The sequence below is a fragment of the Corythoichthys intestinalis genome, chromosome 1 (assembly GCF_030265065.1).
Source record: "Corythoichthys intestinalis isolate RoL2023-P3 chromosome 1, ASM3026506v1, whole genome shotgun sequence".
Taxonomy (NCBI): domain Eukaryota; kingdom Metazoa; phylum Chordata; class Actinopteri; order Syngnathiformes; family Syngnathidae; genus Corythoichthys; species Corythoichthys intestinalis.
The window spans coordinates 70,899,358-70,962,500 of NC_080395.1; the positions used below are offsets into that span (position 1 = coordinate 70,899,358).

Genomic DNA, 63,143 nt, shown 5'->3' on the forward strand with positions numbered 1-63,143 from the left:
GACCACTCCTTGATCTCTGCGATTTCTGCATGCGACCCTTGTTATATTACCATGTTTCACCCATAAAATCCCCCCAAAATCTGGCTGTGGCCATTCACAGCGATAATTTCTCATTAAAATCATGGCGTCTTTAATTATGCTCTCTCGTACTCTCACCTCCAGTTTGTTAGGGCTCCTTGATAGCAGGCTGGAGACCAGACGGGCAAAGACGCCGACAGCTGCAAGCCATCAAAATCAGTCGCCTTTATAAGTCAGCTTGTCGTTGCCGCTCGTTGCCAGACCAAACTTTCAGTTATCCAGTCAGTGAAGTCCAGCATTCAGGTATTTACCACATCAATTCTTACCCGACTAATTAGAACTCTTGTTCCGTCCCAGGATTCCCCGTGCCTTCTCCCAGAATTGTACCATCGCCTGATTGACCTCCTGTCAACACCTGCCAGCTATACGCCAAGTGCACGTACAGTGCTGCGACATGTGCTCAAATAAACGTTTGAAAATCACCACAGCCACCCTTGTCTGCTTTGGGGTACACTTCCCAGTGCACCCTAACACAGTTAAGAGTTTTGCTGTTTAATTTTTTTTATTTGGTTTTTTTAAATGCCCTCCTGTTCAATTTTTTTCTTCCCCCAGAAAATTGAGATTTTAAGCTTTCCAATGACGTATCACACACGCATATAGGACAATTTTGAAAATTGGCCAAATTGGCGGTCTCAGAGCAGAACTTCAAGTCACCCGAGTGTTTTCCTCCATATATACATATATACTGGACTGTCTCAGAAAATTAGAATACACAATATTCTAATTTTCTGAGACAGTCCTGTACATTAATCCACCATTTAAAGCAGGGGTGTCCAAACTTTTTGCAAAGGGGACCAGATTTGGCGTGGTAAAAATGTGGGGGGCCGACCTTGGCTGACGTCCTTTACATAGAACAATATACAGGACTGTCTCAGAAAATTAGAATATTGTGTATTCTAATTTCCTGAGACAGTCCAGTATATATATATATATATATATATATATATATATATATATATTAAGAGTGTGACAATATCTCGATACAGCGATATATCGCGATATTTTGCAACCCGATCGGTTATCGATATGCTCCCGCCAAGTATGGATACTTTTATTTGACATATTGGCCATACAATGGAGTATGGATGCTGTAAACTGCTCAAAGTTTGTTGAGCAATTCCTTGGCGGTCCACTAGGGGCGCTCGGGAGTGGCAGTGAAGGTAAAGTGTGCACAAGTCGTCTAGAGAAGAAGAGATGAAGCTCCAAGTGGGTTGAAAAAATAGAAAAGCTCCGTGAGAACGGTGGAAGAAAAAATGAGAAAAATATTGCTACAAATCACACATGGGGACACACTTTAGATTTTACACCAACAAGAAAGGAACTAAGGTGAACAAGGACTTTGCTGTATGCAACAATTGTCTAACAAAAATAAGGTTCACTGGGAGCTGGTGACGAAGGGCACACCTGATTTCTTCCCTGCTTCGCATTCATCACTTGAGGTAAAGTTTTGCAATGTGATTGACTTTTTAATTTACATGTATTATTTTGATGACATTTGGTGTTGAATGATATAAAATAAACCAGGACCCTAAACTGGATGAAAATGAATATCGAACAAGCCCACATGAATTTACCGATTTATTTGATATTATTTGAGAACCACTTTCCATCTAGTTTACTACACAAACTGTTATTACTGCCATTTTGATACAATAAGCTATAAAAATGGTTTGAATAGGTTCCAAGATATATAAAGTGATGTGCATGATAATGAATGTAGCCTACATATTAAAAATAGGTAATTATTGCATTTTTAATTTCTATACATTCAATTAATATTTTTTTTAATTCAATACTTCCAAAACAAAAAAATCAGGATTTTAACTCAAAAGCTATGAAGTAGCTAATATCTTTTGTTTTATTTTGTTGTTTTTAAGGTGAGGAAGACAGTGACTGAGCAAGTCTGACATCTTAAATGCTGAAGCAGATAGTGGAAGTGCTCAAACCAAGTAACAAAGGTCATATACGAAGTAAAGACCCACCAATTTTATCATTGCCCCACTCTAAGCTCAACTGCTGACACCTACAGCACTTTTTTTTTTTTTTTTTTAAGATTGAAAACTTAAAAGAAATTAAGGGTATCATTCATCATGATCTCTCCAAGCGATATCAGTGGTTGTGGTTTGTTTCCTCTATATGTGCAGGTGCACAATTTGCAGTAGATTTATATTTTACAGCAATGTTGCACAGAAAAGGTGTCACTGTTTAATAAATGACTTAAACAATATTTTTTCTATTTTGAAATATTTTTTTCCCGTTTCAACAGTTGTATCGTAGAATGTCATGTATCCAATTTCTGACCAATATATCGATAATCGCTGTATCAGGATATCGTGAGATAATCGTTATCGTGAGTCTTGTATCGTGAATCGTATCGTATCGTGAGATACCCTGAGGTTCCCACTCCTAATATATATATATATATATATATATATATATATATATATATATATATATATATATATATGTATGTGTATGTGTATGTGTATATGTATGTACAGTGGGGAGAACAAGTATTTGATACACTGCCAATGGGTTTTCCCATTGGTAGCGTATCAAATACTTGTTTTCCCCACTGTATATGTATGTATGTATATGTATATATATATGTATACATATTTATATATATTTATTGTTTTAATATTGATGATTTTGGCAAAAAAGTCAAGAAAAAACAAAAATCCCTACCTAAAAAAATTTGCATATCATGAAAAGGTACTCTAAAGAAGCTACTAACCTAATCGTCTGAATTAACTCGAAACCCCTGCGAAAGATTCCTGAGGCTTTTAAAAACTTCCAGCCTGGTTCATTACTCAAAACCGCAATCATGGGCAAGAGTGCCAACCTGACTGCTGTCCAAAAGTCCATCAATGACACCCAAAAGCAAGAGGCTAAGACATGGAAAGAAATTTCTAAGCGAAAAGGCAGTTCCCAGAGTGGTGTATCAAGGCAGCTCAGTGGGAAGTTTGTGGGAAGGAAAAAGTGTGGCAGGAAACGTTGTACAATCAGAAGAGGTGACCGCACCCTGAGTAAGATTGTGGACTAGGGCCTATTCCAGACCTTGGGAGACCTGCAGAAACAGTGGACTGAGTCTGGAGTACAAACATCCAGAGCCACTGTGCAGAGGCATGTGTAAAACAGCAGCAGAAGCGCCTGACCGAGGCTACAGAGAAGCAGGACTGGACTGTTGTTCAGTGGTCCAAAGTACTTTTTTCAGATGAAAGCAAATTTTGCATGTCATTTGGAAATCAAGGTGCCAGAGTTTGGAGGAAGAGGGAGAAGGAAATGCCAAAATGCCTGAAGTCCAGTGTCAAGTACCCACAGTCAGTGATGGTCTGGGGTGCCATGTCAGCTGCTGGTGTTGGTCTACTGTGTTTTATCAAGGGCAGGGTCAATGCAGCTAGCTATCAGGGGATTTTGGAGCACTTCATGCTTCCATCTACTGAAAGGTTTTATGGAGCTGAAGATTTCATTTTTCAGCATGACCTGGCACCTGTTCACAGTGCCAAAACCACAGGTAAATGGTTGATTACCATGGCATTACTGTGCTCAATTGGCCTGCCAACTCTCCTGACCTGAACCCCATAGAGAATCTGTGGGATATTGTGAAGACGAAATTGAGAGACACCAGACCCAACACTGTGGATGAGCTTAACGCTATTGAACCATCCTGGGCCTCCATAACACGTCAGCAGTGCCACAGGCTGATTGCCTCCATGCCACGTCGCATTGAAGCAGACATTTCTGCAAAAGGATTCCCGACCAAGTATTGAGTGCATAGCTGATATAATTATTTGAAGGTTGAATTTTTTTGTATTAAAAAACACTTTTTTGTATTGGTCTGATTAAATATGCACATTTTTTGAGATAGGGATTTTTGCCAAAATCATCAGTATTAAAACAATAAAAGGCTTGAAACTACTTCAGTTGTGTGCAATGAATCTAAAATATATGAAAGTTTAATGTTTATCAGTACTTTACAGAAAATAATTAACTTTATCACAATATGCTAATTTTTTGAGAAGGACTAGAATAAACAGTATAGGCCAAAAGTTTGGACACACCTCAAGGGTGAATACTTTGAAGAATGTAGATTATAAAACCTGTTTTCAGTTATTTCACTTTTTTTGCCAACTACATCATTCCACGTGTTCGTTCATAGTTTTAATATCTTCAATAAGAATTTACAAAAGTAGTGAAAATATATAAAACACACTAATGGACAAATGGTTTGTCCAAAGATTTGTCTTTTGTTTCACAGTCAATAACAAATCGGCAAGATGGTGCCAGACCACCAGCTGAGCAAAACAGTAAAAAATTACGAGAGTAACTCTAATCTGGATGATCTTGGTTACGGAAGAAAGCTCCCAGACCTCTTGCCTTTTAACAAGAAAAATAGTCATTTAGTTCACGGATGTCAGTAATATACGAGCAATGAATGAACAGATGTGGGTAGTAACGCGTTTCATTTACTACGTTACATTTACTTGAGTAACTTTTTAAAAAATTTTTTAAATGAGTAAGTTTTTACCACACAATACTTTTTACTTTTACTTGAGTAGATTTGTGAAGACTAAACACTGCTACACTAGAGTCGTTACATTTTTCCTCTTTCTTCTACATAGTGACTTTATTTTTGCCAGAGATGCTGACAGTGGCTGTCTGTTTCACCAATGAGACGTCACAACAATTACCACAATTATATCAATCAGAGGTGACATTTTTTTCTCCACTAGATGGCGCAAATGCTCTTTGAACGGGTGACATTTTAAAGTGTTGTTCTGGTCTGAATTTGATTATTTTTGTTTCATCTTTGTTACCCAATGAGGTCATTTAATAGGTTACAGTGCAGTATAATAATAAGAGTTCATATAGATGAAAATGTGCTGAGAAAAAGATATGCAATTATTTTAAGAAATTAACATTCTAAACGGTTACTCATTACTTGAGTTCTTTTCAAAGAATTTTTTTTTACTTGTACTCGAGTAAATTTTACTTTTTACTTTTTTACTTTTACTTGAGTAATTTTATTTAGAAGTAATGCTACTCTTGCATGAGTATTTTTGGGGTACTCTACACTGAAGGAATGAATATGTATGATCATATGAAATGAACAAATGTGCGGCAATAAATATCTTATGTACATATACAAACATATATACTGTAGATACAGGTTTTGGAGAGGAACCATGCATCCATTCAAGCAACGTTGACTACGCTGCTTATTTCAGCAAGAAAACGCTAAACCACATTCTACACAGGTTACAACAGCAGGCTTTGTAATAAAAAGGTACTAGACTGGCTTGCCTGCATACGTTGGTGCTTAAAGAGCATACGACAGGAGAAAAAAAGTCTTAAATAGCATTATTATGTGAATTAGAATCATATTTTGAGACGATTCGACTATGTACAACAATTTAGCAAAGCTCAGATGACGAGAAATTAGTTTTTTAATCTGCCGGTTAGCCACGCCTACCATTATAGGGCTCTAGCGTCCCCAACAGGTGGATGACGTCAGCGGGTGACTGCGCTCATCGGTTTTACTATTCCGCCCATTGGGGTAATTATTCAGAACAAGATAAACGCGACAAAGAGAGCCACAAAATGTAATTGTTTCTGTCTCTCTACTCCAATATTTTTACAGGATATTCTTTTTATCCAAGTATTTTCCCCAATTGCTAAATAAGTGGCATGGTCATGACAAATAATAACTTGTGCTAATTGGAATATGAAAAAATAAAAATGCACTTATTCAGGACGACATGGCAAAATTACTCCATATTGGTCAAAACGATATTTTATGACACCTAAATCGGACGTATGTCATTTCCCTTCCCCGGCTTCGGAGAATGTAAATAAACCAAGAGGTCTGACAGCTAGCCGACATGCTAACCCAAACCGAGTGATGTTTCAAAGTCTTCGAAGCGGAAAATCACACATAACTAGCCCGGATGTTTTGATTGTCTTCGCCGGAGAGCAATTTACAGCTCGTTCCCCGGAGGAGGGCGGCTGCAGTTGTTGTGCAGCTAACGTGCAGCTAATGTGCATGAGGAGAGCTTTTTACATGCCCATCAATGATCAAACGTAAGTAGTCCTTTATTTAAAGAAAGTTTGTAGTATTTACTTTGTAATCGCTGTATTCGACATAATTCTGACATAATACAAAACAAGATGTTTACTCACTTCCTCGTAAGTCCAATGGTCCCACAGTAGTAGGGCTTGTTTTGGCCAATATCCACGGTGAATGGGAACCTTTTGAAACTCCAAAAAGGCACACACGCCTCTCCCTCGTACAGCAAGATTTTCTGCAGCCGTTTGGCTGCTATGATGCGAAAAACAAACGTATTAATCCGCAAAATCAGCTGAATCCTTAGTCCTCATACACAACAGTACTGCTGTATAGTGAAGCGGACTCCTTCTTCCGTACACATCACAGCGCCCTCCTCCTCAATACAAGACCGAAGCCGGAAGTCACTCATTTTCATGGCGCGGGATTCAAAAAACTAAATAAATATAGCGATCGCTTCCACACACATCCAAGCGGTCCATATCATTCAGGAGCATAAAATACCGCGTGTATTATGAAATAAACATGCTTCTTGTCACATGCACTTTAAGGGTATTTATTATATGGGTTTTGCACTTCAACTTAGCTGTATGGGTGCTCCAAAGTTTCGTTGTGTTTTTTGTAACAATGACAATAAATATTCTGAATCTGCATTCCAGACCTGTCTCCCAATGAAAATGTGTGGCACATTATTAACATGTGACAACAGAGACCCGGACTTGATTTTGCAGCTGAAGCTTTACATCAAGCAAGAATGCTCCGGTTCCTAAACTTTTATTCAATGTTGGTAAAAGAAAAGGTAATAGACTATAATGGTAAAGTTGAACCTGTCTAAGCTATTTTGGAACATGTTGCAGCCATAAAATTTAAGTTAATGATTATTTGCTAAAAATGGTGAATGGGCTTTCACTTGTATAGCACTTTTCCACTTTCAAGGTACAGTACTCAAAACACTTTGACAATATCACCGCCATCTAATTTGACACGGCATCAGGTGCAACTCGGGGTTCAATATCTTGCTCAAGGATACTTTGACGTGTTCACCAGTGCAGGGAATCAAACCCACAACCTTTGGGTTGAGAGATGACAACTACATCTGAGCCATGCCACCCCATAAACAATAACGTTTTATCAGTATAAACACACAGTAAATGATAGTCTTTGTCGTGTATTCAATAAAATATAGGTTGAACATGTTTTGCAAATCAGTGTATTAATCATTTGATTTATGTTTAACCTAACATCCCAAATTCATTGAAACTGGGGCTATAAAAAACATGACAAAGTAGAAAACATAAAGGCTAATTCAGCTTATCTCAACAGAATTTTGGACCCTTGCTTTAACAAAGCCTCCAAGTTTTCCCAACGGTAAATTTTTAACCTCATCATGAAAGGGTCAATACCTTTTTAGGATGTAAAAAATTGTAATGTGTGAACCTCAGCTTTGCCTGTTTCAGTGTGATTTCTGAACACAATTTCAAACCTCAAGGATAAGAAAGGACGGCACCTTGTGGCTACTGAGGTGTAGCATGTTCTTCCAGAGAACGGCAAAAAGTTGCTGCAAAACACCCATTACTGTTAAAAGAACAACAAGTGGTGAGACAGATGCATTGAGAAAGATACTGGATGCCTCACTTTCATCAACTCACCTGCCTTTGAATGTAGTAGGAATCAAATACTGGCTGAAACTTCTGTGGGTGAAAGAGATGCAATTTCTTTTTGTTTGTAGTCATAGTCATTCCACAGTTAATTTATCAGTTTTGTTGGATGCCATAGTAATTCCACAGTTAATTTATCAGAAAAAATGACATTCTTACATTTTTAAGGAAGTTGTAAATACGTCTAAAGTTAAAAAAAAAAAAAAAAAAAAAAAAAAAAAAAGTTCAGTGTTTCCATCATTTAGAGCTAAATTTCCAAAACAAAATGGTACCACACCTGTAAAAAGTCTGATCAATCCGCTTCTGAGTTAAACAAATTTTATTGGTGCATAAAATACTCCATTGGTGACGATGGACAAAGGGACGCATTTGGTTATTTGATTTTCACTCTCATTCAAGTACAACTGTCAGTAAGCTCTGGACTGAGCACGTTTGGGAAAAAAAATTCAGGGGACTTTACCAGCTATATCTTGACTGACCATCGGCAAACTTGAAAATTAGGTCAATAAATGAAACTACAACAAAATGGGTCACAATCAGGCTACCTAAAGTGGTCAGCAGGTAGCAGACCAGCTTATTTATTTTTCTGAAAACAAAATGTTCACGCGGCGTGGATATTGTACGAGTCATTAGACTGGACCCCGTACAATGTTAATTTTGGCAGTTTATTTTATTCAAATATATATATATATATATATATATATATATATATATATATATATATATATATATATATATATATATATATATATATATATATATATATATATTTTTTTTTTATTTATTTATTTTTTTTTTTTTAAAGTATGGTATATATAGTATAGTATATTATAGTATTTCATTTTCGCAGGAGAAACTGCGTCACACAGGTGAAATCGTTAGAGACCCAAATTAGTAATTCTGATTTTCATGAATACTAATGAGTGATATAAAATTAAATCAAAGCTCTCTGTTATCAATACAAGTACATAAGCAATATCACATTGCAAGAATTTTCCTCTGATTTTAGCATGATCATAACTCACATTTATTGACGTGAAAAATATCTACCATTCAACATTCAGAACATTCAGGTATAAATAACACAATGCCATTAATAATTAACAATATAGTGAAATATATATGTGTGTTTTTACATTAAATGAGCTGGTATTATAATGAATTAATGACAGTTTTATTTATGTTATTCACATTTCAATTAATTAATGACACATTTAAGCATCTATTTATAGATTTGTTTGTATTCAGTCCCATTCGATCCTCATACCTTACGCACAGATATATACACGCCACTTCCCAAAAAGAATTTCACTCACCGCTCCTCAAACAAGCAGGGGCACACGAGAAAATCAGAAACGCTGCCTGTGTCTTTTTTCAAGTCCATGCACGTATTTTGCACTGGTCCGACGACCCCGTGTATGTATCATGATATCCTCCTCATACGTTTTCGATTCATTCTACGTAGCCCTGGAGCTTTTACGTAAAACAAACGAACCAACGTCACGAGGAAAACGGTTCCTTTCACGCGCATTGTACTTGCTTTACATTTTATGTGTTCGAATTGTAACATACCAGCAACGTGCTGCGTAGTCCACCTCAAAAATAAAAGTCAACAAATCATATTGTTTGTATGCATGTATTGTATATATATTGATACATACTGATTTAAAAAGATAATTTTAGATAAAAATAAATAATTTTGAGATGGTATAGGTGGCAAAGTCCACAGTGAGCCACACCATCATTTTTTATTAGGTTTGTGTGCAGAATTTGGTTGGCTTTTATTTTGGAACCCAACCACATATTTGGTTGGAGACTCTTTTAGTGGACCGATCATCCAATGTTCAAAACAAGCTTTTGTCTTAAAATATTTGTACTTGCGAATGAAGTATTTTCCCAGTAACAAAATGACATTAATAACATATGGCGGAAAACACTCAGGTGACTTGAAGTTCTGTGACCCCCAATTTGGCCAAATTTCAAAATTCTCCGATATACATGTGTGATACATCATTGGAAAGCTTAAAATCTCAATTTACCGGGGGGAAGAAAATTTTTGAACCGGAGGGCATTACAAAAAAAAAAAAAATTAAACAGCAAAACCCTATCTGGAGGTGAGCGCACGAGGGAGCAGAATTACAGACGCCATGACTTCAACTAATTATTATCGCGTACTTACCTTGTTTCGATCCAAAAACTCCATGTAGTATGTATCACTAAGTGTCAAGACACAGCTGTGAATGGCCACAGCTTTTTTGGAATTTTATGGGTGATATGGGTAATCTAACAAGGGTCACGATGCAGCAATCGCAGGCATCAAGGAGTGATCGAGATGTTTTTCATATATTTACCCTTTTAATCTTTTTTTTTTCTTTCTTTCTTTGTTTGGATCGATTATTTATCATCTAACATATCGGGGGGAATGTGAAAGTAACAAAAAAAATACAAATAAGCAATAGTTATGAGGCAGATATCCATGACTTTTTTACAGACACCAATTTTTTCATTCTGGCAAAATTTGTTTAAAATATGCGAGTGAATAATTTTTTAATGTCGTTTTTTGCCTTTAAAACGAAATATTGGACACCGAATAATGATTCTCAGCTAAAAATGACAGACATTTTGAATAATAAATATAACTAATTACCTTCTTTTTATGGCTGGGTTGAAACAAAAGCGGTTGCGCAACATCTGTAAACGGGGGTTTCCAGGGTAAAAGAGATAAATTAAAAATAGTTTGGGGGCTTAATGGGCCATGAATCTGTTATGGCAGCATATAAACATATTGTTCTATCAAACACAACAGTTCTTTTGGCTTAAAATACAGCAGTTTATTTTATAGAGGGTTGCAAGAGCAGAAACTGCTTTTTTCAGTCCTGTCTGTGTTTTCTGCCATATACTAGGTTTTTATCCCCTAACGGTAAGGCAACGTGGTGGCTTCAAGTGAAAGTCCCTTTACCATACCTGTCAACCCGAAGCTGTTGGCAATATTAAAAATAGTGACGTATGCCCTTACAAATTTGTGACTAATCTTACAACGTTGTATATAGTGTGCAATATGAAACAAAAATAAAACTCAATTTTTAAAATCATATAAATTTATTGGTAATATTGTAACATATAACCTGGTGCAATCAAAGAATAATCAATATCTTCAGCTACATCATGATTACTAAAATTTAACAGTGACTTTTGTTGTAATTGTATGTAGCACTTTTGGCAATTTCTATCATGTCTTTTGATGGCTGCACTTCAGCTCGCAATCCAGTTTGACTTGAAGGTAGTTTGCTAGTGTGTTCAAATTAAAAAGGTCAATTGATAAAATGAACTTACCGATGCAATCTTTGAGTCAGGGAACATTTCTTTTGCTAATTCTGAGAAGTGATTAGCAATATTTGCGGGCAAATTGTGTTCTGCAACAAATTGGCAGAATAAAATATCCGCTTTCGTCACTTTTCATTCTGCAGATTTCATCGTCATGACCAGTGTTGTTAATCTTACTTTTAAATAGTAATTAGTTACAAATTACTTCTCCCAAAAAGTAATTGAGTTAGTAAGACTAATTAGTTACTTGGCAAAGTAACTGGTGTTACCTTAGTGGAAAATAAGTATTTGGTCACCCTCAAACAAGCAAGATTTCTGGCTGTCAAAGAGGTCTAACTTCTTCTAACGACGTCTAACGACGCTCCATTCGTTACCTGTGTTAATGGCACCTGTTTTAACTCATTATCGGTATATAACACACCTGTCCACAAACTCAGTCAGTCACACTCCAAACTCCACTATGGGACCAAAGAGCTGTCGAAGGACACCAGAGACAAAATTGTAGATCTGTGCCAGGCTGAGAAGACTGAATCTGCAATAGGTAAAACGCTTGGTGTAAAGAAATCAACTGTTGGAGCAATTATTAGAAAATGAAAGACATGCAAGACCACTGATAATCTCCCTCGATCTGGGGCTCCATGCAAAATCTTACCCCCTGGCGTCAAAATGATAACAAGAACGGTGAGCAAAAATCCCAGAATCACACAGGAGGACCGAGTGAATGACAGAGAGCTAGGAACCACTGTAACAAAGGATACTATCACCGCCAGGAACTCAAATCCTGCACTGCCAGACGTGTCCCCCTGCTGAAGAAAGTACACGTCCGGGACCGTCTGCGGTTCGCTAGAGAGCATTTGGATGATCCAGAAGAGGACTGGGAGAATGTGTTATGGGCAGATGAAATCAAAATAGAACTTTTTGGTAGAAACAGGTTCTCATGTTTGGAGGATAAAGAATACTGAATTGCATCCGAAGAACCCACTGTGAAGCATGGGGGTGGAAACATCATGCTTTGGGGCAGTTTTTCTGCAAAGGGACCAGGACGACTGATCTGTGTAAAGGAAAGAATGAATGGGGTCATGTATCGAGAGATTTTGAGTGAAAATCTCCTTCCATCAGCAAGGGCATTGAAGAGGAGACGTGGCTGGGTCTTTCAGCATGACAATGATCCCAAACACACAGCCAGGGCAACTGAATGGGGAACACCTGTAACCTTTTTATGACCTTTCTTGGGTAAAAACACCTGTAACCTTTTTATGACCTTTTGTGAGATGTGCTAACAGTATTAACAATATTCACAATAACAGTATTAACAATATTCACAATATTTTCAATAGTAAATGCAATTATGTGTGTTTAAAACTAGGTGTTATGATTGTTGTCTCTATTCACTTATGCTTTTTAGTGTTTACACAATGGAAAGCGTAAAGTTCTGTTTTCAGTAAATGTCACCATAATGTTTCATTCTGGTTTCTGTTCTCAGTAAATGATACAATCTTGATCAAACAAAACTTACGCATGTGCAATGAATGCTCTCCAACTCCTTAATAAAAGGCTGGCGCTCCTCAGGGGGTGGTTTAGATAAGCTTGTTGCAAGCTACTCGCTCTGCATCAACCTTTTCTCCTGACGGCCGCCAGCGTAAAGCCTTATCACTGTCTCCTATTTGATCCTTGTCTTCGTCCTCCTCTAGGTCTTTATTATTTTGCTAGATACAAGTAAGTTTAGACCTAACACCTTTCTTGTGACCCGAATTGTGTTCCACATATATAACTACACACATATAGCAATAACTGCCTTTATAGCAATAACTGCCTTTGAGAAGAGTAACTGTGTATTGCTGTTTTTATGTGCACACATTCTTTTGGACTGATAATACAACTTATCAGGTTATGCCCGCCACTTTGGCGCGGTTTAGCTCATTGCTATGGTAACCAAGACATTTGATGCGAACCATCTGCTGCTAAAAAGTACGAGTGAACCAATCATATTTGGACACGAGACTCATCTCCTTAAGAGGTTGAGCAAAACATGCTAAGATTACCTTTTTTGGGCAGGCAGTGCGTCTCCTGAGAGCAGGGGCAGGCCACCTCTGTTCCCACGTGACATGTGCCAATAAAGAGACCGACATTTTCCGGGCTACGCCAGGGTCGGTCGTAGGAAGCTTGATTCATAATCAGGGAACTCGTTGTGCTTACTGTGGCGTGGGGGTATTTTAGCTTTGACAACTACATATATCTAGCGCCATTGTTTCTTATGCTTGTGTTTAAACTGCATCATAGGGGTTTTAGACGTTATCAGTGACAATCTAGACCTAGCGCTGTGGTTATTCTGTGTCATGCTTATTTTTTGCTCGCCTTTGTGGGATTGTAATCAATTGTAATCAATAAACTTCATTTATTTGCAATTTCTAATCAATAAACATTGTCTATATCGCGAAAGTGTGCCTGTTGCTGAATCACTGCGAACCTTTGACTTTTTCGTAAAACAGCAACAAATGAGTGGCTTCATAAGAAGCATTTCAAGGTCCTGGAGTGGCCTAGCCAGTCTCCAGATCTCAACCCCATAGAAAATCTGTGGAGGGAGTTGAAAGTCCGTGTTGCCCAACGACATCCCCAAAACATCACTGCTCTGGAGGTCATCTGCATGGAGGAATGGGCCAAAATACCAGCAACAGTGTGTGAAAAGCTTGTGAAGAGTTACAGAAAACGTTTGGCCTCCGTTATTGCCAACAAAGGGTACGTATAGGGTATTGAGATAACTTGGTATTGACCAAATACTAATTTTCCACCATGATTTGCAAATAAATTCTCAAAATCAAACAATGTGATTTTCTGTTTGTTTTTTCCCACATTCTGTCTCTCATGGTTGAGGTTTACCCATGTTGACAATTACAGGCCTCTCTAATATTTTCAAGTGGGAGAACTTGCACAATTAGTGGTTGACTAAATACTCATTTGCCCCACTGTTTTTGAAATATTTAATTAGCCAGGCTAATGTCGTGGCTCTCAGCTACGGTACATGTATGTAAAATGCGTAGCTGATTACAGCTACATTACCCTATGTCAGGGGTCGGGAATCTTCAAATCAACAAATCAAAATCTCTTATTTGTGCTGTGTCACAGGTGATATTTCAAAAAAATGAAGGCTTGAGAAATATTCCCCATGCGTGCTTACAATAGGGGTTGAAAAAAAAAAAAATTGACGTCGAGACAAGAAGCGAACGCCCAGACGGGAGGTTGTGCTTCCGATCGTTCCGTTATCGAAGACATCATATCAGCTTGACGTCCATCAGCGACACATCACGCTGACTTGTCAGCGCCATGAAGTTTCGCGGGTGGAAGCCTTGATAAGCGAAATCCTCCTGGTGGACACCGCCGACGGTCACGCGGAAGCGGTCGACGTCGCTCCTTATGATCACCTGAGCAACGGGGAGACGGTGTCGATGTCACTACCCGATCGTGTTGGGTTACCGGATCGCAATGGATTGCTACGATGCATGCGCAAACCGATGTCAGTTTTTTTAGCGTGTTGAAGGCAGATATAGTTATTTACGTGATGGATTCAACGATAGAAATAAATTTCTTTTTTGATGTGATATTTTTTTAAATGACTCATAAGAAAGAATCCAATTATTATGTAGTAGGTAAACACTATACCTGCTGAATGCTGAATCATTTTAAATGTAAATGTGTAGAACATAAACGAATCTGAAGCTTTCGTATATTTTTACAATAACAGTTTCTTACATGGATCTTATCAACTAAAAATACTAATTCATCTGTAGATATTTGTAAAACCCTCGAAAAACACTTCCCTTTTTATATGTACATACGTATGCATCGACCGGATCAGGGTATACCTCACTTGCCCTACCTATTTAGGAAAATGTACTTCTTTCATTGAATCTATCACGCGTTAGTCTGCCGTCCAAACTCGAGGGGAAGTGACATAGTTTCGCGCGTACACAGTAGCAATCCGTTGCAATCTGGTAGCCCGTCACGATCAGGTAGTGACACCTACAACAACAGTCCGCTGTGCAGTACTTGACTTTAGTCACCTGACCTCAAAGTGGCGTCCAATGGGGAGAGGGTCTGCCTCTGTCTCCTCTTCGACGTCCCAAAAGCCGCCCAGTTTGGAGTTGCGCGCCGTATCTTGCCCGTTGACACGAAAGCCCAGGTTCATCGCGGTGCCTTTGGCCGTGCGCAGTTGGAAGGTGACGCTGCAATTCAAACAATTTGTCATTGTAACGGCCGTATCCGTGAAGGGCGGCCTTGTCCAGCCGAGTACTTACATATCTGCCTCCGGTTGGACATTTCCTCTTATGGCGATGCTGCGGCCCACACCGAAAAGGCCGAGAAGCTTAACTAGGAATCCTTCCTGCAAGCGCACACACAATTTTGAACAAGTCAGTTGATAATTTCATTCGAGTACTCATGTTTCATACACCATTTTTCATGTCCAAATTCAAGCAATTCTTCAGGACTTTCAAGACCAATATTTCAGTTTTTCCACTATCTTTTAAACATTATCCCAGTTTTTTTTTCTGACATGATGCGCCAGAAATAAAGCATGATGCCGTAAAGGTCTTCCCAAATATTCTACAAACAAGGAGGCTCGAGAAATTTAGTTTGAAAGGTGCCGATTCTTAACCCCGGTATGATGGTGCGTTACTGGGGGCAGTGAGCAAGTTTTAGCCCGTCCAATAGCACAGGTACGGCGTGGCCAAGGAAACCTTGATAAATGGACTTTATTGAAAGGACACTTGAAAAATGGCTCTCTTATCCAATGGCTAAGCTAATATCTCGATGTAAGTTTGTGTGGAACTGTAGTTCACAACAACAACAAAGCTCTTATTACACTCTCCTACTCCTTAATAGAAGTAGCTGTTTTCTTGTGAAACAAGGGGAGTCCATCAAAAGCTAAGTCAGTAAGCTCAGTCCTCGCGGGGACGAAGCTGAGCATAGTGGCTCCCAGCTCAAGCCTGGGTATATGTGTATCTAGAGATCTAGGTGTACATACATATATTGGCCCAAGGCCAATTATATAGCTTTTCCTTTGATTTTTGTATATATTGTACATAGTCATTTAAGTTTTGTTTATATTTTCTTGCATTGTGTGGCATTATTTGTATATATTAAGTTTTTGTGTATTTTATTCTGGTTCTGTACTGTTGGCACTTAAGTTTTAACTGAGCACTTTAAAATTTGACAAAAATAGTGGAGAGAATATAGATTCTACATTAACAAATCTTTCAAATATATAAATGTAATTATAAATATATAGCCCCTTTCCTCGTTTATACATATATATTTTTTAAACATTTCATTATCATTGGATTATATTTGATTTTGGGGCTGCTGGTTACAGGACTGCACAAATTGAATTGCATGCTGTATATAGGTTGAATTTTATTTTATTATTTTTTTAACGGATTGTAATGTGGTTTGTATTTAAATCTTTTAGCACTTTTTATACTTGCACTTATCCTTGACATAGCACTTTCTTATTTTAAAATAATCTTAGCGTATATTCATATATACATCCTAAACCTTATTTTATTTTCTAAGCATAATTAATGAAATTAAATGCTGAACCATAAGATCTATCAAAAATAATAACACAATATATTGTACAACTTTTTCCTCTACCTTAAACAAAGATTTGTAGTCAGAATTGGTAGGTTTAGCTCTGTAAACATCATACCTGTCAAGTTGTACGGTTTCGGCGTAATTTGTACAAGTGAGTACTGATTTTTAAATGTGTACGCTGTATGTTCAAAATCTGTATGTTTTTCATGCATTATGTTCGGATTTTGTCACCGTTTTGGCAACGAGCCAATGTGCGTTACGATGCGTTACTACGTTGGCTGAATGACGCAAGAAAAGTAAGAGACACTGAGAGAGAAGAGTGTTTGTTGTGTCGCTGTAGCAAACGTGATGCTAGGCTAGGTGGCTTCAACATTTCCTGACTGTAGTCGACAGCCTCTCGACAGCCTACAATCTACGCCTAGATATCACATGATTATAGAACTACATGCGAAATGACAGACATATTAAAAAAGTTAATAAACAGCCGCCATTTTGAAGCAGTAGACTTCTCAGAAAGGCTCTGTTGTCGTGAACCTTCCTATCGAACTTAAGCAACTTTTCATCTAAAATACTCCTAAATCGGCAAATTCTTGACTTGAATCTATCGTTAAATGATGAAACAGTTTCAAAACTTTCACATGTCGAAAGTAGACAGAAGGGAACTAATGCAAAAACGGGAGCACTTTTAACAACTTTAACGATTGATTCACAACATTAAATGACTTCCAAACATAGCAAAGGTTACTATGTTTTGTTTTTTTTTTAAATGGGGAAAAAAATACATGAACCGTAACACTAGTTACTTTGCCAAGTAACTAATTACTCTTAGATTCAGCTAACTTTTTGGGAGATGTAATTTGTAACTGTAAAAAAATTAACTTTTTTAAAGTGAGATTAACAACACTGGTAATAAAGATGAAGTCTTCAGAATGAAAAAAGACGAAAGCGGAGATTTTAATCTGCTAATTTGTTGCCGAACACAATTTGCCTGCAACTATTGCTGATCAGAATTAGAAAAAGAAATGTTCCCTGACTCAAAGGTTGCATCGGTAAGTTAATTTTATCAATTGACCTTTTGATTTATAATTGGACACACAAACGAACAACTCTCAAGTCAAACTGAATTGCGAGCTGAAGTGCAGCCATCAAAAGACATGATAGAAATTGCCGAAAGTGCTACATACAATTATAACAAAAGTCAGTTAAATTTTAGTAATCATGGTGTAGCTGAAGCTATTGATTGTTCTTTGATGGCACCAGGTTATATCATAAGCGGATTTTAAGGGGGGCCATGCCCCCCTGGTGGCCGAAAAGTGTCATTGCATGTAATTGACTTTCTTATACATATATATATGTATTGAGGCTGTAAAGCAATAAAACTGCAACAAAAATGAATGAAATGAACAAAAAAACATTTTTAAAATGGGTCTAAATTATTTTTCGAGCACCTTAGACGGTCATTTGCTTTGCATATAATTTAATATACCCTCACCGGCCACTTTATTAGGTACACCATGCTATTAACGGGTTGGACCCCCTTTTGCCTTCAGAACTGCCTCAATTCTTCGTGGCATAGATTCAACAAGGTGCTGGAAGCATTCCTCAGAGAGTTTGGTCCATATTGACATAATGGCATAACACAGTTGGTGCAGATTTGTCGGCTGCACATCCATGATGCGAATCTCCTGTTCCACCACATCCCAAAGATGCTCTATTGGATTGAGATCTAGTGACTGTGGAGGCCATTTGAGTACAGTGAACTCATTGTCATGTTCAACAAACCAGTCAGATGATTCCAGCTTTATGACACTGCGCATTATCCTGCTGAAAGTAGCCATCAGAAGTTGGGTACATTGTGGTCATAAAGGGATGGACATAGCAACAATTCTCAGGTAGGCTGTGGCGTTCCAACGATGCTCAATTGGTACCAAGGGGCCCAAAGAGTGCCAAGAAAATATTCCCCACACCATTACACCACCACCACCAGCCTGAACCATTGATACAAGGCAGGATGGATCCAGGCTTTCATGTTGATGACGCCAAATTCTGACCCTACCATCCGAATGTCGCAGCAGAAATCGAGACTCATCAGCCCAGGCAACATTTTTCCAATCTTCTATTGTCCAATTTTGATAAGCTTGTGCAAATTGTAGCCTCAGTTTCCTGGTCTTAGCTGAAAGGAGTGGCACCCGGCGTGGTCTTCTGCTGCTGTAGCCCATCTGCCTCAAAGTTTGACGTACTGTGCGTTCAGAGATGCTCTTCTGCCTACCTTGGTTGTAACCTGTGGTTATTTGAGTCACTGTTACCTTTCTATCAGCTCGAACCAGTCTGGCCATTCTCCTCTGACCTCTGGCATCAACAAGGCATTTCCGCTCACAGAACTGCCGCACACTGTTTTTCTTTTTTGGACCATTCTCTGTAAGCCCTAGATATGGTTGTGCTTGAAAATCCCAGTAGATCAGCAGTTTCTGAAATACTCAGACCAGCCCTTCTGGCACCAACAACCATGCCACGTTCAAAGTCACTCAAATAACCAACAGTGTGATGCCATCATGTCAATACGGACCAAACTCTCTGAGGAATGCTTCCAGCACCTTGTTGAATCTATGCCACGAAGAATTGAGGCAGTTCTGAAGGCAAAAGGGGGTCCAACCCGTTACTAGCATGGTGTACCTAATAAAGTGGCCGGTGAGTGTATATATATATATATATATATATATATATTAGTGTTGTATCGGTCGTGAACGATTCGTTCTTTTTGAACGAATAGTTTGGGTGAACGAGACCGAACTAATCACCTTCTGCACTGATTCGTTCTATGAATGAAGCTGGTACTTATTAGCCGCGTGGGAGGGCGTTGAGCAAGCGGCAGCGTCTTCTGACATCGCACACAACCAATCAGACGCCAGCCTCATCGCGGGCAGGGGAGGGAGCGGAAACAGAATCAGGGTGTCTGTCACTCCCTTCCACGTGTGGCCAATAAGCAGCCAGCGTGCACGCAAGGGGGCAAGACTGAGTTATGTCACTTCCCGTTCACTTACTGTCGGTCCTCCTACCGAGTCCCGACCGAGAATGGTTAGACCAGACATGTCCAAAGTGCGGCCCGGGGGCCAAATGCGGCCCGTGGTCAAATTTCATCCGGCCCCAGCCTCTGTCAGAGGATCAATAATGTCTGGCCCGCACACAGATTTATTAAATTGGTCAGCAGTACTGCTTACACATTAAATGCTTCTCCTCATTTACCCACTAAAAGGCAGCAGCCCTCTAAGCAACATTACCCCGTGTGACCCTTGACTTCCAATTTTCTAAAATGGCAACGATCAACAACAAAAAACAAAGTTGACTGCGACGGCCGACGCTTCACGGATAGGTGGAAATTGGACTATTTCTTCACTAAAATAAGCGACAACTGTGTCTGCCTCATTTGCAAAGAGACAGTCGCTGTTTTTAAAGAGTTTAATGTGAGGCGATATTACCAAACAAGACACGCTGATATGTACGACAAGATTACAGGGAAGATACGCAGCGAGAAATTGAAGCAACTTGAAGCTAGTTTAATTTCACAGCAGCAGTAATCCGCAAGATCCCGAGAGTCGAAAGGGAACGCCACAAACGCTAGTTGCGAGATTGTTGAAATTATTAATTAAAAAAATAAATAAATAAATAAAGCAAATGTGACACACAGAATGGCTTGCTAAAATTTGCTTAAATATATTGTTCCACGTAAATGACGTCAGCCAAGGTCGGCCCCCCACATTTTTACCACACCAAATCTGGCCCCCTTTGCAAAAAGTTTGGACACCCCTGGGTTAGACGATTCGTTCTGCTATGCTAACTTGGCTTCCCGGCAGTCACGCAGCAGCGCTGCTGTAGTGAACGAGTCAAGCACGGAAAGGAAAGGGCTTTGTCACATCTTTTTTAATGTTGAGCCTATCATATGCTACTCAAATTAACAAACAAAATCACCACACAAAACAGTGAGCAAGGTTTAGTGTACTTTTCTCAACAGACTCGAAACTACATATGACGACATAGTATCAACTTTATAGTAGTTTAAAACTTTTTCGCCAGTAGCTACAAGGCGAGCGGAGCAAAGGCTGAGTGAGCTACGGAGACGTCGCGGGGGCGGGCGAGAAAGCTGTCAAGAGACTAGCTGGACGTCACGGCAGAGAAATTTATCTCATCTGTGCCCAGTGAAAATGACTATTTAGTACGATCACCATAATATGGATTTGCTATTAAACAGTATTTCATTCAATTTTTTCTAAGTGTTTTTTTTTTCTCTCCCATGTCAGAGCTTGTCGGGTTGGGGCGCAAATTTGACAAATTAATGTTGATTGAGTCCATCCGTCCATCCTGTGCTATTTAAGCGCCCAAAAACTAAACAAGGGCACGGAGGATGTATATATACATATATGTTTCCATTTTCTTAACAGACAAATGAGAGTGCAAAGATAATATACAGTAGGACTACTTTCTAGCCAGTACAAGGGGGGCTATTTGGCGCAGCGGGGAGGGGACGGGAATCATGCTATTTTGTATGTGCACACAATGCACAACAGAAATTACTATTAAGTACGTAGTAATAGTTTTATAATCCTGATTTTAAATTCACATGTCCTGTACTAAGTTGTGTCCAGTGTTGTTTTATTATTGACAAATGCTTACATTACAGTGTATATAAAGACAAGGCTAAAGTTGAAGTTTTTTGTTACAATACTGTAACTGTCAAAAGCCTTTTTTTGTTTGTTTATACAGCAAGGCCAAAAGTTTGGACACACCTCATTCGAGCATTTTCTTTATTTTTATGACTATATACATTGTAAATTATCACTGAAGGTAACAAAACTATGAATGAACACGTGTGGAATTATGTACTTAGCGAGAAAAAAAGGTGAAATAACTAAAAACATATATTCTGGTATCTTCAAAGTAGCCTCCCTTTGCTCTGATGACTTTTTTTGCATTCTTTTAATGGGCTTCAAGAGGGAGTCACCTAGAATGTTTTTTGACTTCACAGGTATGCCTTTTCAGGGTCGATTACTGGAATTCATTGCTTTTTCAATGGGATTTTGATGTGGAGAGAGCAGTGAATTCCACTGAGATGTGTGCATCTGCATATGGATGCTGTTGTGAAGTCAAATCACGCTGGTTGCCTCACTGACTGTCAGCTGCTGCTACTTAACTTCTATTCACACATATTCTAAGTGCAATACATATTTATGTACAATATCAATGTGCAGTATTCTATTCTATTCTATTGGCAACTTCCACACAAAGTAAATGGCAGACTGGCAGCAGAAGTTGGTTGCCGTGGTAATGATAGACATGTTGGTACTTGTCTTAGTAGCGGGGGTGGGTTAAAGACCCTCATCAGGCCACAGCCACCAGAAAGTGTCAAAGTCGTCAGGACTAAACTATTACATTAAACAGGTAGGGGTGACAAGTTGTCCCTGCTCAATGCTTACAATTAAAGCACAATGCTTATAAACACACAAGTCCACCCTTCACGTTTCATTAATTCCATGGTCCCATGTCCTAGGCCAGTTTTCTTCTATTACAAACATTTTTTGGTCGGTGAAGTTCAGTAAACAAATACCTAGTGAAACAGTGAGAGAGAATTAAAGAGAAGATGAGCCAGTCACGAAAAAGAAGTGCTGTTTGGACACAGTTTGACCAGGACTCTGAAACAGCTGCAATTTGCAAAATATGCAAAACAAAGATTTCCACTAAAGGGGGGTCAACAGCAAATCTCCAAAGACATTTGAGAGCAAGACATCCAACTGTTCAGCTACAAGAGGTGAGAGAGGAACCTGCCCTTGCAGGCAGCAGCACTGCTGCAACCAGTACTGTTCAGGCCTGTGAAACCAGTGCTAGCCCACCAGTCACCGCTACAACCAGGACAGGGAGAGTAACTCAAACAAGACTCACCCATTATGTGTCAAGGCCAATTGACCCGCTGAGGCAAAAGGCATTAGATGAGATGCTTGCTACAATGGTAGCAATGGATTTTCAACCCTACTCGATTGTGGAAGACCAAGGATTCCGTCTGTTTACAAAGGGACTTAACCCACACTATGTTTTACCAAGTCGGAAAACTCTGTCAAACACATTTGTACCTGATTTGTACCAGAGAACACTAGCCAAGATGAAAGAAAGGGTGAATAGAGCACAAGCAGTGTGTCTGACCACGGACTGCTGGACATCAAGAACCACCACATCTTTCATGTCAGTAACATGCCATTTTATTGACGGAAGTGAGATGGCCTCTGTACTGCTGGACTGTTTTGAAGTAAGTGACAGACACACAGCAAACAACCTATCAGAACAGCTTATTAGAGTTGCAAAAGAGTGGGACATAAAGGATAAGGTATGTGCCTGTGTGTCTGACAACGCATCCAATGTGGTCAAGGCAATTCAGAACACAGGGTGGCCACACCTTTTCTGTTTTGCCCACACCCTTAATTTAATAGTAAATAATGGCATAACAGCAATTAGAAAAACTGTAGAAAAAGTGAAGGCAATTGTGGAATATTTGCACAAAAGCACAGTTGCTACACAAAAACTGCGAGCCACCCAGCAGCAGTTGGGTTTGCCAGAATATAGGCTGAAGCAAGACTGTGCAACACGGTGGAATTCAACTTACTTCATGCTCCAGAGTGCCCTTCAGAACAAAGATGCGGTAATAACCACCTTGGCACTCACCAATCCAAAGCTGTCCACACTAACACCAGAAGAGTGGGATGAAATACAGCAGGCCTGTGACATTTTGAAACCCTTTGAGCAAGTCACCAGCGAGATTAGTGGTGAGAGGTATGTATATCAATTTTATAAATGCAATGTTGGATAATCCTGTTATTTTGAAGGATTAAAGTACATTGTTCTGTGTCAGTATTAATCAATGTTGCTGTTATCAAAACCAAACCTTGTTTTTCTTTGTGTTAGATATGTTACTGCGTCAAAGGTGATTCTCCTAGCAAGAGGGTTGCAGAAGATTGTTGCAAACAAACAAAAAGATGCGAACCTGATGGATGCTGTGAAACACATGGTGGACACAATTTGTGTGCAAATGTCACACAGGTTCCACAAAATTGAGGCTCATGTTTTGCTCTCTGAGGCAGCAGCACTGGATCCTAGATTCAAAAGAATGGCTTTTAACAGGGCTGAAGATTCTGATAGAGTCTATCAGCATCTACGCAATGCTGCAGCTAAAGGGAGCCTCCTCCACCAGGAGGTGGAAGAAGAAGCGGGAGCAGCTGCACAGCCACGGGAATCTAGCCAGGACAGCCAGATTTGGCAAGAATTTGATCAGCAAGTCTCAGACCTTGTGAGCACCCGTCAGAATCCAATGACAGAGTCCATGCTTGAGGTCCGTGCCTTTTTGGAGGAGCCACTTATCTCAAGGTCATCAAACCCCCTCACGTGGTGGCAAAGTAGAGGTGTGCTCTATCCAAGACTTAGCCAAGTCATGATGAAGAGACTTTGTATCGTGGCCACATCTGTCCCATCTGAGAGGATTTGCAGTAAAATGGGACAGCTCCTCACAGAGAGACGAAATAGACTAAGTTCAACAAAAGTCAGCCAGCTGGTGTTTTTAAATGCAAATGTGAAGAAGGCACAATAGACAGCACCATTTGGGGATTTTTTTCTGATATCTTTATTTACATGACTGTTTTTGTGGTCTATTTTCATTGCGCATTTTAGTTGCTATCATTTTATTTCACATTTCTTATTGTATGCTACCTAGTTCCTATATGTTTATGTTGCATTCCTTAGTCACTTCAACTTTTTTTGCACTAAATGTAAACCAGGCCTATTTATTTGTTTTTAGATGTTATTGAAGTCTTTTTTTAAGTTTGGGATTCATATTTTATTTACCGCTTTCAATGTTATTATAATTTCTATTGTTAATCTTGACATTTATGTCCTTTATTTTTTTTTTCTGCACTAAATTTAAATCAGGCCTATTTATTTGTTTTCAGATGTTATTTAAGTCTTTTTTTTAGTTTTAATGTGCGATTTATATTCTATTTACTACTTTCAATATATGTTATTGTAATTTGGTAATTTTGACATTTTTGGACTTTATTTTTTGCACTAAATGTAAATCATGCCTATTCATTAGTTTTCAGATGTCATTCAAATCTTTTTTATAGTTTTAATTTTCGATATTTATTTTATTTATCACTTTCATTATGTTCTTATTTTTATTGTTAATGTTGACTTTTATGGTCTTTTATTTTATTTTTTTTTTGTGCACTAAATATAAATGTTTTTTGCTGCGTTTGAATAATATTTTTTTCTTCTTTGTGTGCAATAAATCTCACTTAACCACAAAAATAGCCGAAGGCAGTTTATTTAAATCCCACATATATTTGTTCTTTAGTCAAAATTGTTTGGTGGTATATCAAATTGCTTTCACGAGCAGCCAGTCAACGTAAACACGCGTTAAGGTATATGAAAGAGGGAAGGGAGCGTAAACGCAATTTAGCGTGATTGAGAAAGTCCGTGCTTCAAAAAAGGGAAATGTTTAACTGTGTCTTATATCAAAATGCAACAAGCACAAGAAGGACTTTGATCCCATTGAACTAGGACAGACGACGCGGAAGTTCTCCCTCGCTTTTGCAGCAGCGGGAGGGAGACGAGGCTGTGTCTGTGAAAGCAGAATGATATCGCCTGTCACTCATTTCTGAAATTACGACGAGTGGTCAATGTGCAAGAGAGGGAGGGACCAAGCAATGTCACTTCCCGTTCAGTTATACTGCGAAGCGGTCTTTGGTGATTCGTTCGGCAACGTCACTTCCCGTTCACTAACCGAACGATTCATTTGGGCGGGGAGGGAGGTGAGGAGGGCGAACGATTCGTTGAACGATTCGTTTGAACGAATCTTTTTACTGAACGAACCGGAATGGATTCGTTTGCTCAAGTGAACGACAGATCCCGTCACTAATATATATATATATATATATATATATATATATATATATATATAGATATAGATATTTTTTTTTTTTTTTTTTTTTTTTTTTTTTAAATGATTTATTTCTTTGAAAATGTTTTTTGGATTGAAGCAACTTTTTGGCGGATTGATTTAGACACAAGTGTCCTAATCATAATATGTCTCAAACACAAAAGGGATCAATCAATCAATCAATCAATCAATCAATCAATCTTCAATCAAAGAAAACTTTTTCAATGAAAAATTAAGTGTTCAAATGCCAATTTTTCAATCTCAAATATTGTTTTGCATTCAAAAACTTTTCCTATGATTTTTTGGATTGATTTTTTTTTTTTTTTTTTTTTTTAATTGAAGCAACTTTTTTTATTTGAATAATAGAGACCAAAATCTACCTCCATATGGCTCCGCCCAGAGGGTACAATTTTTGACTGGGATAACTACATTGGCACGATACCGGCGGGCGTACCAAATTCCATTGGCTGACGATCTTGGTGAAAAGTATTGGCTAAGCAGCCTGATTTAGAATTCCCCTCAAGAATGATGGGAAACGAAAAACGCTCATTGTCAACTTATTCTAAATATTCTTGTAAGTTCATTTTATTGCAGACACTGCTGCGTTTTGGGTCATCAACATATTAGGCTCGAGCGTTTACGTCACAGCAGCACGGGATCATGCGAGATTTGCGACAACGCAGTCATTTCGGAAGCACGTCTGCATCACGGGACATTTAAACTTAACGGCAAGTACAATTCAACTACGAGTGCCAAAGATGGAAAAAAGTAAGGAAAACTTGCCAGTTCGATACAGAGACAAACTTGTTACCACGGCGAAGGACAGATATGTGAGCAATTTTAAGGATGTGAACAATGTTAACCCTTACGAGCAAGCCGAACACAAATGGAATAAAGATGTCGACAAGCTTCCGCCACTACGCGAAATGGACATCATGCTGTATTTAGTGTTTGGTGTAAGTTACTACACTCATCAGCAATTCTGAAACTACAAATCGCTACAAAGCTACGAACAGTTTTGCTGCGGATGGGTGCAGGATCTGCACATTATGACCATAGTAAACGGCAACACCATCTTTCTAGCAAAGGTAGGCAATGTGTGTTTACATTAGTCTGTGACCAAGGATGTACACATTTTTTGTTGCAGAAACTGTAGCCTGTGTACAAATTCTTTGCCACTCTCTCACGTCAACATATTACAGCTTTTTCATTTAGCAACGACAGGAATTATGTCTTATGAAGACAATGCACATGTATGCGTGCTAGTTGTTTAGCTGTAGCTATAGCTAACAACAGGCCGACTTAGGGCACAAAGTTACCAAAATGTGCGTAAACAAACGAAATTAACTTACCGGAGTGGAAGTGCATAGAGCAAACTCTGTGTGTAACTGGAGAATCAAACGTTATGCCCTTCCTTCTGATCGAAGCCACCCATGCCATTCTTCGACGTTTGGTAAGTTCAGATATGACCTTTCCCTCGCCTTTTCTCCATGTAGGGATCAGGAAGAAACTCAATGGTGTTCCGTCAAGCTGTACATTCTACTTTCTTTTCGATCGGTTGTTGCAATTCTTTACCGCACAATAATTTCCAACCATTTTTAAAGAGCGACCTGTGTTGAAATGCCTCACTGTTTATGTTTCCCGCTTCCAAAATGGCGATAGCGGCGGAAACCTCGCGAGTGCCACGTCATACGCTCGAGTCTAATTGTCAAACTCCGTCTATGGGTTCTATGTGACAATATTACCAATAAATTCATATATTTTAAAAATTGAGTTATTTTTGTTTCATATTGCACGCTATATAAAACGTAAGATTAGTCACCAATTTGTAAGGGCATAAGTCACTATTTGTAAGATTGCCAATGGCCTCGGGTTGACAGGTATGAAAAACTCACCTTATTAGGGGAGATAACTAGCATGCACGGGTCTGTGATGTCTTCAACTTTGTCCATCAGAGTAGAATCTGCGACGTCACCTGGTGCTGGAGGCAGTGCACATAGAGGAGCAGCAGGGCAGGTAGGTGCTGGAGGACGCGTGGGAGGAATGGTCTCGCATGGAGGAGGGGTGGGAGGGCACGGACCAAGAGGAGGCGCACAAGTGGGGCACATCGGACACTCCGTACATTTGCAAGGCTCGCAACCTGCAACAAATCGGAATATGAGATTCGAAGACATGCAAAATAAGCAAGCCTTCATTACTTGTGAATCTTTAAGGATGAATCCAATTACTCACTCGACACCGCTGCCGCCGGCAAAAAGGTGGCGAAGGTGGCGACCATCAGAACAAGAGGCGACATGGCGACACCGCGAACGGAGAAAGGCTTCACGCGGGTGAGGATCCTCCAGTGGACTATTTGGGGACGAGACGAGAAGCACCAAGGACGCTGGTTTGCTTATTCGGTGGATGGAGGGAGGGAAGTTCCTTAAGTAGGCACGTTCGTCACAGAGGGACTCCGCTCAGACGTCATAAACGCGGAGCGTATCTGAAGCCTCAAAGCCAGTGTTTGAGAGAACTTCTTCAAAGGGAGATAGTATCCAAACCTGCAGCAATTTATTTTTGGAACTATTTATACGAAAATATTGAATGGAAACACAAGAAATATGAAGAAATCACACGCACAACACTTCAGGGGTTTTATCCTGTAAAGACAACAGTGGTAAAATTTAAAAATAATACTGCGACGTCATGTTCTTTTTGTGCAAGTACAGATGAAACTTTCCCATTTGTTTTGGGAACGTACTTACACTCACATCTTTTGGGTTGACCTGGAAATTTTTATCAACTCCAAAATTGAGCCCACATTGAAAATAGTTTGTTGTCATATTTTGCTCGGGCTATCCAACTTTGAAGACCCAGAAATAGATATGTTATAAATCTGATTTTAATTTTTGGCAAAATTCCACATTCACCATGTATGATATGCGAATCAAAAACCAAATATATATATATATATATATATATATATATATACATACATACATACATATATATATATGTATATGGACGATTTAAGTTGAACCCCAAGGCTATAAGGACCAAAAGACTTTGCAAACAATACAGCTTGTGTTGAAAATAACCCCGGCCCTTTTATTTATTATTGTTGTTGGTATAAATTTGTTGATTTGTCTGAATAAAAGTCATAAAAAGGCAGCTAGTGTCTGCTTTAAATCAAAGGACGTCATTGTTTCAGTGGCAACATTCCACTTGTCCAAAGACAAAACACATTACAAAGGTTTTGCATTTCCACAGCTGCCACTGGGCGACCTAAATGTGACCTATAGCAACAGAAGGCATGGAAATTGCACCACTGTATTCCAGTGGATTGCAAACATGTACATGGTATGAGTATAACCAAAACTTGAAAGAAAGGGTTCTGTGTCTATGTTGATTTTGAGTGAGGAATCTGCATGTGGTGATTTTATTTGAGGTGGCAACAGCTTTCATATCATTCGGGGGGAATAAAACCCGTTGTAGTCAAATCAAACATGCATTCTGGTAAATTTCAGTCAAATAATATTGAGTGAATTCAAGTCAATGTATTCAGGCAATTTGAACTGTGAAGCAATGCCTTATAAGTGAGCTATCACCACAAGACTTTTGAAAGATTTATTCACATTTTCCACACACTTTGCTCAGCCTTCACATTTTTCTAAATTTCCCAAACAGTAAAGTCACTGTATTGAGTTATTCGTTCCAGAGAAGAAATGAGCTACTTCTCATACGAACATTTGGTAATTGTTCTGTGCTCATGGATTTTCTTGTCACTGCCCTCGCCGAACTTGAGCGGGGGTGGGAGAAACAGAAGGGGAAGTAAATTGGTTTCTAAAGACATTTTACATTGGGAAAACAGTATCAGAATATTCATATGTATTGAATTTTCCCTCTTTTATCATGTATCTATAACTACAAACTGACACATACAGTATGTACTCTTTGGCTGCTATTGATACACACGACATCATTTTGACAAAAGAACCCTCATTTGTTAGCAAAAGAAGCATAGACTATAAAACCCATGGCACACTTTGTCACTGCGACATTGATTGACAGATTGGGAAAACAGTATCAGAATATTCATATGTATTGAATTTTCCCTCTGTTGTTATCTATAATTGCAAACTACATATGGACTCTTTGGCTGCCATTAATACACAGGACATCATTTGGACAAAAGAACCCTTATTTGTTACAAAAGAAGCAAAGACTTTAAAGTCTATGGCACACTTTGTTACGATGATGCTGACATCAGCGTGCAAGGTAAAGTGGCTATTATGCACCCATTACATTTTTTGAACGCCATCATTCCAAAGTTCCTTTTTAACTGGGGTTCACAAAAAGCTTTATAGCACCCATTTTATGGGGTGTGTGTGTGTGTGTGCGTTTTTTTTAATTATGAAACTGTTACATGGCAAAATTTTCCCTTCATCCTGTAGTGGCCTCGTTTTGATCTCCTTTGTCCCTGCATCCTGCTCGCAGGCTGTTGTTCTCCCTGGGTGGGGGTCTGTTCCCACGCTGGCCCTTGGGGGCTCCACTTCCAGCGATGCCAGATTGGGTGGGTTCCGACTAGAGCTGCACAGAGAGCAAAACTCTTGGCCGAAACCGGATATTGGGTTGCAGTTAGCCGAAAAACTCAAACCGACAGGCCAAAATATACACATGCATATTACTCAATTTTTAATTTCACTTTTTAAAAAATGATTATTTTCTTTCATTATTTCCCGATTAATGCCCTTTGCCTTAGCATTGGTTCTACAGCCCCGGAGGCTTGATACGTTTAGTTTGAAAGGTGCCGTTTACATTGATGACATACAGAGCAACTAGAACATGATGCTTGACTTAAACAAGCGTTAGAGGCCGCCCGTTCACACGGCTGAAAACTAAATGCAAAACTTTTTTTTTTTACAAAATGGAAAATTGTGTTCTTTGGTAGGGTGACTGTTGTGTACAAATTTAAAGTTCATATAAGTTTCCTCAGGTGAAGAACGACAAGAAAATATGTGCGGTGAACCACCAGCGTCTTCTTTATTGCAGCCACTCTGCTTAACAGTCGGGTACAACCAACAACACTTGTTAAGATGCCCTCATGAACAAGGCGTCCTCTACAGGAGATGAGACAGTATGACACCCTTTTTTAAGCATCACCTATAGACCCTACCCACGTGACGCCACAACTCCGCTCTCCTGACTGGTGCCGCCCACTTGTCCGGCAACACATCGTGTTGACCTGTTACGGCTACGTACATTCCTCCTATTTACGACGTGTTTTTCTGCTCGTTAACATTAATAATCAAAATGGTGAAGGCGTGTGTGGCGGTCGGTTGCAATAACAGAGAAGATAGACGGAGAGACTTGAAGTTCTACCGGATTCCGAGAGACACGGAGAGGAGAGAGCGAGATGGGCTGCTGCAATTCGACGAGAAAACTGGGCTCCAAACGATTACCACAGATTATGTAGTAGTCATTTTATATCTGGTAAGATGCATTTAATATATATTTAGAGGGTTTTGGGCTGACAACCACAATTAAGATCATTGCTAGGCTAATCGCTGACAACATACACGTATGTATGTAGTGAGTGCTATCGCTAAACCATATAAACATTAAAAGCCCTAGCTCCATTGACAAATGACATGAAATACATTAGACTTGACAGTGGATGTTAGCAAGAACAAAAGATTTTGAATTGAAAATTTCGTAACTCACCTTCCGAGCACAAGATTCCTGCCGAATTTTCGTGTACGAGGACCTGTTTCACCCAACCAGCAACGTAGCATTTATAAGCCTCCAAGCTCTTAAAGTTTTTCAAACTTTCGTGAGAATAGGCTGATTTTGTGTGGACAAGATAGTTGTAAATATCAGGGTCAGGCAGAGCCGGTGAAGGCAGCCGGTCAAAAATCATCGATTTAGGCATCAAATATGGATCTGGCGACTGTATAGAACGAAGCTTTTCCACATAACGCCTTTTATGCAACACATCCAGTGAGTTTACGGCATCAGAAAGCACCGGGTCTTCCATGAAATGCATTTTAAATTCCTCGATCAATTGAAACCAATGCTAATACAGAGACAAAATGACGGACAAGTGGGCGGAACCATACAGCGAGCACGTGGTTTTATGATGTCGGTGGGTAGGCTCTATTCTTGGGTTTTCAAACACCACAGCTCCTCTCCTGCAGCTTGAAACACATTTCTCTTTTTAGTTTTACCATACTTTAACAAGAACAAAAAATATCAACCTGTTGGCACGAAACAATAAATTTGCAAACAGAGTTGACAAAATACAGCAAACTCGCTTAATACTATAAGTCTAAACGATCAGGCGGACGGACAGTTCTTTTAGGCCGAACAAGACATTCAGGACTTGCAGCTGGAGTAGCTGCTTTAGAGCTAGAGCTCTGGTTTTCTTCAGGCTCTACCTCAGTTTTATTATTGTCAGTAGTCTCATCATCTTGATCAAACGGAATGTCCCATTGTTCATCAGTTCCACTCAAAGACTTCTCTGGAAATCCATTCTTTGTTTTTCCATCCAACATTTGATTTACATGCCTTTTAACAGTTTTTCCAAACACAGCAACTGAAACCAAATATGTCACTGGACCCAAAGCCTCTGTAATCACACCATAGACCCACTTCTCTCCTCCCCTGTAGTTTCTCACCAGAACATTTTGTTCCACAGAGAAAACCCGGAGTTTCTTCTTTACAGTAGCAGAGCTCAAAGCTCTGTTTGGCTGAATGAATTGAGGCACATTTGGTTTGACCAGTGAATTTCTAGTACGAATCTGTCTCTTCAAGAATAGCTCGGCTGGCGTTTTCTTGGTTGTTGTGTGCGGCATGTTTCGGTAACTAAACGAAAAATTGGCATTACAATGTTGTAAAGTCATGTTGAGCTTTTCCTTTGGCCAATGACCTTTTAAAGTTGTGAACCAATCGCTCACACTGTAAAAAATTGCTGTAAATTTACGGCCAATTTTGAACACTAAAATACCGTTTTTATGTTCAACAGTTTCTTACTGTAGTTAGCAATGCATTGTGGGTTACCAACATTAAAGCAACAAGACAAATGCTGTAAACGGTACGTTAATGTAGTGATGGCCAAATGAAACCTCATGAAGCAATGAAGCTTTGCAGCCAATTGGTTTGCACATGTAGCAAAGCTTCATTGTGCTTCATTTACTCTATGGCGCCATCAAGTGGTCTACAAGCCCAAGAGGTCAACATTGTTAAGAATTCAATGGTTATTTGATTATGAGATTATAAGATATGAATGTGCTTATGTTAGTAATTTAGTATGTGAACAAAATACAACAAGTGCTAAGGATAATTTGTTATTCATTTTTGTTGAGAAATAATAGCTTTCCCACAGTGGCTGGCTTTAAACGGTTTCTTTTTTTTTGGACAATATTTCACCAGCTTTAGAAAATATTCTTCTTTCACAAGGCACAGATGAAGCTGGGGTGCTGATAAATGTGAGTGCCAGTTTTTATATATTTGGGTAGGTATTCTTTTGTGCCTCCCAGTACACTAATGGATTGTTCATTCTGTTGATGTTTGGTTCAGATAGGTACACACACTCACATTTATATTAATGTAGTTCTTCTCCCTTACCTTATTGAAAGCAATCAAATGAAAATGTTCCCATACAGGGGAGGATCGCTTTTTTTTGCGCAGTTTCCATCGCAAGCGAAGGACAAGGCTCGAAAAAAGATTGCACTGTTGCGCACAGATCATGTAACAAGTACAGGAGCCCAAAATGCACAAAATGTGAGATAACAGGCGATCGCCATTGCGTTTTGCAACCAATTTATACCGTAGTCTGTAGCCTACTGTGTTTGCAATGCGCGCCGAACGTCGGATCACTTCCAAAGCGTTCATCGGATTCAGCCGGCCGGCGAGGTTTGTCACGGGTTCCGGGTTCTGCCGAAATTACGCGCGCCTCGCTACAAGCCTCGTGGAAACACCCCTCCCATTACTCGACACAAGCTTCGGAACCTCGGCCCATTTCGTCCCATCACTATGTTAATGTTTCAATTACATGACACTACCGTATTTTTGGGAAACTGAGTTTTGACTGGAAATTTGGAGCATTGTGGCAATATAGTCTATGTTTTTTGCCAATTTAAATTAAAATAACTAGACACCGCAAATAATTTGCCATCAAATCCTGGAGGACCTAATTACCCATAATTTGGATGTTGGAGACTCTTCAGAGGATGACTTTAGATGACATTTGCTGCTCTCCATTGCTTGTTGTTCAACTTATAATGGGATTTATGTGTACCAATTTATAAACGGTAAGTTAATGAAGTCTTACTTATATTACCTAAAATGTTTTATATTAAACTAAAGTTCTGAGGATGCTGAATAGCGATATAAAATATTGATGTTAATTCCTCTGGAGTGCCAGTAGAGGGCAGTTTTCTATTGTTTTGCGAAAGATGCAGCTGAGAGAATTTTTTGGGGGAAATAAATAAGTGTCTCATATGTATCCAACAGTGGAGTTACAGTACGATAACATTTATTTTGAATTATTTCTCTGTTTATATTAATATTTATTTAATAAATTTATTATGTTTATTTTTTGACTGTTAGTAGTTTTAAATTTCTATGTTGCAAATGTTAGCATTAGCGTTAGCTGTACTGGATGATGTATGGGTGTTGAGCCTCAGACCACAACACAATCACATCGACGCAAACACCAGACTGGATGTTTGGTTGGCCTATACGCTATATTATTATATTATTTGACGTTGCCTCCATTCTATTCTACTCATGTTATGTTTCTTGTTGTATCCCCACTCTGATCTAAACTGGCCCTTCTCCAAAAATTGTAGCATTCCATCACCCTGAAGGCTGATTTATGCTTCTGCGTAGCGGTGATGGCAGACCTACGCCATTAACGCAGACCCGATTACGACCCTACGCCATAGCCTGATGTGCACCTCTAAAAAGTCCTGACTACACATCACATCAACGCGCGTGACGTGAACGTCATAGGACTGTGATTGATCCGCGCAGAACATTGTTTCCGGTTCAGCACAACAACAACACCATTTTCAAACATTCGCAAACGACTTCTGTGTCGCCTACGCTTCAACATTTGTATTGACAACATTTGTTGTTTAATATCAATTAGCTGCAGCTGCAAATGCACACGTTCCATCTCCATTGCCATTGCTGTCAATGACCGGTGGAAAATTAAAGGAATTCGACAAGAGTCCCCCAAAACCATACAAAGACAAAGCCACACCAATCTAGTGGTATGGCGTTGAATTACTGTGGAAACGTCACTGGCTGCGACAAACTTTGTCCCCACATCAGACATGTGACCAATGTTTACATTTGGAGTAAATTAGACAGGTGCTTTTTTTCTTCAATTTTTTTGTTTTTTTTTTGTTTTTACAAACTCTTACTTCTTCATATTGAAGAACAACATGGACAATTATTTTTCAAGCATTGTAAAGTCAAACCCTGATAAACATCAACCAAAAAGCATTGAGCAGACAACCAGGGCGTGAACTGGAAAATCACCGGCATGCAAGCACTATGGAAACGATGCACAGCTGGAAGAGATTGGCCAATCAACCCATAAGCAACCCAGAGCTATAAAAGCAGGAAAGGAAGATGGCACCCTGGTTTGGCTATTGAAACTTGCCGTCCTGTGCAGCTGGAGACGTTGGCAAACGATAACCAGAGAGGCAGCCAGTAAGCAGCAGAATTAAAAGATGAAATGTGCCAGCAGTGGCCATTACCACATGGCTTGACTCACCGGTGGAAATGTTTGGACAATTGTAGTATATATTTTTAGGGGTAATTTGGGATTTGAGCCACTGGTTTAATGTTGACATTGACATTTGATGTATTTTAGCTTTCACTTTTTGTTGTCGTGTTAATTAAAACAATGTAATTTAATGAATTTGTCCTTTTATGGGATAAAAGTTTAAATATTTAAAAATGAGAGATTTAAACTAGTGATGGCAAAATGAAGCCCCATGAAGCAGTGAAGCCCTGCAGGGAAATGAGTCACACACACCTAGGGGCTTCAAGAGGATTGATTACCTCGACTACGCCATCATGTGGACAGAAAAATGTATAACATGCTTGGTGCATGAATCATGCTCTGATTACAAAGAAAATACATATTTTAAGTTTAACATGAATTATTGTGTGTTACTTTGTCTATGTGCATATGAAACAAGTGAAAATGTGAAATGAGGCAAAATGTGCTTACTCATTTTTATTTAGAAACAATATTTTTTCCAAAGTTTTTGGACTCAGGCGGTTTCTTTTTTTGCAGAGAATTTCACCTGCTTTTGAAAAAACTCTTTCACATGGCACTGATGAAGCAGGGGTGCATAGATAGGATACAGCAAGTTTGTATAAAGTTGGAAGTGTACATTTCTGTGATTCCCAGTACTGAAGGGGACTTTCAACTCGGGGGATGTTTGGTGCTCCCAGATACTTTTGCACCTCAACTGTTGCATTTGCCGTGACATTTGTGGTTCTTGCTTGATGGACTGAGGCATCAAAATGCCACAGTTTGCTTCCTAGGAAAGAAACAGATATTAGTAATTATTTAATATTAGAACAATTAGGAAATATTAAATACCTCCAACAGACTGGGAAGGTTCTGATGATGACGACGACGATGATGATAATGATGATGAAGTAGATGAGGCTGTGCGGCTCATGATAGCTGCGCATTCCATCGTGAGCCTTTTTTCTGCCTCTGCTGCTTTACTGGGACTGAAGAAGCCTACTTTTTTAAACCTTGGGTCAAGCAGAGTAGCCAGAAACATAATGCTCATAGACTGGAGTTGGTTCAGCTTCTCTCTTAGTTGTCTTTGCAGAAACTCAACCATGGATGTGCTCTCTGGAGTTTGAAGCTGTCGAATCTCTTCTTCCTCCAGGGAGTGATGCAACATGGACAACAGCGGAATTACCTTTGACCCCGAAACTTTCTTCTCCTCAGACAGCTCAATTGTGGCATAGTTAAATGGCTCCAATACTTTCAAACAGTCAGCAATAATTCTGTACTGTTCAGCAGACAATGGTGTCAGATCAGTGCGTAGACCAGCCAAAGCTGCTCCGACAGGCTCTCTCAAAGTGTAGATACGCTGAAGCATGAGATAAGTGCTGTTCCACCTCGTTTCAACCTCCTGAAGAAGTTTAAGCACCGGAAGGCCCATTTGAACTTGCATCTGAGTCAGTCTCTCCTACATTAAAATCAAGTGTCAAATTAATAAATAGCAAAAAATAAAATATGTTACATATGACAAGTAAGGAGCTTACCTTTGCTGTAGTGCTGCTCTTAAAATAACCAACTATCTTTCGACAGTTTGCCCAGATGTGGAACAATTCAGGACATTGGTCAAGAGCTTTTTTCACCAAAAGATTTAGCATATGTGCCACACAAATAGTGTGACGCATATGAAGCTCTCTGGCACAAGCTCCCATATTTGCTGCTCCATCAGTCACTAGACATGTCACTTTGTCACTGATACCCCACTCTGACATTAGCGAGGTTTTCATAAAAGCCATGTTTGCTGCAGTGTGTGCCTCAGGGAAATGTTGCACCCCCAGTACAACTGATTGGAGGGATGTGGTTTCATCAATGAAATGACATGTCACAGCTAGATAGGCATCAGTATTGATGGACGTCCACATATCTGATGTCAAACTACATGCAGATGCTTTAGCCACAATGGCTTTTGTTTTATCTTTGGTTTCCTTGTACCTTTTTTCCACCATGGCTTTCAAAGTCTAAAAAAAAGTACGATTTATGGAATTGAAAAGTATTGAAATGGTTAATCCTATAATATAGTGCTTCATGTCGTGACATACATACCTGCCGTGTAGGTAGAACGTAGGAAGGAGCTAAAGCTTTCATAAGCTTTTTGAATCCACTGCCGTCCACCAAGGAAAACGGCTGAGAATCCTCAATTACCATATCAACCAACAGCTCAGCCAAGTCAACCTTCTCAGCTATATTAAATTACATGTCAGAGTTATAAAACAAACAAACAAACAAACAAACAAAAATGCACACAGTGTAGTGTGGGACTATGAATATAAATGACCCACCTGAGCCGGGTTCAACCTGGTTGGTCTCCTCGTTCCCATGCAAGACCCTATAGTGCCTTAGCATTGTTGAGGTGTTATTATTATAACTAAGCACCTTGGAACACACCAGACACTTCACCTAAGTATTCGGAAAGGAAAAATGTGAATTTTATGTGTCATCACACTTTCTTTCATTATTGGAATCTGTTAAATAGTAATTAATTGCAGTGCATTACCTTCTGAGGTGAGATCAGCTCAAAGTGCTCCCAAACAGGGGAAAATCTCCTTTTTCCTGCTGGTTCCATCGCAAAAATGAAGCTCGTCGAATCGAATGCCAAATAGCGCAATAAGGGACTCGAAAACACGAAAAGTGAAGGGGAATCCATCGCGTTTCTAGGCCGCTTTTATTTCGAACTCCAATCAAGCCAAGCGAATCAGATCCTGAATCAGTCACGTGGTACAGCCGCTCGCAAATGCTTTACTGAATCAGCCACCTGGTACACCTGCTCGCGAATCATTTCCCGAATCAGTCACGTGGTACACCCGCTCGCAAATGCTTTCCTGAATCAGCCACCTGGTACACCTGCTCGCGAATCATTTCCCGAATCAGTCACGTGGTACACCTGCTTCGCGGGGCAACAAACGTCACCACGTAAGTCGTCAACACGCGCATCGGCTCGCGGTTCATGAACCACTCATCTACATTACTCGGCACACACTTCAGGGATTCGACCCGAGGAGCACATCACTAATTTAAACACTGTAATTTAAAATTAGTTATTGACTGTGCAATTTAAAGAGTTAATTGACTGTTCTAAAATAGTTGTAGTTTAAGTGCTAAAGATTCAATGTTAATGTTGAATTGTTTCGTCAAATGCATGTGTTGACATTTTCTTTTTGTATTGTTTATTGAAGGTTTTCACCTAATGGAGAAAGGTTTCCACATTGCTCAAATAAAAGAAAGAGAAGTACGGCCTCCCAAAGTCGGTATCAGTTCTTCAACGATTCAGCACACTCCTGCTCGTCGTTTGTCCTTGACCGATCACCACTTCTGACCCAGCCTGTCCTGCTTGACCCGATTACGCCAGATCTCCAGCCTGACCTACACGACCCGACTGCACCATCTCTCTAGTTCCTGTCAGTTTTCACTGCCTGCCAACACGATGAAATAAAACCTGTTCTGTTTCGAATCTGACATTCGTATTTTTTTCTGTACTAGACGGAAATATATGCATTCATGGACTGTAAAGTCATTTTCCCAAATAATACTGTTAAAACACAGTATATCGTTAAAAATGCAGCATACTGCAGCTCCTCAGTTGCCTGCTCTTTACTGTGAATTCTGGTGATACAGGAATATACAGTTTTTCCTGGATTACAGACTATTAAATATTTTTACATTACCAAGACTGTAAATAACAGTCTGGTAATGGCAATCCTGCTGACAGACTTTTACTGTGTTTTCTATAAATACAAGAATCAACAGTTTTTCTAGATTACGGACTATTACTGTGAAACATGTTTACCAAGACTGTAAAATAACAGTCTGTTAATGGCAATTCTGCTGACGGACTTTTTTTGTATTTTCTATAAATACAGGAATCAACAGTTTTTCTGGATTACGGACTATTACTGTGAAACATTTTTACATTACCAAGACTGTAGAAGAACAGTATATAAATGGCAACCCTGCTGCCAGCTCTTTACCGTTATTTTACGCTGAAATTTCAATAGAATACAATAGAAATGGAAAAGAAAGCAACACACCAAAGTCAGATAATTAAAACTTTTTTTTTAGCCTCAAATGGTTTAGCTGCAGCTAAACCATTTGAGGCTGGATGATAAGCTGGCGATTTAATATGTTTAACGGCATTCAGTGCAAGGAAAGCCTCAAATTCACTTGAAGTAAATTGTGGCCCATTGTCAGACACATTCTCTTTTGGTAACCCATAAGATGCAAACAGATCTCTCAAAACTTCAATCGTTCTGTTGGCTGTAGTAGTTTGCATGTGGATTATTTCCGGCCAACGAGCGAAAGCGCCCATTACCACCAAAAACATCTGCTTATTTACCTCTGCAAAATCAACATGTATTCGCTCCCATGGACCTGATGCCCATTTCCATGTATGTACAGGTGCGGCAGATGGCATGCTACGCTGTTGTTTACAAATGTCACATTGATTGGCTATCATTTCAATATCATCATCAAGAGTCGGTCACCAAAATAAGCTCCTAGATAAAGCTTTCATCTTAACCATTCCCCAGTGGCTTCCATGCAACTCAATATAGATAATAATCTGCTTTTCAGTTTTTCTGGGATAACCACTCTGAAACCCCAATGTATAGTCATTTTCAACAGTTAAGTCAAACTTGCGTTTTACAAATGGCTGTAACAACTCATCAGGAATGTGTTTAGGCCAACCAGTCATCACGTAATGTTTAACTTTTGAGAGGACTGGGTCTCTGTCTGTTTCCTGAGCAACATCTTTTGCTATAATTGGTAGGCAGTTTAATAAGACACTCTGAATATCGGATTTGACTTTGGAAAGCTCTTGTCTTCAATTGGCAATCGAGATAACGCATCTGCATTTCCATGTTGTACCCCCCCCCGGTACAGCTCTATATGGAGTCGAAGCAATGTAGTTACGCGCTAACAGAAGGCACCAACAATCTGAGGACTCACCTTGGCAACACTTGCAGATGTAGGGACGAACCACAAAGCATTCAAAATTCAAGGCCGTCTTCCAGCGACCGTTCCTGCCCCTCGTCGCACCGCAGTCCCGATCTCTGTATAAGTGGTTAGGCTGACCTGGCTGCCAGTTCCTACACAGAAGCAGCTTTCACACAGAAATCCCGCCAAATAGCATCCCCTCCTGTGTACTAAATAAATGCTTTTTCGGGCTGTGTCAGTCGCATGTACAAAGCAAGAGCTTTTATCTTTTACCAAATTGTTATGCGTAAAGAAAAATACTTTCAAGAAAAAATTAGGTCTACTAGAGAAGTTCTATCCTTCAAATGGCATCCGAATAATTTGTCTAGACATGCAAAAAATAAGGCAAACAATAGAATTTAGTGGCATTTATAAGTTAGGGTGTGCGGGTAAGCTAGCCTTTCGTTCAAAGAAGTTCCGTCGATCCACTTTCACTCCTCGTCAACGAAGCTGTCCGTCAAGCCAATCCAGTAGTTGTATCTTGTGTTATAAGTTTTGTTGGTTTGAGATCCCAGCTATTCCTACAAGAAATGGCATCGCGCGCAATATATTAGGACAGAGCGAGGCAGGGGGCCTTACTTACCGCCTCCTCGACGTTGCGGATGATGGCCAGGTGGCCTCCCTTGGTTGAACAGTCATCTTTGGCCAAATTCCACACTGTTTCCTCGCCATCTTTGGAAAAGTAGTAACAATTGCCGTTGAACTCATGCCATCCTGACCGACAGTGCTCGTCCTCCTCACATAGCAATCCTTTTGCGAAAAGAATGCAGATACAGCAAGTTTGATAATGATCATTTTAGTGCAGTCCTCAAGATTTTTTTCTTTTTTTTTTCAATTAATTAAAGTGACTAATTTAGTTTTACTTTCAAAAATTATTTCTCAAATGTAATAAATTTACTGTTCATCAACATTTTGACGTCAACAGTTTGTTGAAGGCCTTTGGGGTCTTTTTGGTGAATTTGAAGTTCCCTCCTTGGGCTGTCCGACACCCTGGACCGGTGTTCGGCTTGCCGTGGCCTGCCTGACGCTCCTTGCGGGGAGTTTGCGGATGTTTTTTGCCCCCCCACCCCCCAGTCGTGCTAGAGGGCCCGTCCGCTTCTGGGACGCTGCCCCCGTCTGAGCTTAGGCGCTCCAAGCGCCGTGGTCCTTCGGCTCCTCCGTCATGCTGGCAGCGCTGCGCGGCACATTGGCGAGTCTGCAGCTGGACTCACCTCAACAGCCCGCTTCTGTGCCGGCGAGCGCTTTTTTCCGACTCCAGCAGTCCACCTCGGATTTTTCGGTCCCCGCTTCAGCTGACTTTGTTAGGGAACTCCATGCGGGCTGGAGGGATCCGGCAGCTCTCTCTCGTCTTTTGGCCGATGGCCGTGCTCTGGCGGCCATGCATGATCCGGCCGCTGTGGGCCTGGACCTCATGCCGGGTGTTGAACCCGCCATTGCATCCCTCATCGTGTCCCCTGAGGAGTCTCTCCGCCCGGTTGTGTGGTGCCCTCAGCCTCAGTGTCGGCTGACGGACGACCTTATTGTCCGAGCCTGTGGCACCGGTGTACGCGCTGGGCGCATCGGAAATTCCCTGGCTCACCTTTTGTTGGCCCTCTCGGCGTCCTTGCCCGAGGGCAGTGCTGACACCTCTGCGGTGGGCTTCAGCAACGCGGCCTTGTACGCGTTCGCCCTGGTGACGAGGGAGGTCGGGCGGATGATGTCCTACCTTGTGCAGGCTCGTCGCCAGGTGTGCTTTGCTCAGTCCCCCCTGACTGAGGCTGCCCGGAGGACGCTCCGTAGTGTTCCGGTTGAACCCGGACATCTTTTCAGCTCGGCTGCGCTGTCTGCCTTGAAGAGGACTATTTCGGCCCGTACGACCAGGCAACAACTGTCGGGCCTGCGTCGGGGCACCACTCCTGCAGGTGGGCCTGGGGCTCCCTCTGCTGGTTTTCGTCCTCGTCGTGCGGAGCGTCTTTCCCTTGATGGGGGCTATGGTCCCCAGCAGGCCGCCTGGCATTCGGCTGATTCCTTTCGTGCCCCCGCCCGCTTACCTCCGTGTCAGGCACAGGCAGGGTTTCCGGCCCGCCAGGCCCCCAGGGCCTGTTGGGGCTGGAGGGGCAGGGACTGAGGCCGTCGGGCCGGCCGTCTGCAGCTCACTTACTGGGCTGCTCGAGTTTCGACCCCTGGGTCATATCCACCTTGACCCGCGGGAACGTGCTCCAGTTCCGACGCCGGCCCCCTGTGTCCCGCCAGGTCAGGGTGACTACGGTCACGGACATGGCGAAGGCTCTGGCTCTGGACCGGGAGCTGTCTTCTCTCCTGGCCAGAGGGGCCATCGAGCCTGTCCCCGGGGTTTTTATTCAACTTACTTTCTCGTTCCGAAGAAGACCGGCAGGTTTCGACCGGTTCTGGATTCAAGAATCCTCAATTGGTACCTGAAGATCCTTCCGTTCCGCATGTTGACCGTTGCGGATGTCTTGTGGGTGGTCGCCCAGGGGGAGTGCTTCACCTCTGTGGACCTGAAGGGCGCCTACTTTCATGTGCCTGTTGCTCCTCGCCACAGGCGGTTTTTGCGCATCGCTTACAGGGGTCGCCACTGGCAGTTCAGGGTGCTCCCCTTCGGGCTCTCGCTTTCCCTGAGAATGTTCCCCCGTTTTGTACGGGCGGGTCTGACTCCCCTCCAGTCAGAGGGCATGAAGATTCTGCCCTACCTCGAAGACTGGCTGTTATGTGCGCCGTCGCGCTCGGACGGCGATACGGCGGTTCTTCTTGCCCACGTGGCTTGTTTGGGCATCAGGGTGAATTTGGGGAAGTCTTGTCTGGTTCCTTCCCAGCAGACGACCTTCCTTGGGACTGGTGGCCATGTTGGCTCGACCGTCGTCCCGCCGGGTGGAGGCCGCTCTTCGCCTCCTCTCGCATTTTCAGGTTGGTCGGGTGCGTCCATATCTGGCCTTCCTGTGTCTTTTGGGCGTGCTGACGTCCCTGACCGCAGTCGTGCCCGTGGGTCTTCTATCCTTGTGCCCCCTGCAGCGGTGGCTGAACAGCTTTCCCACGTCCTGGGCTGCCTTGAAGGGGGTGCCTCTGGATGACATCTGTGCCGCTGCCTCGTGGTCGGCGCCTGGCACCATCTTCAGGTTCTACTGTTTGGATGTCACCTCTACCCACCCGCTGGGTGCGGTCGTCGGTTCTGCGGGGGCTTCCCTGTGAGGTTTGTCTCTGATTCTTCATGACCCCGCTGGTATTGGTCATTCATTGCTTTCAGCACCGCCTCTGGCGGTCAGCAGGGAGGAAATAGAACGAAAGTTACGTATGTAACTACGGTTCTATGATTCCCGAAAGACCGCCAGAGCATTCAGTCACTCAGAATCCTCGTGCCACACGCAAGAAGGTTCTGTAGAGGCTGGTACTCGGTTGACGCCAGAACATATACCCTTGCAGCGGGTCAACCTGGGGTCACAGGTGACTTCTTTGGTATTATTACTCGCACTGCGCATGCGTGAAGGGATCATTCAGTGCTTTCAGCACCGCCTCTGGCGGTTATTTGGGATTCATAGAACCGTAGTTACATACGAAACTTTCGTTTTACATATACCGTTTGGCTTCTGAAAATTAAGCACAGTATTTCAATTCTTGTAGGTGTAACATTTCACCTTCTTAGTGTCCTCAAGCCAAGTCACAGACAACCCCCAAAAATGTTCCTTCTTCACCAATGGCTTGAATGGTTAAACGCTCACAAGATTGTAAATCGTGAGATATGTATTGGAGTCAGATCCTTAAACCTGTGTGCCTCATTCATTGACGTAAAAAAAGGCATTGTTTCACTGTTTTACTCGTAGGATGACCTTTAACTGTTATTACTGTAATTCAAATCCTGTATGGAGTTTCTCCAGTTCAATAAACATCGATGTCCAAAATATATATCTGTGGTTCTTATCTTGCTTCAATTAATTATTCAAGTCGACATAACTCATAACTAATGTGTGTGTGAGCGTGTGTGTGCGTGCGCACGTGTGTGCGTGTGTGTAAGAGAGTGAATATATGTATGTGAGAGAAGAATATATGTATGTGAGAGGAGAATATTTGTACGTGAGAGGAGAATGTATGTATGGGAGAGGAGAATGTACAGTATGAATGTGAGAGTGAAAATGTATGAGTGTGAGAGTGAATATATATGTATGTTATAGGAGACTATATCTGTGTAAGAGGAGTATGTATGTGTGTGAGAGGGCCAGAATGAAAAATGTCTTGTACGGCCCCTCATGGAAACCTGTTTTCAGTTATTTCACTTTTTTTGCCATTCCACATTTTCGTTCATAGTTTTGATGTCTTCAGCGAGAATTTACGATAGTAGTGAAAATATATAAAATGCAAAAATTGTGAAGTGTGTCCAAACTTTTGACTTTTGTTTCAGAGTCTTCAACATGCTTTTCCCCAGTCCCACAAATGTAAAACTCCGCCTATGATTACAAACTCTAACTATAAAATGTACATAATTACACATATTATAAAGGCTGGTTACAAACTGTAGAAGTGCTGGCTGTCTCGTTACCTGTCAGCTTTGTTTCGAGTTTTTTTCGCGTTGTGCTGTAATTCCAAGTGCTCCCTTGTTGAATTGGATGTTGAGTTTTTAGCAGTCGACAGTCTTTCTTTTTTTTTGTTTTTTTCTTTCGGGGATCAGAAGCAAGTGGAACAATCCACATTAAAGAGGCAATCAGCAGTAGATGTGCCCATCATCAGTTCATCAAATCCCCCTTAAAGCATACGACACCAGAAAAAAAGTCTTAAATGGCATTATTATGTGAATTAGAATCATATTTTGAGACGATTCGACTATATACAACAATTTAGCAAAGCGCAGATGACGAGAAATTAGTCTTTTAATCTGCCGGTTAGCCACGCCTACAATTATAGGGCTTTAGCGTCCCCAACAGGTGGATGACGTCAGCGGTAGACTAGGCTCATCGGTTTTACTATTCAGCCCATTGAGGGGGAATTGTTCAGAACGAGGAAAACGCGACGAAGAGAGCGGCAAAATGTCATTGTTTCTGTCTCTTTACGTCAATATTTTTACAGGATATTCTTTTTATCCAAGTATTTTTCCCCAATAGCTATATAAATGGCTTGAGAAGGACCAGTCAGCCCGTCGAGGGGGAACTATTCACAATGAGGAAAACGCGACGAAGAGAGCGGCAAAATGTCATTGTTTCTGTCTCTTTACTTCAATATTTTTACAGGATATTGTTTTTACCCAAGTAATTTCCCCAATTGCTAAATAAATGGCATGGTCATGACAAATAACTTGTGCTAAATGGAATATAAAATAATAAAAATCCATTTATTCAAGACGACATGTCAAAATTACTCCATAATGGTCAAAACAGTCGACTTTACCTTTACTGTCACACCTGCCGAACGATATTTTATGACACCTAAATCGGACATATCTCATTTCCCTTCCCCGGCTTCGGAGAATGTAAACAGACCAGAAGGAGTGACAGCTAGCCGACATGCTAACCCGAACCGAGGGATGTTTCAAAGTCTTCGAAGTGGAAAATCACACATAACTAGCCTGGATTATTTGACATGACGACCCGGTTGTCGAGTTTCTTTGCGGATCGGCAAACTGCCCGGCGGAGAGCAATTTACAGTTCGTTCCCTGGAGGAGGGTGGCTGGAACTGTTGTGTAGCTAACGTGCTAACAGCTAACTGCTAACGAGCATGAGGAGAGCTTTTTACATGCCTATCAATGATCAAACGTAAGTAGTCCTTTATTTAAAGGAATTTTATAGTGTTTACTTTGTAATCACTGTATTCGTATTTGACATAATACAAAACAAGATGTTTACTCACTTCCTTGTAAGTCCAATGGTCCCACAGTAAATATCCACGGTGAATGGGAACCTTTTGAAACTCCAAAAAGGCACATACGCCTCTCCCGCATACAGAATGATTTTTCTGCAGCCGTTTGGCTGGCGTGATGCAAAAAATAAAAGTATTAATCCGCAAAATCAGCTGAATCCTTCGTCCTCATACACAACAGTACACTGTAGCGTGAAGAGGACGTCTTCTACCGTACACGTCACAGCGCCCTCCTCCTCAATGCAAGACCGAAGCCGGAAGTCACTCATTTTCCTGGCGCGGGATTCAAAAAACTAAATAAATATAGCGATCGCTTCCACACACATCCAAGCGGTCCATATCATTCAGGAGCATAAAATACCGCGTGTATTATGAAATAAACATGCTTTTTCGTGTCACAAGCACTTTAACTTTTATTTTAATACAACAACCAAACAGAACAAAAAAACCCCCAAAAAAACAGAGGGGGAAAAAAAAAAAAAAAAAAAGAAAGAAAGAAAACAAGCCGAAACCCACCCCCCGACCCCTAAAACCCCCAGCACATATCTCCGACCCATGTATTGTTATGAACAAAGGCTACATAACAAAAGTGTACGTCTATATTCTGAGAGTTTTCAGGCATATTTCAAAAATTTAAATCAAGATGACAATCTGTGCTCCTAACATATAACAAAAAAGGGTTCCAAGTATTTTCAAAGGACCCAGATGATCAACCGAGTGTCAGTCTAATTTTCTCCAATTTGAGAAAATACAGCATCTCTTTAATCCAATAGCCTTGCGTAGGCGGTACTGAAGATTTCCATCGCAAGAGAATTAGCCTCCTGGCTAAAAAGGTTGAAAATGCAATGAGGTCTCTCTTCAGGGGAGGAAGAGAACGTGCAGATGGAACTACACCAAACAAGGCAGTCAAGGCATTTGCAACAATATCTAACTCAGTGACCTTGGATAAAACAGAAAAAATGTCAGACCAATATGAAGTTAATGAAGTGCATGACCAGAACATGTGGACATAATCGGCTGGAGCCTGCTTACATCGATCGCAAGTGGATGAGACTGTATCAAATAATTTGGCCAGCCAAGCTTTAGTATAATGGGCCCTGTGTAGGATCCGGCACTGAGTATAACTATGTTTTGCACAAATTGAAGATTTGTGTGTCCTATGTAAAACTTCTCTCCAGACCTCCTCAGATATACTCATTCCCAAGCTCGACTCCCAAACCGCCTTCAGGGTGTTTAAGGTGGGGTCTGAACTGATTTTGTAAATGTTGGAATAGACTGTCGTTATTGCACCCTTTAATGACGGCAAAGGTGTTAAAAAGGTGTCTAATGCAGAGGCGGCAGGGAGTGTAGGGAAGCTTGGCCAAAGTGAGCGGACATAACTGCGAATTTGAAGATATCTAAAGAAATCACCATTAGGCAATGAATACTTTCCAACTAACTGTTGAAAGGAAGCAAAAGTTGAATCCATATATAAATCCTCAAATGTTTCTATGCCCAGCCTAGTCCAGGTAGTGAACGTATTATCCAATAGAGAGGGAGGGAAGGCATGATTAAGCGAAATTGGAGCCTGACAGGAAGGCGCCTGTAGCCCAAAGTATTCTCTGAATTGGTTCCAAATTCTGAGACACGAGAATACCACAGAATTTCGTAAATATGGAGAGGCGGATGACAGAAGTGGTGAAAACAGTAAGGATTTCAATGTTACCGGTTTAACGGAGTTGGCTTCGACAGCGAGCCACAATGGGATGCTATCAGTGTTCCCACAGTGGAGCCAATATGAAAGGTTTTTAATGTTCGCTGCCCAGTAATAGTATAATATATTAGGGAGAGCCATTCCACCCAGTTCTTTGGGTCTCTGTAGAGTTTTATAGCGCAGCCTGGATTTCTTTTTATTCCATATAAAATCTATAATAAGGCTGTCCACAGATTTGAAAAAAGAAAGAGGGAGAAACATCGGAATGCACTGGAACAAATAGAGAAAACGGGGGAGAATGTTCATTTTAACCGCGTTTATTCGAGCCGGAACGGAAAGATTAAGCAAGGACCATCTTTGAAAGTCCTGCTTGAGCTGCACAAGCAGCGAGTTAAAATTCATCTTACGAAGGTTACTCCACGTGTCAGCCACATAGACTCCAAGATAGACAAACCCTGATTTAGATACTTTAAATGGGACAGTCGACAGTCTTTCTGAGCCAGCGCAGAGTTTGCAATGCACGGATATATTTTTGTCATCTTTACTGGACGGATATGCAAGGCAAGGCAAGGCAAATTTATTTATGTAGCACAATTCAACACGAGGCAATTCAAAGTGCTTTACATCACATGAAGATCATAAAAATCACATTTAAATCAATACAACGTAAAAACCAAGACAAAAGATCGCACTTAATCACAGAATAAAAATTTATAAATACAAATAAAACAAAAATAAAAAATAAAACAAAAACTACTACTCCTAATAATAATTGAAATCAGCAATGGAGATAAGCACAAGAGGAATAGAAAGCAGGTAGATTGAAATATATAGACAGTTATGGATATGCAGTGCTAAACAAAAGCGTTTTTAGCCCTGATTTAAAAGAGCTAACAGTTTGAGCATACTTCAGAGGTTCGGGTAACTTGTTCCAGAGGTGAGGAGCATAATAACTAAATGCTGCCTCACCCTGCTTGCTTCTTGTTCTTGGAACATGCAGAAGACCGGTTCCAGACGACCTTAGGGGTCTGGATGTCTCATAGGAATCTAACAAGTCAAGCATGTATTTTGGTCCAAGGCCATTAAGTGTTTTGTACACGAGCAGTACTTTTTTATAGTCTATCCTTTGACTCACTGGAAGCCAGTGTAGCGATCTCAAAACCGGTGTAATGTGGTCCAGCTTCCTTGCAAAGTAATGGCTGTATCTCCAGTGAGCAAATGCAGCCATTTGTTGTATATCTCCGGCTCCTTTACTGTTAGTATCCTGATAGGTAGCCAGGCTATGTTGTTGACCGCCTTGGCAGACGGCGCGCACACGTGACCCGTTTTTTTTTCCGATGAGAAAACGTGAGATGTGATGTCACTCCCAAACTCAAGAGCAGTATTTTCTATTCAAATGCTCTTCGTACATGACTACAGTATTCTTCATTCTACATACAGTATGAGGCAACAACAAAACAGTAACGCACAGGCACTGAGCAAACTAACTTTAATCAGATTACTGGCTTTGAAAAATGAACGTTAGATTGCTCGTTACTGAAAAAAAGTAATCAGATTACACTGACTGTAACATATAACCTGGTGCAATCAAAGAACAATCAGTATCTTCAGCTACATCATAGTGACTGAAATTTAACAGTGACTTTTATTATTATGTAGCACTTTTGGAAATTTCTATCATGTCTTGATGGCTGCACTTCTTGGCACTTCAGCTCGCTATTCAGTTTAACTTGAAGGTAGTTCATTAGTGTGTCCAAATATAAATTAACAAGGTTAATACATAAAATGAACTTACCGATGCAATCTTTGAGTCAGGGAACATTTCTTTTGCTAATACTGAGAAGTGATCAGCAATAGTGATCAGGCAAATTGTGTTCGGCAACAAATTCTCAAATCTCAAAATCTCAGCTTTTGTCACAATTCATTCTGCAGACTTCATCTTTATGACCAGTGTTGTTAATCTTACTTTTAAAAAGTAATTAATTACAGTCACAAATTACCTTTCCCAAGAAGTAATTGAGTTAGTAACTCAGCCACCTGAATGTAGGAGTAATTAGTTACTTGGCAAAGTAACTGGTGTTACCTTTCATTTTTTTTTTTTTTTTTTTTTTTGTTCCATTTAAAAAAAAATACAACAACACAAAAACAAACAAACATAGTCACCTTTTCTATGTTTGGAAATCATTGAATGTTATGAATCAACTGTTAAAAGTTGTGAAAATTGCTACCGTTTTTGCATTAGCTCCCTTCTATCTACTTTCGACATGTTAAAGTTTAAAAACTGTTTCATCATTTAAAGATAGATTCAAGTCAAGATTTTGCCAATTTAGGAGTATTTTAGATAAAAAGTTACCTAAGTTCGCGAGGAAGGTTCACTACAACAGAGCCTTTCTGAGAAGCCTACTGCTTCAAAATGGCGGCTGTTTACTAACGCCGCCGTCTGTCATTTTGCATGTCGTTCTATAAGCTTGTGATATCGAGGCGTAGATTGTTGGCTCTTGGCTACAGTCAGGAAATATTGGAGCCACCTAGCCTAGCATTGCGTTTGCTACAGCGTCACAACAAACACTCTTCTCTCTCAGTGACTTTTCTCACGTCATTCAACCAATGTAGTAACGCATCGTAACGCACATTGTCTCGTTGCCGAAACGGTGACAAAATCCGAACGGAGAAAATAAAACGTAATGCACGAAAAATGTACAGACTTTGAACGTACGTCGTACACATTTAAAAATCAGTGCTCACTTGTACAAATCATGCCGAAACCGTACAAGTTGACAGGTATGAAACTATGTAAACTCTAATGCAGAAGGGAACTCTCCCATTTTGTGAATATATCATGTTTTGTTAGCATGAGCACGGGGAATCGACTTTTACATTGAAATGCAAGATGATTTAGGTTTTTCATTTTTCACAACTAGAATACTGTTTTCCCAGGGAATTTCCTTGATTCACCTACCAGTGGTAATATATTAAAGATAACGGCATGTATAACATATTTTGTTCCCAATAGGCCGTCAGGTCACCTACCCTTTCGTTCAGTTTTGCTCCACTACCAGGGGCACTAAATATTAATTTCTTCATAAAATAGATTTATTAGTTCTAAGTAAGAATCCGTGGAGTTCACCCTCTGAAAACGTGCCAATTTTTTATTCTCGGCGGTGAAACCCCGGGAGTATTTTGCGTTGAGGCGCATTGATCTCTGGTGTGGGCGTAGTGCCATTAGGTCGGGAGTGGTGTGATTTTGGTCACATGAGCCTATCAGGTAGCCGCTTTCTCCTCACCATAACAACCAGATATCAACAATGGCGATTACAACATCGGAGAGTGAAGAAGAGCGAATGGAGGAAAAAAGTTAAAAAGAGTGCAGAAAATGGGAAATAAACGATGCTACATGCATCTTTTTTCCGTGAAGAATGAGGACGTCTTGGACTTCACTTATCAACGGTGGAACACGAACAGACCCTGCTTAAAAAGTGGCTTTGTCTTCACAGCGCTAACAAGTATCTTGCAGAAATATACCAACATTGCGTGGATATAGATTTTGAAAATATTCCTGGCAACGCTGGATTCAACACTGCATGCTACCGGCGTTTAACTGATAAACAGAAATTGTTGAAGGCGAGCCATTCTAACCCCCCTACGAGTACTAGCAAAGTTGCAGAAGCGTCTGAAACTCCCAGAAAAAAACTTTGTTCCCGTTCAGGTTTGCCCATCGCTTCTGCTGGCCCTGTCCTGCCAGCCATCTGCATCATTTGTAAAAAAAAAAAAAAAAAGTTTCAAAGTATGCTCGTTTGGGATCGGAAGGCAAACGGCAGAGGGATCATCTCGCCAAAGCAGAGACATTGTCGGCAGGTATGTGCATCACACACACGCGCCCATTTTTTAACAATATGACCGATATTTATTAATGGACTGAAAATAATTTGTTGTTAATTTCAAGGCTATAGTTTAGTAAAACGCGAGATGCTGAATGATTTATCGAGTGAATCCAGCAGTGGTTACCAAACTCGGGTTAGCTGTGCCCCTCACAGTCATAGATCAGAGCTACACCCACCCCCACCAACCTCAACAAACCCTTTACTTTTAAATCTGTGATGTGCATATACTGTGAAAAGCGGTGATGTGACAATACTACTTATTATAATTCTTTTTTGTGTAAAGGCCGGTTGCTGCAGGCAGCAGAGATGAAGAAAGACTCTTCAATCCTTCTACATATCGAAGACAAAGACTGTTGCAATGGAGGTGCGATACCTTAAATCCTGTTACCGAGATTACACCAGGTTCCTAACCAGGTCAACAGCAACAGAAACTGCTACGAGGGACGAAGAAATGTGAGTTATTACATTGCACTATTCCATTGACACTTAGCTAAAATTACACATTTCAAAGGTAAAGCATTGGTCAACAACAGGTCACTTGTATTCTGCTTGCCTTTAGCCAAATAGGCTGTATTGGCTGAGCGAAAATTGTGTTGGTTCGTTCCACTAAAGTGGATCTACATAACCTCTGCATTGTAATTTACATACGTTGCTAATTAGTACCAAAAAAAGAAGTTCTACTCACGGTTTCCAGTCATTTTTTAGTAATTAGCGTTTTTGTGTCGGTCTTTTTTTCCCCCGTGGCGCAGTGATATTGATACGGCGGAGTCGTATCGTCAGTGTGTGAAGCCATTTTAGGTCACGTGCACCAATAGGAGACGAAGATTGTTGCTATGGGTTTGGAAAACAAACAACATGGCGGCGACCATGTCAAACTACGACACGAGCGAAGATGAACAAAAGATAAGAAAACCACATTCGAAATTTAGTCAAAAGGCATCGAAACGATGCTATATGCATCTCTCAACTGTCCAAGGGCGAAAAAGGGCAAGAATTTGGAAAAAACGTGCAGAGCCGCGTGGTTGCGTCAGACAATGGCTTTCTCCCCAGGCTCCGTCGAAGGATATTGCTGAAAATGCGTCGACTGGGATTTTTAACGACATTCACTACAGGTAAGCCACACGCACGCCTTTGCTACAAGGTTAATTGTTATTAACCTATACTCACAAAAATCTTATTTAAACTAGTGTTGTAACGATACCATTTTTTAGCCCAGATATCAATACCACTTTGTTATAAAATGTATGTACAGTGTATAGAAAGTGAATCCAGTAGAACTTTTTATTGCATACCTGTTATGGGTGACAATGGTTAAATAAACCTTTTGGCTCAAGAACATCAAGCTGTAGTCAATAAAAGCCCTGATACTGACGTGGCAGTGATTGCTGTAAGTCTGCAGATAGATTTACAGTGTAAATTGCATTTTTTCACAGGAGGAGGCAACAGAACGAGGACTGACGTCTCTGAGGTCTCTGCAGCTCCTGGCACTAGTGTGTGTTTAGCACTCATTGGCATCCATACATTCACAGGTTGTGACTCTGCTTGTGCCTTTCATGGCAAAGGGGGAAAAAAAATCTTTTGCACGTCATAAAAAAAGAGTACCTGACTGGGTTTGCAAAGCTGGGCAGCAGTTTTAAACTTGACCTACAAACATTTAACACGTTGTGGAAATACGTGTGCCACCTTTTTGGCCAGTTATATGCCAAAAATGATGCCAAATGCAAATCTTTCTGTATGGCCTCGTCAATCTTGCCAGAACATTCTATTCCCCCAAAAACTGATGCTCTGTACCAACATTGCAGGACAGCAAACTATCAAGCAGCAATTATGAAACGTTGTCTGACAGGTAAAATGTGTGCCCCTTCACCCATTGGGAATGGGTGGGACATTGAGGATGGGCAGTTGGCAGTGACATGGATGACTAAAAATCCTGCCCCTGATACTGTTTTGCAAGTAGTCAACTGTAGTTGAAAGGCAACCAATTGTGACATGGGAAGATGTTCCTATATGTCTGCAAAACTTTCTTGTACTGATTTATATCGGTGCCAAGCATGCGAGAATGTTTCCAAAGAAACAGAAGACACTTTGGATGGGCTGATGACTTTGATGAAAGCGATTTTGAGGAGTAATGTTGTCATGTACAGTTTTACTATTTTTTATTTCTATATATATATTTTTTAAATTCGTTTTTCAATATTTGTATGTGTATTTTTATAGTATGAGACACTTCCATGTTTAAATAAATGTTGTGTACCAACAGTACCATACTTGAATGATTCCAACCTTTTGTGTATATACAGTGTGATTAAAAAAGGCTGTGCCAAAATCATAATGCCAAGTCAAAAACAAAAAACATTAAAAAAAAAAAAAAAAAAAAAAAAAAAACTCTACCTTGGACAGATGTAGGAAGTAACTATGTTCGATTTCATGTTTTCATAGTATTCAAATATGGCCATCACCAGCAGCATGGACAACATCCAAGTTGACATGAGAATTCCTCCCTCCCGCGTTGATATAGTCTGTTACTCGATCTTTCATGTCATCAATATTTGCTGGAAGTGGTGGAACATACACTTAGTGTATAACATACGTTATGTGCCATAAAGATGGATAATAAACTTTGTCTTTAACATACCAACACGTCCAGCAAGTACTGATGATGTGAAATATCGAACAACAGTTGCAATCAAGACAATAACTGCGACATGCACAAGTTTGAGAGGAATTCTCATCGTGGCTTGATTTTGTCCGTGCTGCTGGGTGTGCTCACATTTGAGCACTTGTGAAACATGAAATAAAACTTGGAAGTTATCTTCAACACGTGTTCATCACTTCTTTTGTGATGTCTTTAATTTTTTAAGTATCACCTTATGATTTTGGCACATTATTTTTTGATCACCCTATAATTTTTTGTCTTATTTCATTTTTGCCATGATTCACATTTAGAAGGGTGTGGTAGCAATTCGGTTGATTTTCAGCCATTTATGATCATGGTGTGCATTTTTTATTTTATATATTTCATTGCATAGTAGGTTGTGATATTTTTAATATATGATACATAAGCCTTTAGCTTAATTCAATATATATTTCATTGTGCTGGGTGCAAATCATTAATGTTGAAGTGTTTCCTTCAAGAAATTAGCTACATTTGCATTTGATTTCCTTTCATTTGATTTCCTTTACATGAATTCACCTATGTGTATACTAAGGCACCAATACTTGTTTCAAATGTTTGGTAGATGTGTTTATGACATTTGATAAAGATTGTGTGTTGCCAGAATTAATATAACACTTAAAACAAGCGAAAATAGCAACACTAGATCTGTATTTTTGTGTATTCACATCAAGATACATTTCTGGCTGGTGACTAAGTTAGAAGGGTATTGGCTTAGAAAAAATGCATTGAACGCATAGATCCAGCGTAGTGGAATGAAATCCATTTTCTAAGCACTTTTTCCATGGTCCCAATAAAGCCATATTTCCACAAGCTTGTCCATTCGCAGCAGATCCTGGTCAACTCTAATCTTTTAATGGACGACGGTCCCACAGAAGAAGTTGTAGCTGTCAGTGAAGGGTGTTTCAGTTCTGAAAAACACGCACACACACATAAACCATGTGTGAACTGTTTCATCCATATCATATTTACATAATTTTCCAATCCAAATTATCTAGGCTTGTCTATTCTGCCATTTTTTCCTGAATAATATTATCAAATAGGTTTATGGAACTACAGTTAAACAAACTAAATACTATGAAAAACCTATGTTATTTGTCAATCTAAACTTTTTGCTCAAAGTTAACAATCTAACATCATAATAATGACCGCTACAGCCCAGAACTCATATTGCAAGTCTTAACTTCATATGTGATCTGACCAGAAGCCCCCCAACTCCCATAGTTATTCACAACAAAAGGCGTGTGTGTGGCTTACCTGGAGTCAATGTCGTTAAAAATCCCAGTCGACGCATTTTCAGCAAGATCCTTCGACGGAGCCTGGAGAGAAAGCCATTGTCTGACGTAGCCACGAAGGCTTAGCAAGTTGCATGCCGTTTCGGCCAAATTCCTGCCCTTTTTCTCCCTTGGACAGATGAGAGATGCATATAGCATTGTTTCCATGCCTTTTGACTACATTTCGAATGCGGTTTTCTTATCTTTTGTTCATCTTCGCTCGTGTCGTAGCTTGACACGGTCGCCGCCATGTTGTTTGTTTTCCAAACCCATAGCAACAATCCTCGTCTCCTATTGGTGCACGTGACCTAAAATGGCTTCACACACTGACGATACGACTCCGCCGTATCAATATCACTGCGCCACGGGGAAAAAAAAGACCGACACAAAAACGCTAATTACTAAAAAATGACTGGAAACCGTGAGTAGAACTTTTTTTTGGTACTAGTTAGCAACATATGTATATTATAATGCAGCGGTCATGTAGATCCATTTCAGTGGAACAAAATCTATTTTCTAAGCACTTTTTCCATGGTGCCAATACAGCCTAAAAGCATTGAAAGCGTTACTCTTTGCACATCCCAAGTATGTGTGTTACAGACAACCCTATGCTGAGAGCTACAAACTCTTTTGTGAACAAGTGGTCCGTCAAAGGATTATTGTTGACAAAGAAGTGCTCAGAATGGACAAGCTAAGAAGGTTGTTCGTGAACACCGTGAAGAACCATGAGGATCTTGATGCTTCAGACTACAGGTAATTCAGACTTCCAGCTAATATTAAAGAAGCCGAGACAGTCTGCACATTTAAGACTAGATTAAAAACGTTCCTATTCAACAAAGCTTATGGTCAGGCTAGTTGAAGTCGGAGTAGACTCAAAGTTTAGTCTAAACTGCACTAGAAGCTATAGAGCTGGGGGAAGTACAGCCACTGAGTTCTATCTCCTTTTTCTCACTCTACCTACCACACCACTTATCTTACTCTATTTCTATTTTACAATGTTAATATCTAGTTGGAGCGGCACGGTGGCTGAGTGGTTAGCACGTCTGCCTCACAGTTCTGAGATCAAGGGTTCAATCCCGGGCTTCGGCCTTCCTGTGTGGAGTTTGCATGTTCTCCCCGTGCCTGCGTGGGTTTCCTCCGGGCACTCCGGTTTCCTCCCACATCCCCAAAACATGCATGGTAGGCTGATTGAACACTCTAAATTGTCCATAGGTGTGAGTGTGTGCGTGAATGGTTGTGTGTCTCCTTGTGCCCTGCGATTGGCTGGCAACCAATTCAGGGTGTCCCCTGCCTACTGCCCGAAGTTAGCTGGGATAGGCTCCAGCACCTCCGCGACCCTCGTGAGGAATAAGCGGCATGGAAAATGAATGAATGAATGAATATCTAGTTGTTTAGTCTCTTCATCACTAGTCACCCGGTGTCCCCTTTCCCCCCTCCCCTCTGGGGAGGGGCTATTTTTTCAGCTGCAGCCTCCTGACTGTCCGGACCCCAAGCTGGATGGACGTCCTCGTGGCTACCCCCGTCTCATCTGGCTAGATGGACCCCTTCTTGTTCCTTTACTCCACTGCATCTTTACGGACTGTAACTTCGCCTGCTAATTACCATTAGCGGTCCTGGGGTTCCTGTCTATCCGTCCTGGGAGTGGATCTCTCCTGACTGTGGTACTCCCCAAGGTTTCTCATTTTTCTCCCGAAGACTGGAGTTTTTGGAGTTTTTCCTTGCCGACATGGAGGGTCTAAGGATGGGGGATACCCAGGACTTGAATTTATTTATGAATCTTTGTTGCTTCATTTGCTGTTTCTGATTGTGTATCATATTGCCTCTGCAAAGCCCTTTGAGACAACATTGTTGTGATCTAGGGCTATACAAATAAAACTGAATTGAATTGAGGTAATTTATAAATCGTCATACTAAAAAAAAATTTTTTTTAATTTCTCTAAAAAAAGGCTTTGAGAGAATGTTAAATTTTGTTCTCTTTGGTGTATTTGTGTGAATGAGAAATATAAGTGCAACAGTGAATGTGGGTGTGTGTGATGTGAATATGTGTGTCTTGTGCTCATCTTTCCCTTTAACTTTGTTTCAGGTAGGTTTTGCTGAAAAGAAGATTGAAGCGTGATTTCCCCCAGTTGATTTTTCACACCCCTTTCCAGCGCAACTTTTCTGAATTTTTTTTTTTTTTTTTTTTTGAGACGTTATCAACACAGACAAACTTTTAGACAGGATACCTCAGTCATCGGGTACATCAGCTACCGAATCTACTGAGGTAAGCCAAGAAAGTGACACTGAACAAATGGCTAGCACAACATCTGGTTGGAAAACCAGCTCTTGGCCCAAGTGTTTGTTCAGCCCTCATTGGCATCCATACATTCACAGGTTGTGACTCGACCAGTTTCACAGGTTGTGACTCGACCAGTGCCTTTCATGGCAAGGGCAAAACAAAGACATTTCCTCTTGCTTGTCAGCAAGAATACCTGATTGCGTTTACAGATCTGGGCAGTAGTTTTAACCTTGACCAGTCTACATTTGAGGCATTGAGCAAATATGTGTGCCATCTGAATGGCCAGTCAACTGCCAAAAATGTCAACGATGCAAGATACAAGGCATTCTGTATGGCATCGTCAGCTTTGCCAGAACTGTCCATTCCTCCAACAAGTGATGCTCTCTTCCAACACAGCAAAAGGGCAAACTACCAAGCAGCAGTAATGCGACATTCTCTGACTGGTATGATGTGTGCCCCTTTACCAATTGGCAATGGATGGGACATTGAGGATGATGAATTAACAGTAAAATGGATGACTAGAAATCCTGCCCCAGATAGTGTGCTAGAGGTAGTCCACTGTGGTTGCAAGATAAGCAAGTGTGAGACTGAAAGATGTTCATGCTTGTCTGCAAAAATGTCTTGTACAGATTTATGCCACTGCCAGAACTGTGAAAATATTTCAAAAGAAACAGAAAGAGGCACATGGGATAATGACACTGATGATAGTGATATTGATGAGTAATCACCCACCATGTAAAATCTGTCCTATGTTTTGATTCATTATTCAGATGGTACTCTCCATTTTAACACTTTTAAAACAAAACAAAAAATGTCTGTCTGTATTCCCTTTTCCCAAAACATAAACCTTTGTTCAATTTGACTGCCAAAAAGATGGATGTTCCAATGAAATGCAATGGTTTTATTGTGAATGCACATTTGATATATATATATATATATATATAATTATTTTATTTATTTATTTTTTGTGTGTGTGAGGCAGGAGTGGGGGTGTAAATGACATGTGACATAATCTGACACTTTAATAAATACTCTTTGTTACCATTATCTGGGCTCTTAATGCATCTATTTTCATCCAGTCCATTTTGCCTTGTTCCAGTTTTGAGGTGCATAGTAGTATTTTCAGCCATTTTTGGCCAATGTGTGCTGCTTCTTGTGTACCTTTCATTACATAGTAGGTTGTGAATTGTTTTCATATATAAAACATAAGCTTTTAGATAAATGTAACATATGTGCTTCATGTGCTGGTGTCACCTCTAGTTGAGGTGATTTTTTTTGCACAGATTTGCTACATTTAATTATCTAAATTCACATATGAGTATACTAAGCCACCAATACTTGTTTCTGATATTAGGTACATGTATGTATGACATATGAGAAAGATTTTGTGTTGCCAAATTTAATGTAAGACATTTTACAACCAGAAATGGCAGTACCAGATTTTCATTTTTTGTTATTTCCCTAAATATATATTCCTGGCTTTTGACAAAATTGGTGCAGGGAAACGTTGGTGAGCATTTAACCCAAAGTTCAGAAGGGTATTATCTATCAAAAAATGCATTGAACAAGTAGTGCCCAGACAGTGGAATGAAACTCATTTTCTAGGCACTTTTTCAGGGTCCACCCCAAGGCCTACAAGTTTGGGTTTGTGATCACGACTTTTAAATTCTATTTTCCACTTTTCTATACTGTTGCACTTTGTAATGCTTATACTAAGTCCTTCTTAAAAAAGTAGCATATTGGGATAGAGTTCATTATTTTCTGAAATGTACTGATAAACATTAGACTTTCATATATTTTAGATTCATTGGACACAACTGAAGTAGTTCAAGCATTTTATTGTTTTAATATTGATGATTTTGGCAACAAAAAAAAGTCAAGAAAAAACAAAAATCCCTCTTATCTCAAAAAATTGGCATATCATGAAAAGGTACTCTGAAGAACCTACTAACCTAATCATTTGAATCAACGAATTAACTCAAAACCCCTGCGAAAGATTCCTGAGGCTTTTAAAAACTCCCAGCCTGGTTTATTACTCAAAATCGCAATCATGGGCAAGACTGCTGACCTGACTGCTGTCCTGAAGGCCATCATTGACACCCTCAAGCAAGAGTCTAAGACACAGAAAGAAATTTCTGAGTGAATAGGCTGTTCCCAGAGTGCTGTATCAAGGCAGCTCAGTGGGAAGGAAAAAGTGTGGCAGGAAACGCTGCACAACCAGAAGAGGTGACCGCACCCTGAGAAAGATTGTGGAGAAGGGCCGATTCCAGTACTTGGGGGACCTGCAAAAACAGTGGACTAAGTCTGGAGTAGAAACATCAACACAAACTTTCAACTCCCTCCTTTCTGTGGGGTTGAGATCTGGAGACTGGCTAGGCCATTCCAGGACCTTGAAATCCTTCTTACGAAGCCACTCCTTTGTTACCCTGGCTGTGTGTTTGGGATCATTGTCATGCTGAAAGATCCAGCCACGTCTCATCTTCAATGGCCTTGCTGATGGAAGGAGATTTTCACTCAAAATCTCTCGATACATGGCCCCATTCATTCTTTCCTTTACACAGATCAGTCATCCAGGTCCCTTTGCAGAAAAACAGCCCCAAAGCATGATGTTTCCACCCCCATGCTTCACAGTGGGTATGGTGCAATTCAGTATTCTTTTTCCTCCTAACACGAGAACCTGTGTTTCTACCAAAAAGTTCTATTTTGGTTTCATCTGACCATAACACGTTCTCCCAGTCCTCTTCTGGATCATCCAAATGCTCTCTAGCGAACCGCAGACGGGCCTGGACTTGTACTTTCTTCAGCAGGGGGACACGTCTGGCAGTGCAGGATTTGTGTCCCTGGCGGCGCATTGTGTTACTGTGGTCCCAGCTCTCTGTAGGTCATTCACTAGGTGCCCCCGTGTGGTTCTGGCATTTTTGCTCACTGTTCTTGTTATCATTTTGACGCCACGGGGTGAGGAGGGAGTTGAAAGTCTGTGTTGCCCAACAACAGCCCCAAAACATCACTGCTCTAGAGGAGATCTGCATGGAGGAATGGGCCAAAATACCAGCAACAGTGTGTGAAAAGCTTGTGAAGAGTTACAGAAAACGTTTGGCCTCTGTTATTGCCAACAAAGGGGACATAACAAAGTATTGAGATGAACTTTTAGTATTGACCAAATACTTATTTTCCACCATGATTTGCATATAAATTCTTTAAAAATCAAACAATGTCATTTTCTGTTTTTCTTTTCCACATTCTGTCTCTCAGGGTTGAGGTTTACCCGTGTTGACAATTACAGGCCACTCTAATATTTTCAAGTGGGAGAACTTGCACAATTACTGGTTGACTAAATACTTATTTACCCCACTATATATACACACTCACACACATTATATATATATATATATATATATATATATATATATATATATATATATATATATATATATATATACAGTGCCTTGCAAAAGTATTCGGCCCCCTTGAACCTTGCAACCTTTCGCCACATTTCAGGCTTCAAACATAAAGATATAAAATTTTAATTTTTTGTCAAGAATCAACAACAAGTGGGACACAATCGTGAAGTGGAACAAAATTTATTGGATAATTTAAACTTTTTTAACAAATAAAAAAACTGAAAAGTGGGGCGTGCAATATTATTCGGCCCCCTTGCTTTAATACTTTGTAGCGCCACCTTTTGCTCCAATTACAGCTGCAAGTCGCTTGGGGTATGTTTCTATCAGTTTTGCACATCGAGAGACTGACATTCTTGCCCATTCTTCCTTGCAAAACAGCTCGAGCTCAGTGAGGTTGGATGGAGAGTGTTTGTGAACAGCAGTCTTCAGCTCTTTCCGCAGATTCTCGATTGGATTCAGGTCTGGACTTTGACTTGGCCATTCTAACACCTGGATACGTTTATTTTTTAACCATTCCATTGTAGATTTGGCTTTATGTTTTGGATCATTGTCCTGTTGGAAGATAAATCTCCGTCCCAGTCTCAGGTCTTGTGCAGATACCAACAGGTTTTCTTCCAGAATGTTCCTGTATTTGGCTGCATCCATCTTCCCGTCAATTTTAACCATCTTCCCTGTCCCTGCTGAAGAAAAGCAGGCCCAAACCATAATGCTGCCACCACCATGTTTGACAGTGGGGATGGTGTGTTCAGGGTGATGAGCTGTGTTGCTTTTACGCCAAACATATCGTTTTGCATTGTGGCCAAAAAGTTCAATTTTGGTTTCATCTGACCAGAGCACCTTCTTCCGCATGTTTGGTGTGTCTCCCAGGTGGCTTGTGGCAAACTTTAAACGAGACTTTTTAAGGATATCTTTGAGAAATGGCTTTCTTCTTGCCACTCTTCCATAAAGGCCAGATTTGTACAGTGTACGACTGATTGTTGTCCTATGGACAGACTCTCCCACCTCAGCTGTAGATCTCTGCAGTTCATCCAGAGTGATCATGGGCCTCTTGGCTGCATCTCTGATCAGTTTCCTCCTTGTTTGAGAAGAAAGTTTGGAAGGACGGCCGGGTCTTGGTAGATTTGCAGCGGTCTGATGCTCCTTCCATTTCAATATGATGGCTTGCACAGTGCTCCTTGAGATGTTTAAAGCTTGGGAAATCTTTTTGTATCCAAATCCGGCTTTAAACTTCTCCACAACAGTATCTCGGACCTGCCTGGTGTGTTCCTTGGTTTTCATAATGCTCTCTGCACTTTAAACAGAACCCTGAGACTATCACAGAGCAGGTGCATTTATACGGAGACTTGATTACACACAGGTGGATTCTATTTATCATCACCGGTCATTTAGGACAACATTGGATCATTCAGAGATCCTCACTGAACTTCTGGAGTGAGTTTGCTGCACTGAAAGTAAAGGGGCCGAATAATATTACATGCCCCACTTTTCAGTTTTTTTATTTGTTAAAAAAGTTTAAATTATCCAATAAATGTTGTTCCACTTCACGATTGTGTCCCACTTGTTGTTGATTCTTGACAAAAAAATTAAATTTCATATCTTTATGTTTGAAGCCTGAAATGTGGCGAAAGGTTGCAAGATTCAAGGGGG

General features: G+C 40.4%; 2 protein-coding genes and 1 long non-coding RNA gene across 4 annotated transcripts; 1 reads left to right on the forward strand and 2 right to left on the reverse strand.

The window, feature by feature from the left end:
• Nucleotides 1-10,871: 10,871 nt before the first annotated feature.
• Nucleotides 10,872-28,174, reverse strand: LOC130917160 (uncharacterized). The gene is made up of 5 exons (XM_057838268.1): nucleotides 27,920-28,174; nucleotides 27,583-27,827; nucleotides 15,420-15,505; nucleotides 15,191-15,347; nucleotides 10,872-14,546 (listed from the first exon to the last, which is right to left on the reverse strand). The coding sequence occupies exons 1-5, from the start codon at nucleotides 27,981-27,983 to the stop codon at nucleotides 14,397-14,399; spliced, it is 702 nt and encodes a 233-aa protein (XP_057694251.1). The 5' UTR covers nucleotides 27,984-28,174; the 3' UTR covers nucleotides 10,872-14,396.
• A 7,575-nt stretch (nucleotides 28,175-35,749) lies between these two features.
• On the reverse strand, nucleotides 35,750-38,490 carry LOC130917122 (E3 SUMO-protein ligase ZBED1-like). Of its 2 annotated transcripts, none has more exons than XM_057838215.1 (6): nucleotides 37,984-38,490; nucleotides 37,769-37,886; nucleotides 37,533-37,669; nucleotides 36,977-37,447; nucleotides 36,294-36,843; nucleotides 35,750-36,231 (listed from the first exon to the last, which is right to left on the reverse strand). In XM_057838215.1, the coding sequence occupies exons 1-6, from the start codon at nucleotides 38,131-38,133 to the stop codon at nucleotides 35,912-35,914; spliced, it is 1,746 nt and encodes a 581-aa protein (XP_057694198.1). In that variant the 5' UTR covers nucleotides 38,134-38,490; the 3' UTR covers nucleotides 35,750-35,911. The 2 variants fall into 2 exon arrangements, with proteins under 2 accessions (XP_057694198.1, XP_057694193.1); XM_057838210.1 differs by having other exon boundaries at nucleotides 36,294-36,900.
• Nucleotides 38,491-51,293: 12,803 nt separating this feature from the next.
• On the forward strand, nucleotides 51,294-57,857 carry LOC130917174 (uncharacterized). The gene is made up of 3 exons (XR_009063427.1): nucleotides 51,294-51,843; nucleotides 52,153-52,322; nucleotides 56,418-57,857. It is a non-coding gene; the product is annotated as an uncharacterized LOC130917174 (long non-coding RNA).
• The last annotated feature ends 5,286 nt before the right edge of the window (nucleotides 57,858-63,143 follow it).

Coding starts and splice junctions, on each gene's coding strand:
- LOC130917160 (XM_057838268.1), bottom strand. CDS start 27,983: ATGTCGCCTCTTGTTCTGATGGTCGCCACCTTCGCCACCTTTTTGCCG. Junction 15,348..15,419: donor GTCCAACCGGAGGCAGATAT/GTAAGTACTCGG, acceptor TTTGAATTGCAG/CGTCACCTTCCAACTGCGCA. Junction 14,547..15,190: donor CCATTGGACGCCACTTTGAG/GTCAGGTGACTA, acceptor CCCGTTGCTCAG/GTGATCATAAGGAGCGACGT.
- LOC130917122 (XM_057838210.1), bottom strand. CDS start 38,133: ATGGATTCCCCTTCACTTTTCGTGTTTTCGAGTCCCTTATTGCGCTAT. Junction 37,448..37,532: donor ACGTTCTACCTACACGGCAG/GTATGTATGTCA, acceptor ACTTTTTTTTAG/ACTTTGAAAGCCATGGTGGA. Junction 36,232..36,293: donor ACCTTCCCAGTCTGTTGGAG/GTATTTAATATT, acceptor TTTCTTTCCTAG/GAAGCAAACTGTGGCATTTT.